Source organism: Mytilus galloprovincialis, chromosome 14 (assembly GCF_965363235.1).
Source record: "Mytilus galloprovincialis chromosome 14, xbMytGall1.hap1.1, whole genome shotgun sequence".
Classification (NCBI taxonomy): domain Eukaryota; kingdom Metazoa; phylum Mollusca; class Bivalvia; order Mytilida; family Mytilidae; genus Mytilus; species Mytilus galloprovincialis.
Window position 1 is genome coordinate 47406170 of NC_134851.1, and position 72089 is coordinate 47478258.

Sequence of the window (72089 nt, forward strand, 5' to 3'; positions counted from 1 at the left end):
CATTTGAGATCCTATGATACTTGATTGGTATGTTCCGAATTGATATTGGAATGTTATGTCAAATCTGATCGTTGGAGTCTTCAATGTGAATTTATTTGCTCGTGAAAAAAAAATCAAGTCCAGAGAACCGAAATAAGTGTAACTGACCGCGGTTCGTTTTTAAATTTCACATTTTCAGTTTTTACTATCCATGTGCAGCTTCTGTATCGTTTTAAGAGATATTTGTGTGTTGCGAATCCTCGGCGACCCCACGTGTTTAAATGTCCATTGTAAAGCAACTTAATGAGCAAGGCGTAACTGATGAACGTTTGCCAGTTCAGACCCAGCCAATGAATGGCTTAAATGGGTTAATAATTGGATATATGTAAACACTTATTGGTTTGATAATATGTAGATGCACTATATACATATTTGCACTTTCGGAAGGAAAAAGGTGCTTGTAAACTAAACTATAAATGCTGCTGTTTTTGTGACTATAAGTTAACGTGTTTGAGGTTATTGCTTATCATCCATCTTTTTGTCTGGTAAGTTTTTCTTCATTAGTAAACTTTAAGTATGACATTATCAGGAAAATTGTCAAATCATATTGTCATTTGAACTAGAAGGCTAAGACGTAAAAAGTTTCACGCAAATTCGAGTGTAAATAGTTATTTTAATAATAACGTTTCAAAGATTGATTATACATGCTCAAGTCAATGCATCAGTGAAGAATATTCGTATGAAATCAAGTAAAATAAAAATTTCTAACAATCGCACCAATTCGCCGTTTCAGAATATAATATATTCCGGAGTAATATTTTTAAAAACCTTATACCAAAACGTTGTGATTGGTTTAGAATGTTCTAAACAATGGAAACCACCCAATGGCGGAACGTCATTTTCATTTGAATTAAGCACAAACCTTGTTTGACTGGTTCCCGATCGCAATATTCAGTATGTTACACATATACCAAGAGAGAGTATGGCTATAAGCTAATACCTGGAACTCAGTACCGGGAAACAGGATAATACCGTGTTTTCTTCTTCACAGAGAGAATGTCGTCAAAGCTGTTTGCTATGCTTGCTCTAATATGTGTTTTATGGTTAGAGAACACTAATGCCAGGGGTAAGTCCTCATTGTGATATTTGCTCAAATAATTTATTGGGACATTGGCTTCTCGAGTTTTGTATTTTATATTTTGAAAGCACACAAAAGCATTTAAAAATACATTTCAATGTTAATTATATCCACATACACAAACAGACTACTTGATCATTATATAATCACTATTTATTAATTCCTTTTTCTCAAATTTGGGCTTAAATATTAATAAAAAAATGTTTAACCTTTAACAGAAAAAGTACAGAGACATTTACATTCAAAGTAAATCTGTCAAATAAAATATACATTATCAAACAATACATTTTGTACAAAAATTACACAGTTCTCTTTTCATAGTTCTAATAAGTAACACGTTTATATTCAATATATATTAGCTTTTTTATGTAAGGGTCAATTGTTTAAAAAGTTTCAATCCAAGTCAATACTCAAATACCCCTGCAACGAGTGAGGTTCAAACTCATATCATTAACATTGACAGACTAGTTATTGAAGAATATCAACGTCTTATACCAGTTGGCAAGGGAGTCCTCGGAAGTTGACATTATGCATCAGTATTGGATGTTTTGATGAATAAAATCATTACAAAAAATTATATTATATGGTTTTTTTTGTATATAATATTGAGAAAATGCTAATGTTTACAGGGACTGTACATGTCAGGGAAGACGGAGCCATAGCCCAGGTCTTGAAGAATTACGACAAATATGCCTACCCTGGAACAACCGAACAACCAATAGTGAAAGTGTGGCATGGCTTAAGTCTCGAAAAGATGGACTATGTAGGAAGGGTAAGTGCGTCTTGTAATGTAATGTTGTCATTTTAGTGTTATATTTAATATTGTCATAAAAGCGCGAGGTTTGGCTAGCCACAAATCAGGTTCAACCCACCATTTTTTCTTAAAATGTCATGTAACAAGTCAGGAAAATGGCTGTTATTATGGTATAGTTCGTTTCTGTGTGTGTTGCATTTTGTTTGTTTTTGTTGCACCTTAGTGTTTCTGTTGTTTCGTTGTTTCCCTCTTATAGTTGATGTGTTTCCCTCTGTTTCAGTTTGTAACCCGGATTTGTTTTCTCTCAATCGATTTGTGACTTTCTAACAGCTGTATCTACTGTTGCATTTATTGGAAACTATTCAATTAGTATTTAATTAATTGCAATTCGTGACGACCATGTAATTTTGTTTCAAAACGTTTTCTAGCAAAATGGTATATAATAATTATATGTTAAATATTTTGTCGATACCGGTTGATATTGTTGTTTGAAAGTCATCAATGGAGCACATACAGTTTGAACGGTTGTTTGAAAGTCGGTTCAGTCATTACTTGCACAACATTAGAATAGTCAATCAGAGATAAGTGTCAGAATTATCTAATCACTAGCCAACAACATTTGATAGGATTTGATGGAACAGCTTTTTACACAGAGTAACCGTTATTTTCGCCTATTTCACGATTAGTGCGCGAATAGTTTATAGAAAGTAAGATCGTTCGTGTAGTTGATAATTTACAGTTGATGCACGAATTTGATCACTGCTTGAAAAGAAGTTTAAGCATTGGAATAGCTATATATAACAAGCCGCAAACATATCAACGTTTACAGTATTTGCATGTCATTTGCAGAAGTCCAAAATGACTATTGAGGTTTGGTTTGAGCTGAAATGGAATGACCCTAGATTGACCTGGAGTGGCACACCAGCAAGAATTAGACTCCCTATGTCAGTCATATGGACACCTGATGTAGTTCTATTCACACAGTAAGTATTGTAAGCACATGTACAGTCGGTTATGAGGATCGTGATGGATGTTACTCATTTTTTTTATTCTTAAGGTGGCTCGGCCCTTTACCAATGCACATATTTTAACGCATGTTTCTTACGACGAGTGCCTTGGAAACGGTCGCTTTAAGGGGTCTTCTCAAAAATAGCTTTGACGACCTTGGAACGCGGGCGTGTATGAAAGCACCCTTGACGATGTAAACAAGTGAGGCTAAACGTTCTTCAAAACAGGAAATACGAACGGTCAGAAATTCACAGTGCTTTCTTCATTTTTCGCATAAAAGTTTAAAAGGAGAAAAATATACATGATTTAAGCATAACATTAAAAAAAAGAATATATAAATACTGACAAAGTCACATGTATGACGTCGACGGTATTTGGTGCCGCTTCGCTCCCAAAACGCATTCTCATCTTAAACGGTCGCCTCTTGGGTCCGTTCGTACCATATTTTGAATTCAATTAAATACCAGTTGAATTAAATGATGTCGTGGATATTTATTTTTGAAAATGTTTTGCCAATGACGCAATGATTAACTGTAAACAAATGATAGCGATGTAAACAACTTCATGTCATCGTACAGCTTTCAAAAACAGGTAAACTTGTGACCCGTATCAGAGACATATATGTGTATATTATATATGTCTCTGCCCGTATAGTATGGTTTAAAACATCGGGGCGGGTTTGTTATCATGATATAATCCGTTTGGCGTTTTATAACAGTTTGTTTCTGTCATAAATATATTTAAAACTTGAAATATCTTTATTTCCAAGTATTTTTAGGAGTTTATTCCCGAGTATGCGATATATTTTTCCACTGCAAAATTTTGATAATTATAGTTATACCAAAACAAATTTGAACATGCCAATTTTCTAACAGACTTAATACTTAACATTTTCATTTAAAGATATGTTTACCTGCACGAAAATCATCTGATAATTTTTCTCGTATCACAATTCCATGATTTCCGGAACACTAGACTTAGTCCTATAATCTAAGACATCGGGACCAATGTTTTCTATTTTTATGATACTTTTCTATTACTTGTTTTGTGAATTGTTGATTTGCAATTTTCTGTTGTATCTATCAATATGTCAACCGAGTTCATATTAAAAAAAAGAAATATCAGCATTAAAACTAAAATAATTGAATCAGAGCACTGAATGTTATTAAAATAGACTAATGGATCCAACAACGATCAATCGGGCGGATCCAGCCATTTTAAAAGGGGGTTCCCAACCCAGGACAATAAGGGGGTGTTCCAACTATATTTCCCCATTCAAAGGCATTGATCGTCCAAAAAAGGGGGGAACCCGGAACCCTCCCCCTGGATCCATCACTGTCAAAAGTAACCGGGACTGGCCTAGTATTCCGACCTTATATATCGGTCTATGATATAATTCCTAAATACTGCATGCTTTGCGGAGAACCGCAAAACTTTTGGTTTCACCATGTCGAGATTTTGCTAGGACATACACCCGCAGCGTGCCGGGCAGTCTCAAACACTACTAAAGACTTTATATATAAAAAAAATCTATACTACTACTAGGTTCAGGAAAAGTTTGGATTTGTAATTTAAAAGCTACGCCCTGAAGAACGCTATATTAGCCGGTGATGTTGGCAAACTTTAACTTTAATCTTAATTTTTTAAATGCTTTTTTAAAAGGTAAGCTAATAAGGAAAGTTTTCTTGATTAAAACAAAGGATCACAAATATAGTTGAGTGATGTCAATGCGGCAAAAAATGTGAATGAAAATTTTGTTTGTGAACACTGATTTGATCTTACCGTGGCAAAGAAATGCATAGCATAACTAATCATCGATCTATACGTGATGATAAAAGGAGATAATGTTTTTTTTATTTATAATATTGAATTTTAAATATGAACTTTGGTGGATAGTTGTTTCATTGGCAATCATACCACATCTGCTTATTTTCATATCGTATGGTTAACATAGAAATATGACTAATCTGACAGATGACCCCTTGATTATACAGGGTGTTCAAACAGCTGGATGTATACATACGAAGCCTCGTAGGGTAAAAAGGGGGAATTTTGCCTACACATGCACCAAGCGTAATTGTCCATTCATTTTTTTTTTATGGCAGTCCATATATCTAGCTCCCGTCTTACTTTGCATAACTTTCATAATTGATACTTATCTGCATGTTCTCATCCGTATTATGCTTGAAATACTTGCCAGTGATCATTCAGTATGCACAACTTTAATTTTCACTATGTGCAGTCATATAAAAAAAAACGTCATTTCTGGGACTTTTAATTGTTTGACTATGTGGTATATCAGTTTATAGTAATTGTTGAAGTCCGTACGGGGACATAATTGTTATCTTCTATGTAAATTGGTCTCTGGTGAAGTCGCCTCATAAACAATGACACCCCATCTTCCTATTTTTATACCCTACGCAAGGAAGTGGCGCAGGGTATAACATTTTAGACCCGTCCGTCCGTCCATCAGCCAGTCTATCAGTCCTGTTTCTTGTCATCACAACTCCTCTCAAACCGCCCAACAAAATTTCAGGAAACCATTTTAGATAATAAGGACATACTATTCAGATGTGCATATCGACAGGAAATTACGATTCAAACTTTTTCTAGGAGTTATGCCCCTTTGAACTTATTTGCTTCAATATACTACTGCAAGTTTGTCATCGCATCTCTTCTCAAACCGCACAATAGAATTTTATGAAACCTTTTTAGATAAGGACATACTATTTAGATATACATATTTTTTTTCTAGGAGTAAGGCCCCTTTAAACCTATTTGCTTCAATATACTACTGCAACAGTTTGTTATTGCATCTCCTCTCAAACCGCACAACAGAATTTCATAAAACCTTTTTAGATAATAAGGACATGAAGATGTGCATATCGACAGGAAATTACGAATTATTTTTCTAGGAGTTATGCCCCTTTGAACTTATTTGCTGCAGTATACTACTGCAAACAGCTGGTCATCGAAACTCCTCTGAAACCACATATTCAACAGAATTTCATGAAACTTTGTAGATAATAAGGACATACTATGTAGATGTGCATATCGACAGGAAATTATCGTGATTTAATTTTTTTTTCTTATTAATATACTATTTTTTTTTTTTTAGTTATTTTATTTCTCTAGTGGCAATGTGGGGACTGACTGCCAAAGCGGGGTTGGCTTCAGTTATTTGCAATATAATCCACCAATGAGCCCCCACCCTATGTCGGACTCTGTAACAATCATCCCATCAACCAAATATTTTGAAACATATTTAGAATTCAAGAAACAGACAAGTCCATGAAAATGAGGTTAAGTTCAGATAAACCCTGCAAGACAGACATATTTGTTATTCATTTATTATTTTGTACATAAATCACCTATTAGTTTTCTCATTTTAAATGTTTTAAATTGTTCATTTATCATTTCGAGACCTTTAAAACCAACTATGCAGAATATGTTTTACTCATTGTTGAAGTCCATATGGTGACCAACAGGTATAGTTATTTCTGTGTTATTTGGTCTCTTGTGTCTCATTTACAATCATATCACATCCTCTCATTTGATATTTTAATTTGTGATAAGACATTTAATAATCATTTTATACACCAAATATACATGAAGATGACCTATTGATTATACAATATTGACTACTACATGTACCTATTAGTATTTATTATTTTTGAGTATATGTCCAACATGCTGACGACGGACAGTCAATGGTATACCATAATATGTCCTGAAAACTGGTGTAAAAAAGAAGGCTCAACTAAATCAAATTTTTGAAAGTGATTGATTTTATTCCTCTAATATCTATGAGATCAAATTTATAAAACATCTATTAATATAATTAATTTCAATGTACTAGTATACATGTAAGAATTGTTGCCATTTATACATCATGAACATGTACAATCATTAGCTGATCAGCTCTATATTTTCTTTATTTTTATTCTCCTTCACTGTTTTATTTATAAGAGTAGACTCATATATATGATCTGTATTCATCATTGGGACAGGTAGCTATACATATAGGTGAAGTAGGTCCTTTTGATTTGATTTTTTTAAAGGATTTTGACAGCACTAAAGCATATACATGTAGTTCCAATTTATAGTTGATCTTAGCTCCTTAAGTGGATTGTGGCAACATATATTGCATATATACATGTAGAATGTTGTTCTTAAGTTTCAGCACTTTACGCATAGTTTCCGGTTGCAAGACTAGAATATGATACTGGCTTCTCATGAAATTCTGTCAGTTCTTTGCCAATAGTTTCCAAGTAAAGTTGAACATTCCAAGCTCACTCCTTCCATTTGCAATGTACATGTACAAATGTACTTGCAGCCTGAAATTAAATATCAGAGTAATTCTGTCAGAAAATCAACAATTATTGACATTCAAAAGCATATAGATGTAGACTATTTCATAATGGTAATGTGTCCATGGGACACAGATGAGCAGCCGCTTGCATATAAGGGATGAAAAGGGTGACACCACCCAAATTTGTACTTGATCTGAGTGTTGTTGTAGTAAGCATTGCATATAAGTTTCAGAACATTTGGATGAAGCAAACTTGTGTTAAAGAAAGGAACAAAATTTCAGCATTTTTTTTAATTTGTAAAGGGGCATAACTCTAGAAAAGTAAAAGCGACCCCACCAAAAATTCAAACTTCATGTGTGTTTGTTGGTACAATGTAGTAAGCATATATATATGCATTAATTGTGTATTAGTTTCATAACATTGGTAGAGGCAAACTGAAGTTGGAGAACAGAAACCAAATTTGGGAGGTACATGCAAGTTTGATAAGACTGACAATGCAAAAAAATGGTCTAAATTAATATGTGTTTATTTGATAATAGGTTCGTTTTCATTTATTTTTGTTTTCCCTTGAGAACACATAAAATATTTTTTTATAATTTAATTTGGTTGAATATACATGTATATCGAATTTCTAAACAGAAAATAATGAAAATGAGACACACAAAAAATATAACCAAAAAATAAACCTGTGATAATACTGCTTCTATTGGTACCAGGATGCTTAAAATCAATCCAAAATAAATTTTTTTGAAAAAATGTATACACCTATAGTTGTTAATGTCTGTGTCATTTTGGTCTTTTGTGGATAGTTGTCTCATTGGCAATCGTACCACATCTTCTTTTTTATATTATATACAATATATATGAACAGCTAAAAATCTCAAGTGACAAATACTTATAGCCGCATTCTGTACATGTTTAACCCTGATACTTCTATTACTCTATTACTAGACCTTAAAACATTTTTGTATACCTAACCTAACAGAATTAGGGGGGGGGGGGGTTAATGGTAAACAAATTGTGATTGATAAAGATGAATCCTTCGTTTGCCTCCTACTGTAGGGTTTATCATTTACAAATTAGGCCAATTATATCATAATCTCAAGAAAATAAAGAAGTCAATCAAACCCCAGACCTTAATAGAGGGGTGGACAGGGGTAAGGAGACAGGGGAATGAGGGATCAGGGAAAAGGGGGTATCTTTGAAATATATTTTGTCTTGGGGCAAGGAGATGGAAGAATTGAAGTAAAAAGGGGGGGATTTAGAGTAAAATGGGAAGGGAAATATAGTTGGGGTCAAGGAGTAGAAACTGTCCCGATGAACCGAAGTTATGGGGTACCCCACATACTTATGACCCTAGTCCGAGATTTCTCTGACGTCCAACGGCTGTTTTGCCAGACAAGCTGGGCTAATCTCGGACTAATTTGAACCTAACTTGGCTACGAAATAAGTTATTAAAAATGATGATTAAAAAAGACTAATTCATTGACACTAACCATTGCTAACGGTAGCGTAAAAATGACAGTAGATGTCATCCTAATGATAAATATTTGAAATACAGTTATACGATTTCTTTGATTCCATTTTTAACCCTTATTTATGTGCTTTCCGTAGAGGACATGGATGTCAGACTACGTTGCTCAGATTACTGGAAGACTGGCGTAAAGCTTTAGACAAAAACTTATATATAGCTGCAGTTCTTATGGATTTATCAAAAGCTTTTGACTGCTTACCTCATGAAATTTTACTAGATAAATTACTAGCATATGGTGTTTCTCCACATTCAGTATCTTTATTAAAATCATATCTTTCTGATAGAAAACAGCAAATTAAAGTAAACGGTGTTCTGAGTAGCTGGGCTGACATCCAAAAAGAGGTACCCCAAGGTTCTATATTGGGGCCCCTTTTATTTAATATCTTCATAAATGATATTTTTTATTTTGTTAAACATGGTACATTATATAATTATGCGGACGACAATACTCTGTCTTTTAGTAGTCCGGATTATGACCATCTCATATCAACATTAGAATCTGAGTCTCAAGTGCTTATTGATTGGTTTAAAGAAAATAAGATGCAGGCAAATCATGATAAATTTCAAGTTATTGCTGTAGGGAAAAGAACCTTTGCAAAAAATCCATCTATACAAATTCAGCAAAATATTTTATCATGTGAAGAAACAGTAAAGTTACTTGGAATTGATATTGATTACCAACTAAAATTTGATGCACATATAAGTAACTTGTGTAGAAAGGCATCACAACAGCTGAATGTTCTCAAGAGAATTGGATCATTTTTAAACAGATTAAATAAACTTACAATTTTTCATACTTTTATTTTGAGTAATTTTAATTTTTGCCCTTTGGCTTGGCATTTTTGTACAGAGAAAAATTCTAAAAAACTTGAAAAAATACAAGAGAGAGCATTACGATTTGTATACGACGACTATTTATCATCCTCTGAAACTCTTCTTGGGAACGCAAAGGTTCCAACCCTACAAGTAAGACGCATCAGGACAATGGCACTTGAGACTTATAAAATTTTAAATAATTTGGCTCCTGTATGTTTACAAAATTTAATAAAATTAAACACACTAAATATTCTTTTAGATACAGCAATATTTTGGATGTACCACAGGTAAGAACTACCTCATATGGAAAAAAATCTTTTAGTTTCGCTGCTGCTACTTTATGGAATAGCTTACCTGACCACTTCAGGACTGTTAACAGCTTCTCACATTTTAAGAGTCTTGTACAGTCCTGGAGTGGAACAGAATGTTTTTGCTCTGCCTGTAGATAACTTTGTTTTACAATATTTATGCTTTTTATGTTGCATTAACAGCCTGCGTTGCAACTGAAATTTTGTTTTTTACCTTTTAAAATTAGAAAGATTTGAAATTTTTTACTTTATAATTCATAAATTATTCAAAAATTAAACAGAAAATTTTTAAAAATTTTAGTGCTTCATATATATGTTTTGGTATTTTGCAAGATACATGTATTATCTATTTGCTTAGAGTTAATTTTTGGTGCTGCTTCTTATTATTTATTGCATGCTGCATGCCTTGTTTTATTTGTTATTGCATATGTTTTTATATTCGGTGAAAAGCTCATTAGAGCTTATGTTTGTATTGTTTGTCAATATGCCGAATCCAAATAAAGTTTTACTTACTTACTTACTTACTTATCCCTTCCTCTTCGGCCGTTTGCACACGGATATTTTGCAAAACTGGCCAGACATGTTTACAACTTGTCTGTAAAAGGTAAAATAAACACATAAATAAGATACCAGCTATAACGATCTATAATATTAAACATGGAACAGAAATTGAGCCCGTGCAAGGTTTCAGCCGCAGTGATTTTCAACAGTAGCGAGTATTTTGAGACAACCCCCAAGTTTGTATTTTTCGTTATACTGATAACATTTGGCTGCCTAATATATCGAAATCTATGTTTTCTTATGTAATAACTCTACCTTCATCGTTGTATATTCGCCACAATGTCTGTTATGCATGTACATGGTCGTATTCATCAATATAGTAAGCTGCTCGGCAATGGCGACCTTGAAATTCCTCTGGTCCGATAATGGCGCCAAATTAGAGGGAAGCAACTCGCGCCAGACAAAATTACCGTATTTCACCAAAATAATCAAAATTTCAATTTTGATAACAAACAGTAATACGATAACCACATTTATATTCAGCAATCGATAATTGATATAATTACAAACATTATTTTATTAAAGCCATCAATAAAGAATTCACAATTAAGTAATTAATGGAGTGCAATGAAATCAGACCTTATTGGGTAGAGGGGTTAAACAAAAGCTCGTAACTTTTTTAAAAGCCTGGTGACCCCCATTTTATTTTACCTTAAAATGTTCGAAAAGTTCATAGCTTTGACATATCTGTTTTTAAAAAAAATCTACCGGGGAAATTTTACGAAAAATCGATTAAACCAATATTTTTTGCCTTAAACTAAAATTAGAAAATGCAAAATTTAGACATTAATCTGAAAATAAAAGGATTTTTAAGTCAAAAACAACCAAGGGAAAGGTTTACATTTCAAATTCTAATGTTTTTTCACATAAAAATCATACTGACTTGGTTTTTGAAAGTCTTTGAATTTGATGTAACGGTTATTGTTGGAAGGGTGGGCATGTTTGGAAATAGGGTCAAAATCGCACATTTCGCTTCAATTTGAGGAGAAAACGAGCCTGGTGACCCCCTTTTTTCTTTGCATTTTTGGATTCAGCATAAAAAAATCTACAGAATATGTGAAAATAAAAAAATTCTACCGGGGGTCACTATTGGGGTGAGCCACCTTAAAACAAATTTTGCAATTTTTCTCTATTCTTTTGCTATTATTCTATACATTAATTCTGCACTGTTTGACCATTGTTCTTCATTTTTTTATTTGTGTGCCCTTTATTCTGAAAATTTTGCCTATTTTTTATTTTTCTATTCTTTTTGTGTTTTTCCCTTATTCTACACGTTTTGCCTATTATTATACATTCATTTTTGTTAATTCTTAATTATACACTTTTTGCCTGATATTCTGCCCAAGACTGATCCGTGTTAAAAGAGAGAAATAGATCATGCATGTCATACACATTGTAGATTTCGAAAAAGTGTAAATGTATGCCGTTACAAGGCAGCACCATTAAAGTGGAAAGGGATGTATATAAGCTGTAGGAACTTGTTACACAAGCACTATGCATAAATATATTTAAACTGTTCTATTTTTATTTGCCCTTTCTTCTGCCCCTTTTGTTCATTATTCTGTAAATGTTTGCCCTTTCTTCTGCATGTTTTGCTTATTATTTTCTATTCTTTATTTATTTGCCCTTTATTTCTGCACTTTTTTCATTATTTTCTATTCTTTATTTATTTGCCCTTTATTTCTGCACTTTTTTCATTATTTTCTATTCTTTATTTATTTGCCCGTTATTATGCACTTTTTGCCCTCTATTCTCTAGTCTGTAAACCAGACCCTCGATGAAACCTCATTCCAAATTTCACGTTGAAACAGTCATTTAATACGTAATTTTTTTTTATATTTCCCAATCCTCATTCGTCCCTCAGCTTCCAAAAACATTTCCAGTAGATGCTGTATTTTTCGACCAATTACAATGTCCAGATATATTGATATAAGTCAGCGAGTACACAAAAGAGCAACCTAGCAAATTTATAAAGTTTTCATTGTTAATTTTGTCGTGTTTAATTAGCAAAACTTCTTGATTAACACTAGTATGTTAAATAAAGTAGTATACCGCTGTTCGAAACTCATAAATCGATAGAAAAAAAAACTCCGGGTTACAAACTAAAACTGAGTGAACGCATTAAATCTAAGAGGAGAACGACACAACATTACAATGTAACACACACAGACACGAACCAAGCAGTAGACAAAATCCGATGAGAATAACAAATATAACATCAAAACTAAATACATGAATTTGGGATGGAAAAGTACCGTGACACGTCTTATAGCAATGTGAATTCACACTCAAATATAAAAGGAAACAAACGACACAACAGAAACACAACGTTAAAATGTAACACACACAGAAAAGAAAAAAAATGATGGGTTGAACCTGGTTTTTGTGGCATGCCAAAAATCCTGCTTTAATGGCAATTTCAAATATAACATTAAAAAGACAACATAAAATTGCAGGACTACAATACAAATAAATAGGAGAAAATATTGGACAAAAAAAAAACACGAATAATAGCTAACAAAAGGCACCAGGTTTAAAATTTAATACGCCAGAAGTGTGTTTCGTCCACACAAGACTAAATAGTGACACTGTTGATTTGTTTTTACAGTCCAAATACAAAGCCATTATTCAACCCAAATGTTGTTGTAAGTCGGAATGGAGACTTTGTTTTGGTTCCTGATGCGAAGTATGAAACTGAAAACTGCAAGTAGAAGAATGACGGTGTTATCGAATGTAAATTTAAATTTGGGTCCTGGACGTACGGTGGAGATGAAATTGATTAATAAGCCATCAGTCCTCGCGTGAAACTGGAAACCTACACGGAAAACACCGAGTACGAAATAGTCGGAACGAGTGCTGTTCGGGAGGCAAGGAAGTACGACTGTTGTCCAGAAACATACGACGATATAGTTTATACCATACAGATTAAACGTCGTTAGACAATTAGATGTGGGATATGTACTCAACGATTTCGGACTATGAACTTTGAAGCTGCGCACGTTTATTTTATGCCGCTTTATTGATATAACGCTAATTTTTTTTTTATTTGAAAAAAATCTTAATTGCTTTGTAATTTATGATTAAAAATATCCAATATTTTCATATGCTTCAAGCACATTTTTATAAACGGGCGCAACACTAAAAATGAGCACACATGTTGTTTTTGTTTTCTTCTTTTTTTAATTCAACGACATTATATAATTGTAAACATTCACGATATTTAAAAGTTGCAGGCGATAAGATTATTTTAATGGAATATAGATCGACGTGTAATGTAGGTTTTTACCGCTGTAAAATTCGAAAGCGGCAACCAAAATTGAATAGCATGTCCTTTGCCTTGGCAGCCGATCTTGGTTTCAACTTTTCGCCTCTGACTCGTGTTATTAATCTTTCCAAATGTAGACTGTATGCCACTCATTTTGACTTTGTATAAGACATTTGATATGCTTATAATAAATATGATTAACTTGATTTGAAGATAACTCTTTTCTTTTTTACCAAATTTGTAGACAGGAGAGTCTGGATTTGGTTGATAGAATTGAGAATAGTGCGCCAATACTACAGATTAAAGGCCAAATTAATGAATAAAAGAGAAAAATAGTCCTAAAATAGCATATAGACTAATAAGGTGCTAAGATATAGATTCAAAGTTTTGTAATAGGAAACTTATAAAAATGACCATATATTTGATATGCATGTCAACATTGAAGTGTTGACTACTGAGCAGTGGCATCGACCAAGTGGTGTAACAAGTTATTAAAGGTACCAGGATTATAATTTGATATGCCAGATGACCGTTTGGTCTACAGAAGACTCAACTGTGAAGCTCAGATCAAAATAGTTATAAAGCCAAACAAGTACAAAGTCGAAAAGCATTGAGAACCCAAAATTCCCACAATTGGTGCCAAATACATCTTTTGAAGATAATCTTTGCCTGCGATTAGAAAATCCTTATTTTTTTTTTTAAATACGTAGTTTTGTAAACAGGAAATTTATTTAAAAAAAAAATCATAGTTGATATTAATGTCAACACCGAAGTTATGACTACTAGGTTGGTGATACCCTGGGGGACGAAACGTGCACCAGCAGTGGCATCGACCAGTGGTGTAAATAGGTATCAGGATTATGCAAGACACACGTTTCGTCTTTAAAAGGCACATCAGTGACGCTAAGATCATAATTAATAATAGATAATACGGGGTCCAAATTTATAAAGAACAAAAAACATTACCAAAACAAATACAGTTTACATATATATAATTGAAGAAACCTCATTCAGACCTATGGCCACACCAATTTGATTTATAGTTCTTTTGACAATAGCTCCAAAAACTATGGGGCGAGGTGAATATTTCAACAATATGTTGAGTAAAATAGTTATATTGCTATGCATGTTGATCTCAGTGTAATGGAACATTCCCTTAAAATACATTATGTCCTTAAACCACATTCACATGCATTATTCTGATTTGGCAAAATTCATTTTCCTTTTGCCCCTGAAACCTAAATGTATCTCAAACTGGAAGTGGTTGCACCAATAATACATGCATTATTATTATTTACAGGCCATTACAAAAGACTTCTGAGTGCATGTCAATAGACTAACAAGGGGATATGGGTTTTCATCAATTTGAAAAAAAGATTAATATGTCATTTTTTTTAAATCATGTAAATTTAATATCAATTTCATCCAAGACAGATAGCTCTATCTATGTCTGTTGTAGTCCGAGATAACTCTGACGTCCAACGGCTGTTTTGCCTGACAAGCTGGAGTCGTTGAACAACTCTATATATCTAGTCTGGCTAAACAGCCGTTGTACGTCAGATTAATCTCGGACTGTTTGTTGAAACAATGATCGGGTATGACAAAATGAAGTTGAACACCAACAATCCATGTATAGAGGAATTCTTGAAAGGAATAACAATTCCTTGAATGCAATATTAGCTGGTAGATTTATATTCCGTATGCAGCTGCTGTTGGAATGGTGATGAATAGAAAATTCCCCTTATTCATTCCACCATTAGTGTCGATTTCTGGGTAATACATATGTGATATAATGTTTTTATGTTAAATGATACAACGTTTACAAGTGGATTTACACGAGGGTTCGTATTGGGATTACAGAATAGCGAATGATAAAAAAAACACAGAATAAAGGGAAAGAAAGCACAAAAAACGAAAAACAAGTAGAGAATAATGGGGTTCTGATATATTTGAAGAATTGAGAAAATGCCTTAAAGGGAAGCTAATGGACCCCATTCATACATACGTTAAGATATGATGATTACTTACAAGTGATTTATTACAAAGAATTTTAATATCGGGCCAAGTATTCTTCCTTTACTAATAATCTAATTTTGGATGTAACGCGTCTTCTGATTGGCTGACGTTAGTTTGTATTCAGACCATAGACATAATTTAGTCATGTGACCGTGACGTCATCAACGTTTTTTCAAGGTTTTCTACGGTTTAAAATGGAATTTATAATTAAATTATAAGAAAGGACTGTAATATTTTTTTCTGTCTATTCGAAATAACATTAAAAATGTGGTGCACACTGTTAAATAACTCGCTACGCGCATTATTCAGTATGCACCACATTTTTTATGTTATTTCTTCATAGACAGAAAAAATATTACAGTTATTCCTTAAATGATTTAACGTCGAACCCTCTGCTTGATATGCGAGTCTCAGGAAAATATCGGGGTCGATAAGCTCGAGGTGCGGTATATGTTGGGACATGATACAAGGCTGATTTCGAAAAAAATACTTTTATGCTATATACATATATAATAATTGTAATTTTTTAAAAGAAACAATTTCGTTGATATATGTTAAATAAATAATGATTCAAACAGGTCATTTTTGAAAACACAACACAAAGATGTTTCTATACAATCAAAAACGTATATATTCTTAATCCAACTACTTGTCGACAAGCATTATATCTAGGCTCCGTTCTTAAGTAGTCTATGGAACTGAGGATATGGGGGTCATTTGTTGTGTAACAGTTGTATGTTTGATATTTTGTTTCATTTTATCATGTTTATGTACATATCAGCTTTATATTGTTGTTTATGCATGTAATGATCGTGGTGCCTAATTTGTGCTTATAAAAGTTTTTTTTAAAGATATAAAAAAGTAAAATCACAAAATTTAGAAAATATATTACGTCTTGGTCGCTGCCATGGATACTTTATTTTAGCCAGGCGTAATAAGTATGGTGAGTAATTACAACTCGCTTATTCAGAACGTAAGCGTTATGGGTAATATTTCTTAAATCGTACCCCAAAACGATGTGATTGGTTTGAAACGTTGTAAACAATGGACATCCAACCAATGACGTAACGTTATTTTCATTTTAATGTACAAACAATGAGATTACCAATAGTCCTTTAGATTCTGAAAAGGCGAATTGTTGAATAACCTTTAACTAGGTGATTATTGAACAATATTGCTAAGGGTTTCTGGAAACAAGCGGTGTATAACATCCAAGAGATAAAGTCATGCTTACCGGAAAACGTTGTATATGAAGCATAATACTAAATATAACAAAAATAAGAATATCTATTACAAGGACTCGTTGTTTTCGTTGGGTTATTAAGAGCGGAAACTCTCATATAAGCAACAGATGCATCCGTTGATATATATGTTAATGACCACAACTATTATTTGACAAGGATGCACTCGTTTGATTTGATTTATCGGATGCAAAAATAATCATAAACAACATATACAACCTTTTTATTTTAGCTGAAATTTAACTTCATGCATTAAATCGGTATTCATGGGAGAATAATGTTGTCCTTTTTGGTGTCAATTTATTTGTCTGTCATCTGTTCTTAACAACATTATTACATTTTTGTCCTTTTGCTTGAAATTCCATGATGTCCGTATCCGGCTGTCTTAATTTTTCTTGACCTAAACATTTTGTATTATACATGTTTATACTAAAAAATTGCGTAAACTAATTTACAGATCTAACATTGTTGGTATGATGTTCAGACGAATTATATATGGTGTGATTGCCAACGAAACCGAATGATGTCACAAAACAATGAGCAAAACCAAACCATGAGAGTTATCTGTAAAAGGACTCTCATCTGAAAAAATATTAAACACTGTATAAATATTTTATTGATTTATTGATGGCTTGATAGGTGTTTCAAACCGCTTTTAAGCACTATTCTGCTATTTCGCGGCGGTCATGTTTTAATGGTGGATGTAGTCCGAATGTTCGTAGAAAATGATCATTTATTGCAAAAGAATTTAACGCCGAGCAAAAAGAAAAGGGGCTGGCTTCATACTGTGTATTGTGTAATCTGATCCATCGTCTGACATTTTATCAACTTATGGAAAAAACACAAGAACAAGACTAGGAGTAATTTCCCGTTGTTAGAAGTTTCATTTGTTTTATATAATTATTCTCCTTTGGAAGTCATTTGTGCGTTTGTAGACAATATTGGACGCGAATACGAAGTCTTGTTGAACACGTTGACTTAAACTGAAAAGTGCTGGCGTTTAGAAATGATGAATTTCTAAATCCTAGAAACTATAGACAGCTAAATTACAATATCTTATGACAAGTTCTACTCGGTTCATGGTGTTTATACTGTTTAAGTATCAGACGTTATAATATCTGAAGGTCATGGTATTCTGGACGTAATTCACTCGAAAAGCACAGCTTATTTACTTAATCTTTTTAGTATAAGAGGCGAGTAGATGTCTTATATAACCTTGATCCCTAAGCTGTCTATAGATAACAATGCTAAAAAAAAACTATCTAAACAATACTACTTTTGAGTTTTTCTATTTTCCATGTTATATGATAACTCGCGAATGTTATTTTTGATTTTTTATAACGATATATGGTTTATATTTTTAACATACTTGCAAAAGATTTTTGTAGCAAAATAAACTATTGATGTGGGGGAAAAAATGAGAATGAAAATGGGCAATATGTCAAAAAGACAACAACCCGACCAAAGGGAATTCAACAGCCGAAAGCCACCAATAAGTATATATGCAATGCAGAAAGAAAATATCGCACTAAGATGTGGGCCTCAACTAACCACTTAATAAAAAATTCTACTAGTTTAGTGAAAATGGAAGTCATGCTAAACTCTAAAAGATATAAATGAACTGAAGTTATAAAACATACAAGACTAACAAAGGCCAGAGACTCCGGACGTAGAACAGGCGCAAAAAAGGTGTTCTTCTTTTCATTAGATGCGAAAATTTGAGTTTCATTTTCTTATTATTTTGATAATACAGCATTAACCTACCTCTTTCTGTTTGATGTATTTGGGATTTTGCTTTTGCAACATCATAAGAAACTTTACGTTTATTTTTTTCTAGGAGTTCACGGTATTTTTGTTATTTTACTTTTTACCCTTTATTGCTAACGAAATAGAAAATAAAAAAAATATGATGAATATATTTTGATAGCATCGGTGTTACTATGAATATGCAATGTGCAAAGATATTGTTAATAGTCAAATAATTTTAAAGGCAGCCATATTGTTACTTAATAGACCACTTTCAAGTTTGTCCTTTACCGAACAAAAATCGACAATTATGATCGCCTTTGTGACATCATCTACCAGATATAAGGGATCGCCTATATCCCTTCACTATCAAGTTTATCAAGAGTCTTAGTGATTGTCATTGTACAGGATAAACTAGAAATAATGTTTGTTCTGTAGCTATAGGTACTTAATCACAATTGTCTAATGACAGTAGAGCTGATTGTCAATTATGAGAATTCAATTACCATATATCGTTATAAAAAATCAAAATGAAAATTGGCAATATGTCAAAGAGACAACAACCCGACCAAAGAGAATTTAATAGCCGAAGGCCACCAATAAGTTTTGAATGCAGCGAGAAAATATTGCACTAGGATGTGGACCTCAACTGGCCACTAAATAAAAAGTGAAAATGGACGTCATACTTAACTCCAAAACATATAAATGAACTGAAATTATAAAACATACATGACTAACGAAGGCCAGAGGCTCCTGACTTAGGACAGGCGCAGAAAATGGTTTTCTTCTTTTCATTAGATGCGAAAATTTGAGTTTCATTTTCTTATTATTTTGATAATACAGCATTAACCTACCTCCTTCTGTTTGATGGGTTTGGGTTTTTGCGTTTGCAACATTATAAGAAACTTTATGTTTAATTTTTTTCTAGGAGTTCGGTATTTTTGTTATTTTACTTTTTACCCTAGCGAAATAGAAAATAAAAATATCATGAATATGTTTTGATAGCATCGGTGATACTATGAATATGCAATGTGCAAAGATATTGTTAATAAGTAAATAATTTTATAGGTAGCTTAATAGACCTCTTTCGAGTTTGTCCTCGGAAAAAAAAATTGACAATTATGGTCGCCTTTGTGGTCATTTACCAGATAGAAGGGATCGCCTGTATCCCTTCACTATCAAGTTTATCAAGAGTCTAAGTGATTGTCATTGTGCAGGATAAACTAGAAATAATGGTTGTTCTGTAGCTATATATGTACTTAATCTCAATTATCTTATGACAGCAGAGCTGATTGTCAATTAAGAGAATTCCATTTGCCGAATAACTCGTGCAATATAGCATCATAGTTTTCCAACCACTCACTGAACATGGAAACGGAAGTGACGATGCCCCTAAACGCACGAATGAAGTTCACGAAAACCTAAATTTTCCACGGAAATGCATCGAACTCGAAAGTTGTCTGTCGACTTCCTTTTTGATTATGTAAGTATATGCTGTACTCAATAAAATTTCTTACGCACCGCATCATACCGTATTTTTGTAGATTCACAATAACTTGTTTTCGACAAAAACTTATAGAAATCTAGTATATGTCTAGCATACATTCTACGTACAATTTACGAGATGTTTCTCACCGACAATGGCGATTTCAACAACAAAAGTTATTAGATATAAGTTTTACAAAAGACAATTTAATTTTGGTCAAAACTAAAATTGCATGCATGTTGATTCTATGAGTAAACTTGAAAATTTTTAAAGCTCACCATCAGGCTTTTAACAATGAGTAAAGTCTCTACACCATACAGACGGCCTTAAAAGATCCCGATATGACAAACGTAAATATATACAAACAAGAAAACTAACGTCCTTATGTGGTTGTTTTGTACAATTCCAGCTGTCACGTAATGTTGTCATATATTTTAACATTGCCATATGATCGGGCGGTTCAGCTAGACATTAAACCAGGTTTAACATAATATTTTGTCTTTAAATGTCTTATTCTAAGTCAGGGATATTGCAGTTGTTCTCAATTAGTCCGTGTCTGTGTATGTTAATTGGAAGAATAGTTGTCTCATTGGCGAACATACCACATCTTGTATATTCGAAGTACATTTATATCATATTTTTCTTAATTTTGTTAGATAAACCTCGATCATTTCTCACGATAATATATCTTGGGATATGAAAACATATAATTTTGGGTCCTCAATGCCCTTTAACTTTTTACGTCTTTGGTTTTTTTTTTAACTATTTTGATCTGAGCGTCACTAAGAAGTCTTTGTAGACGAAATACGCGTCTAACATATTAAATTTAAGCCTGGTACCTTTGATAACTATTTACACCACTGGTCCTGATGGTATTACCAGCCCAGTAGTCAGCACTTCGGAATTTACATGAAATTAATCTATGTGGTCATTTTTTATAAATTTCCTGTTTACAAAAGTATGAATTTTTTTAATACTAAAGATTTTCTTATCCCAGGCATCGCCTTAGCCGTATTTGGCACAACATTTTGGAATTCTGGGTTCTAAATGCTATTCAACTCTTTACTTGTTTGGTTTTATAACTATTTTGATCTGAGCGTCACTGATGTGTCATGTGTAGACAAAACGCGCGTCTGGCATATTTAACTTACGACTGGTACTTTTGATAACTATATATTCCTCAACAAATCCCAACCATGGTATACAAATATTAAAGCGATTAAGATTTCTCTTCTTTTTTACTTTTAAATGACTACAAACAAACAGTGTACCGTGTGCAGGATTATAAACTATGATTTTTTCGACCAACGTTCCTATTTGAACCTAATTAAAAAAATATCTCACTGAGCTTCACTTAAATTAGTTGCAAAAAAAAAGAGGGACGAAAGATACCAGAGGGACATTCAAACTTATTGCAAATAGCCTAATAAATCTAAACATTTCCAGCTTTCATTTCATATTTCAACAAATTACTTGTTGTCAAAAACCGTGTACATACATTCATTCCATCAATTCGATTTAGACTTCGTTGTATCTCAGACATTTATCTTTTCCCTGTAGATACTAATCATATAACTGTTAAATCTATCACCATGATAAATCTATTCATAAAGTTAACTTGGAGGTGTATATTTTCATATTCGTATATTCACATACTGATACTATTGACATTTTATCTGTAAATATTAGGGATGTCAACGAGTACTCGAGTACTCGAGTATCGCTCGGTAGTACCGAGTATCGATTACCAAAATAGTACTCGACTAATCGGCTGCATGTAAGAGTGTTGTTGCTTTCTTCAGGTTAAGTTAAACATATTTGTATTCATACATGTAGCACCTCCCTGGAAATTATATATTTTTTCAAAATAAATAAATATTTATAAAACGATTTATGAACATGAGCATTTTTTCCACGACTAACACTTCTAGCATCTAAATCACTCCCCGACCTCTGTACAGTCAGATCAGACATTTTCATCAGCAAAACTGTTACCTACCTAACAGATTTGAGAAATTGCTACGTCCTGAAAAGGTTGACCGATATTATCTAGACTATGAACAAACTGCTAGTAGTCTGTTGTTATTTATGTATTATTGTCATTTTGTTTATTTTCTTTGGTTACATCTTCTGACATCAGACTCGGACTTCTCTTGAACTGAATTTTAATGTGCGTATTGTTATGCGTTTACTTTTCTACACTGGCTAGAGGTATAGGGGGAGGGTTGAGATCTCACAAACATGTTTAATCCCGCCGCATTTTTTCGCCTGTCCCAAGTCAGGAGCCTTTGGCCTTTGTTAGTCTTGTATAAATTTTAATTTTAGTTTCTTGTGTACAATTTGGAAATTAGTATGGCGTTCATTATCACTGAACTAGCATATATTTGTTTAGGGGCCAGCTGAAGGACGCCTCCGGGTGCGGGAATTTCTCGCTACATTGAAGACCTGTTGGTGACCTTCTGCTGTTGTTTTTTTTTCTATGGTCGGGATGTTGTCTCTTTGGCATATTCCCCATTTCCAATCTTAATTTTGTTGTTTCACCCTGTATCGACCTCCAGAAAAATGATTAATGGCATGAGAAATTTCTAATTATCACCCCTTTGTGTGTTGATCATTAAATGTATGTGTTTTCCAGTTCTTAAATACTGTTGTTTGAGTAATATTTTTTCTATATATATTAAATTAATTACTTGAATAGATTATTACCAGCTTACGTAATAAGTGTAGTGAATGAGCTACATGCTATGATATAAAATTCCTTTGACTATTATTTATTCCTAGGTAATAATTTACGTTTATTAGACAACGAAAAACAATATACATGTAAGTTTTTATTTTGTAAATGTTTTACCGAGCGAGTACTCGAGTATCGCTCGGTAAATCCAACGAGTTATCGCGTAATAGATCCTCACCGAGTTGACATCCCTAGTTAGTACTGTCATTTTTTCTTGTCTTTTATTTTTGTTTATGTACTTTGTCAACAGAAATGTTATATTGCTTTTGTTTGTTTGCATATTTTTTTTATAATGATTGAGATTATAACACAAAGCTGACTGCTGTACCCCATTTTTTTTTATCTATTATGTCTCTTTGTTTTGCTTACACATTCTTGTCCATATAACGGACTTCTATGCGAATGTCACGCAGGTGAGAACGCAGATTATTTGCTAGAAAAGAACTGTTTTCCAGTATAAAATAAAGGCAACAGTATTATGCCGCTGTTAAAAATTCATAAATTTATATCTCCCAGTTGATACAATATTCCAGGGTTTGTTTTTCCTGTCATGCTATTCGTTTAAGAGGGTGGATGCTCACACGGAAGCTATAAAAGCTAGAGTTCAAAGTGGAGAAGCTTAAATAATCCCTTCGTAAGTTTTAAGGACGCTTTCACAAGTTGGTGGACAGTTACAGAATATCCGTTTCACAGATGAAAGCGGATATTGTTTTAATGTCTTTTTTACAATACCGTTTCCTTTTCACGAATTTGAGCTACCAATTAAATCTTACAACCGAGTTTTTTAACATGAGTAACATGACGAATTCCACATGTGGAGCACCATCTGCTTACTTTTCCTGAGCTCTTAAAACCATCACCACTTTTTGGTGGAGTTTGTTGAGTTTTTGTTGCTAAGCCTTCACTTTTCTATGTTGTGTTTTGTGTACTATTGTTTTTTTTCTGTAGGTGTTTTTTTTTTTAGCCATGGCGTTGTAAGTTTATTTTCTTTTTCAGCCATGGCGTTGTAAGTTTATTTTCGACTGATGAGTTTTGTAACTTTCGCCTCTCTTTTATCTCTTAACAGTTTTAACTTCTTAACAACATTTCAAAGTTTTAAACAACCCTGTTTCGTTTGTTTAGTTTAACTCATTCAGAGTGTCATCATGGATGTCTGTGAACCAAATTTGATGTTCAAAGCATGACAAAGCATTCCTCACAAGATGAGAAATAAATTATTTATAACAAATTGAGTGAATTAGTGAAAATTGATTTAAAAGAAATTTTATTGCAATATTATTTACTTACATCCTGTTTACCTATGCATATATTTTCGATTGCACGGATATAATTTGTACCGGATCGCAATTAAATATATGTCACTCGATTTATAACCATACAATGTTAATGTTATTAAAAATCATATGATCTGTTACATGTATTTAAATAAATGAAAAATATTCGCCGACTCATTTTCATAAACGACAATACAAGTAGAAGATTCAGTTGAGCTATTTATAATACCATGTCGAATCAATAATTCTCTTTAGAACATTTTTGTATCAAGTAAGGAATATAGCAGATTTTTCAATTGTTCAGTTGATTGATAAAGTTCAATTTTGATAATTGTTATGGAATTCCCCTTTTTTGAATTTGCCGCAGAGTTCATTTTTGCTTTTTAAATATACATTTTTCTTAAGTGGTGCATTGAATGAAAGACAAATACTGTTATGGAAAAAAACATGAATTAATCAGCAACCCACATATTGATATTATATGTTATTCAGGTCTCAGACAGGGTATATACTGTGACATTCCCGGCTTAGAGTTTATATCCCCTGAGCCGAAGGCGAAGGGGATATAAGCCCTAAGCCGGGAATGTCACAGTATATACCCTTTCTGAGACCTGAATTACACATATATTACGGATTACCCCTGACTTAATGTTATTTTCCAGTGCAGGTATTTGTTGACAACACATATATATTGAAAAACCCAACCTGATATGTTCGGCATACGTGAAGGATTTTCTAATTTGCTGTGAACATAATTGTATCGTGTATGTAATAACACTTTTAACATCAAATTAAAGTATTAAAAGTGTTAATTGCGTGATTTTGTATCAAAAATGTATTATTGACTAAAGCACGTCATTATTTTCCCTCTGTGAACCTCTGACAGTCTGATAGCTTATGACTACGTCACATAGTAACCGGTGTTTTGATGACGTTTTTGAGGTTCCAATTGGGGATAAAAACGCCGTATATACCCCAGCAGTTTCCTGAATATATACTGACATCTCTGTGTTGTTATCCAATCAGAAACCTCGACACATTTGTAATCCGTAATATTAATCACTGTACTGTTTTTCATTCTTTTTTCATTTAGAATTATTATTTTTCTTACAATTGTTATTTTTGCGAAGATTGAATGCAATATTTGGTCGGGGTGTTGGTGGTTGTTTTGTTCCGCTTGTTTCATTTTGATCTATTTTCATTTCATGTTGTTCAAATTTGCTCAACATCAAATCCATTTTAGTGCTTATTTCTTGGCTTATCTTTAGGCCCATATCCCTCTGTTCTCTTTCCCTTTTCATTTGTTCGATATCCATTAGCCTTTGTTTTCTATCCTCTTCCCTTTCCTTTCTGTCCATTTCTCTTTCTTTTCTATCTTCTTTTATTAGTTTTCTGTCTTCTTTACTCCGTTCTAGAATGTTTTTATTTAACTCTACAACTTCTTTATACTGTTTCTCTAACGTGTCTACATATTCTGTTTTCTTTTTTAGTTCTTCATTTGAATTGTCCAAATCGTGTTGTAATTGTTGCACATCTTTCTCGAGTTGCTTTTTTTCATTGTTATCCTTTTTTAACATTTTGATGCGGGATATGTTTTTCTCTAGCGTTTCTCTTACTCCTCGTTGTACATCTTTCAAATGGTCTATGTCTTGTTGAAGCTTCTTTTTTTCTGCTTCTAGTTCGACCATTTTATGTGCTTGTTGTTCTAACTCTGTTTTCAAATCAATAACAGTTTTTGTCGAAGAACTAACAGCCTTAAAAATAGTTCGATACATAATTGATAGAATTTATATCAGAATTCGTGTTGCCAATGATGTTAAATATTTCTTTTATTTGCTTTAAGAAAACACATAATAATCAAAATTTTTCAATATGTTTTGGAAACTAAGACACTAAGAATAGTTTCATTTGCAACATACACCACAGTTAGATCGTTAGTTTAAAAAACATGTTTTAATTATTCAAATATAGAAGGTAATAAATAAAAAATAGAAAAATTATAAAATCATAAAAAAAAATATGGAATGACACAGACTCATATCGAAATAAAGCATCCGCTGCATCATTTAAAAAAAATATACAAAGTAAAATTAATGCTGTCATGAAAACTGATATTTTATATTTGTGTGTTGAAAATCCAGACAGCATTGTTTTTTACATGGCATCAAGAAAAAAGTAGTATTACCATCATGCAGGCAGACAAACATAAAAATTGATTTCAAAAGTTTTTATCTGTGTTTTTTTTCGAATTACAGAGGCAAAAAGGTCCTACAGCTTAACGACCATATCAAGATATTGGTTATGTTCCTTTATAGAAATCAATGACTTACCCCTTTTGCTGGTAATCCAATGAATTCACCAAACTCTGTTGATTAGAACAAAATATAAAAACATGAATGTTACAATAAAATTAATATTGAAAACACATTCTCTTTTGAACATATGTCGCCCAGTCGCTTTTTACATGATATAGAAACATGCGTCTAGAACATATTCCAAATAAATAAACGTTCGGAACCAAAAGCTAGGAATAAAGTTGTTTTTAAGATTTGTGTAAATATGTATCCCCTCTGCACTGTAAATGTTTAAAACCCCTCGAACATCCTTTTTTTTTTTTTTTTTTGGGGGGGGGGGGGTATTCACGCCTGTTTTTAATGATATCGATTTCAATGCGTACATCATTTTTAAAAGACTTCTTGAGGGGACGACCATTCGATTTTGCTATTGCTATTCAGGTATAAGATCAAGACGAATATTCTGGTCTGTTAAATACTGTACTAAAACCTTGCCAACAAATTGATAAACCAACATTCATGAACGTTATCAACAGTACATTCAAATTAAGGACAAAAAACGTTTTGCCGGCAATGGAATTTCCAATGGTATTATTTTATAAGAATCACAATGTATACTAAATCAATTAAAATGGTTTAGGTAGATAGATAGATGACAGCAATTTATTCAGAAATAAATATTGTATTTTTTTTTTTTTTTCATATACTTTTCAATTATGTGAAATATGTTAGTTCGTTTCTGACCTTTGATGATTTATTCTCCGATTAATGTTATACAGATTGATCTATCTAATTACAATTATTCAAGCTACCTTTGTTATTCGGTGTCAAAGTCTCTATCAAAGCAACCTGGTCAGTTTTCCTTAGAGCGAAAATGAATTCCTCAAACTTTTTTTTCGTCATAACTTCCTGGAGAACATCGTCAATTTTCTCTTTATGTAATTTGTTGTCATTCAAATATTTAGGTCTATCTTGAATATTTATAACTCCTTTTTCAATTAGAATGTTTACAATGTCTTCAACACATGAAACTTTCTTTTGTAGATAAGTAAAGTTTTCCGTAAATTTTCTTTCAAGAATATTATTTTCAGACGCCATTTGGGCCATCGCTTCAAACAACACGTCCTTCTAAATAGTACAACGTTAAATTTAATATAGATTACAATCTAATGTAAAAGAATGTTTATACGTTATGCAACATAAATTTTCTTACATATATCCTTTTAACAGAATACATTGCTTATACTTTTTATGCACTATGACTTCTCTGCTGTGGAACATATTTTTTTTTAATTTAATCTGTATAATCTTTACCTTTATACTTTGATATTTTGATAAGTTTAGAGGTTAAAATACAATATGTTTTAAAATTGAATACATATATATTTACGCACAGGTCCTATTGGGAACGATAATTTTATAGTTTTCTTTACCAATTCAACGTTTCAAGAGTTAACCTACTTGTTTCATTTTTAATGAACTTGACATGACTATTATCCGGTTACATCACACAATGTACTTTGATTGACTTCTATTGGAACATGGAAGATATGTCACAGATGTGTCAGGTTGAGTTGAATGTCCCCCATACAAACAAATATCTAAATAAATATATCTGAAAATGAAGATTAACGATGGCTTATACGAATGATATACACTTTAGTCATGCATTTTTACATGTGACGACACTGTTAAAAATATTGGACATTTTACGAATGTCAATGATGTCTACTGTAATTCAAAAATGAATCCCACAAATATTTAGCTCAATCAGAAGGTAGCGTCATCATTCACTCGTGTAGCAAAAAGCAAATCAACATCTCTATTAACAGCAAACACATGAACTTTAGATGGATGAAAGAATACTTTGACGGAATGATAAACAAATGTTAATAATATTTGATGTTCATATACTTTATCATGTTTAGTATATACCTATGCGAAATATATGGTCAAGCCAGATAAAAGTTGACCATCCGATATCATTTTGACACTTGGATTGTACTTATTAGGTCTTTCCACTTTTCTGTGGAAAGACCTATTGTTTTTCTTCTGATTTTTTTTTTCTTTTTTTTTTTTTTCTTCCGCCTAATTTTGTTCTTGCGATAAACATTTGTTTCGCAATATGTCGCTTTGATATTTGGTATATGATATCGAACAGTTTATGCGCTTTTGAAATTTACCCTGCGTAACCGAATACTGTTCTTTGTAGGAGTTATCCCAAACACTGTTTTCCTTGTGCTCACAACTCCTTCGCAACCTTAAAAGATAACGACAAATTTATTTTACAAAATTGCTCGTTATATCCTTTGCATGATTTGTCCTATTTTGACCGAAGCAATATGACCGCTCCATATGAGAGTTATTTCCCCTTATGCATCTGATATAAGTGATATGCATTTCTATCTTATAAACCATAAGTGATAGAGACCTAGGATCTTTTGATTTGAGGTCCTTGGTCCAAAAAAATGAAAATTAGGTCAAGGTCAAAGGTCAAGGTCATATTCTAATATTTGAATTTGGCTTATTTTTACTTATATCCAAAGACCGTTTAAGATATCAACAAATTATTTTTACTAAATTGTTAGTTGCGACATGTCGTAACACAGGAATTTTTATTGCAAGGGCACGTTGAACGTTAAAGGGAGTTTTCTCCCCTCTTGTATTTAAAAATACGTGTTTGGTGATATAAGTCATCAACCAAATATAATTGAGACCTATGGTCTTTTGATTTGAGGTCCTTAGTTCATGACCTTGAAATTGATCTGAAGGTCATAGCTTCATTTGACGTTCTAGATTTTGACCTTTGCTTTTATTTTATATGTATACATGATAAAGCTATGAAACTTTTGGAAAAAGGTATCAAACCATTTAACCTTGAAAGAAACAACCGGAAGTGACCTTTTGTAAACCGGAAGTAGCTATTTTTTGTACTTTATTAATATAAAAGTATATAGAACCAGATATTTTTGGAATCAGTGTCAAGTAAATATTCAAATATAATCGTAAGTAACATTTTTCAAACCGGAAGTAACAAGTTATCTCCCTTATTTAAAAAAATGTATGGAAACCAACTATTTTTGGAATCAGCGTACTAGAAGCTATCATTTGACGATTGAAATGACATTTTAAACTTAGTTTCGCAACTTTCATATCAAAATACATTGTTTTGATGGAAAGACCTTCAATTGTTCTCTGAACAATTGGTTTTTAATTCTATATGGTTTTCGTTTATTGCTTTTCATGAATTAAAAGTTTATTTTCTCGTTTGTATTAACATTTTGCCATCTAGGGGCCTTATATTTAAAATGAAAATCTATTTTTTCGATCACGTAGAGTATCTAGAACTTCTTTTTATTTCAATCTTTACCTTGGAAACAAATGCGATTTATAAAATAGCTTTTACGAAACATTACAAAAACAAAAACCATTTAAATGAATTTAAATTCAAAATACTTTTTGTTTTGTTTTAGCAACTGACAACATAAAACAGTATGAGCTCAAATTCTATAAAATCTTGTATATTCATACCCACTTTTTAAAATGATTTTTTTTAAATCATTTCAACATCGATGCCACTTACAGTTGTTATTAAACATCATAAGACCCTCACCATACATTCATTTCTTTCAATCAAGAAGTTGTCTTCGGTCGAAAAGTAAATAAGCAGCATGTCAATGGTCAACTATAATTTGTAGTTTTATGATTTAGGCTCATTCAAGCGTTAATGATTCAGTCAACAAAATATTATGACAACAATATTAGAGATGAAATAAATCTCTATTCAGCATTATAAATGTAAGCTTTGAACCAACTATACGAGTATCAATTTGTCGACTTGGTATATAACAATGTCAAAAATTGTAAACAAAAATGGTATTCTTATTGTTTTTGTACGTACAAATAACTACAAAAATGTATACATCCTTTAATTTCCAAAGCACGTAAGAAATATATTATTGACATAATTTTAGGTACATGTTTTTGAATGAATGTGAAATTCTACGCTCTATTCGTCAGACAACAAACGTAATCCTTCCGCGAAATTCTTTCAGCAAAATTTGTTTCTATTGGATTGAATCACTATTATCTGTTGTACAATTAACCGTTGCACTAAGAATTAAATTTAGTGAATAAAGGCAGACAAGAAAACATAGAAGACATTTTAGACAAATCAGTTCTAGAGAAGGTGTGAAACATGAAAAACAATAAATTAAGCTAATAACGGCAAAAATAAGATCACTTACACCAGGGAATAGCACATATATAAGCAAAATACATTAGGAGCTTATACAAAACTAAGAAAAAAAAATATTTTGTCCACGATTTCAATTCAAGCCAGAAAGGAACATTTTACGAAAATCTCCCTCTTTTGAAAATAACAAATTTCTTTCAGTAATTTTTATTTTAATGATCATGGGTTTGGTGTCATCCTTGGTCGGTACCACTGCTGATGATTTTATTTTCTTCGATGGTATCATCAACCAAGTAGTCAGCACTTCTGCGTTGACATGAATTATAATTGATATGGTCATAATTATTAATTAACTATTTACAAAACTTTGTATTTTCGAAAATCTAAGGCTTCTCTACCTTAGGAATATATTACCTTAGCTGTACATGCTGTATTTTGCAAGACTATTATGAATGTTTGGTTCCCAATGCTCTTCAACTTCGTACTTTATCTGGTCTTTTAACCTTTTGTTATTCAAACCTCACTCATGAGTCTTTTGTAGACGAAACGCTCGTCTGATGCAAATACAAAATTTCAATCCTGGTATCCATGATGAGTTTATCTAGCTGCTCAGGAATTTCTGTCAATTCACCATACATTAAATTTAACGGTCGAAATATGGAATCCAAACGAGAGAAAAACAGTATTTCGCTCAATTCTAGTGCTTATGGAGGTGTTTCTTGGGCACAAAATGCAATAAAGTATACGGATAAGATAGATAAATGTGTAAACATGAACAAAATTTCTTTAAAATATTAATTAATCATTTAAATGCACAGAATGTTCGTCTTCATTTGGAAATCCCTTATGGTAAAGGACAATTTGTAATGCAATAATTCATAGACATGCAAAGAATTGAATATTTCAGTGTTATATGTGTTAATATTGTCTTATTGATAATGCTTTTTGATTGCAAACTAATCCCAGACGTTTGCCTTATGTTATCAAGGACGTGGTTATATTTTAACTAGAAAAGAGCGTCCTAAGAAAATATACTATAGGAAATAACGCCACACTTTTTTAACTAGTTAAGGGCTTATTTCCGTTGGAAATTTTATCCTAGCACTAACATTCCTAGTAACATTATGGTTATAACCTTTTTGTTTTGTATTTTGAATCTTTTATACTTTTACACATATTGTTAAAAGGACACTATTGTGTGTAAAGAGAGACAACTGTAACGGGAAATTTCTACTACAATATCGGTACAAAAATACAATTGACTCGAGACTGCAAATGAAATAAATTAATACACATATTATTCAAGTGTAAAACTTATTTTGCGAGTCGACTATTATCTAATTATCTGAAAAAAGGTTAAGCTCAACCACGCACTCCGTTGTTTGCCTGCAGTTGGGATTTTTTTAATTCGTTGACCCTTTTCTTTTAATACCCAATCTTTTTTTTTTTTTATTTGGGAATTTTAGTAGAGTTGATGGCTGATCTTTTATTCATCTTAGACTCTATGGTTTGTAGCGTTGACATATCACTCTCTATTGTAGGAAACTATATTATGAGCTCTTGACCAGATACTATTTTGTTTATGGGTGTTCTTTAATGACTGTTTAATTGTTGGAAATCAACTTGTATACGTTGTTGTAATAAATGGAACATACTGTTTTTGATATTGTTTTACATATTGTATTTGTTATAAATCAAATTAATTTGTTCGGTTTTTGGTTGTTGTTTTGTAGGGGGGATTTCTTTTAAATCGAGTTAAGCTATTTCAATTTATATGTTATAGTGTGTCTTTCTTTGTTGAGGGCATCATAAATAAAAGATGTTTGCATAAAATGAGCAAGACATCGTAAATTTCACTTCTGTATACATGTACATATACATGCATTGTCAATTGAAGATATTTTACATTTCATTTTATTGTTTTGGAAATACGCATAATTACTCAAATACATGTACTTCAAATGTTCAAAACTTTGCGCTTTGTATATCTTTAAATCGTGAGTTTAAGTATAGATTTGATAGATTTAGATATGTCAATTATTGAGATGTACAAGGTATGTTAAATTTCGAACTCACCATGTATATTTGAAAACTTCACAGTTGTTTTATTGGTTTAAGGCTAGGAATATGTACAAATGGATTACGTTGACAATATTATTGACGTACATTTTTGTAAGCATTATATCGAAACCTTTTGATAAAATTATTAGGTCTATATCCATTTAAAATTTTCAATTGCCATTAACATGATCAATATGTTTATACCTATCACAGCTTTTTAAAAGAACGGTTATTATTTTAAAAAAAATTCGAATTCCATTGAAAATAATTTCTAATATTCCAATCTCATTCTTTACTAAATTTACTTAGAAGTTTACATATTGCTGTTTCAAGAAATCATAAAGTGATAGTATTCATGGGTTAAAGGTTTCCAATTCTGTTTGTAAAAACACATCAAAAGCATTAATATATTTCATTTTTTAATTGTAAATCGACGATTTTATATGGCACAAATGTATGGATTTTGATGTAACCAAAAATGTGATCCGAAATGTCAAATTGCAATACAATTTTATCCAAGAGATAGACAATTTTGCCTTGCTTTAAAATCAACTTAATGTTAATAACACGTTCTTCTGCAAATTGATCAAAGTGTGTATCAAACGTACACTTGACTATACTATTCTTGTCAAATAGCCGATTTAAGAACAAATGTAATATATGCATTTGGATAGGTTTTCATCTTGTTCGTCGTTCATATATTAAAAATATCACTTAGAATATTCCCCTCTTGCACGCATTAAAAGGTTAACAGTGAACATAACCAAGATTTGTACTGCAAATATTTTACACCATTGTACATATATTCTATTTGCCTTATTGTTATTCAGTTGCCTACGGTTGCCGTGGCATTGTATACAATATTCTAGTTTAATTAGTTATCAAACGTACCAGGGTTATAATTTAGTACGCCATATGTTCTTATAATTTTGTTACCAAAATCTCCTTTTACGTTTTATATAGAAATAATAAGTGGATGTAAGTAAACTAACATCTGAACAGAAATATACATCTTACCACCACCAAACTTTCTTTTTGTTCAAAAATTTCCTTCTCAATCCTTTTCCTTGATTAAATACGCAAAATGTGAAAAAAAATCTTTTGACATTCTTTAACTGTAAATTTGTTTTAGACATAAACAATATTTTGATAACGTTTGAACGTGTCATTTATTAATTTTCTTGAATTAGAAGTTCTGCGTGGCAAATTGTTTTTCTGATAATAATGCTCAAATGAAAAATAAAACAAAAGGCCGTAACAATGAGCGAACATACTCATCCATTCATAAAGAAGTTCATCAAAAATGTGGTATAGCAATAAAAACGATAAAGAAAGACGGCAATAGTACTGTTTGCTATCAAGGACCATAATTATGTTGTAATCTGGAAGTTAGTCAAGCTAATATAGATAAAGGATTAACTTAATTGACCTTTACAAAATAAGGGGATGTGGTAAGTGTGTCTATGACACAATTGTTTTAAAAAGTTCAAATAAAGTGAACTTTATGATCACTTTAACATGTTTAAAGGACCTTCTATATTGTCATGGCCGATGAGAAGAATATTACTTATATGAATAAGAATTTTTATTGAATTTAATGAAAATAAAATACAAAACCTCTAATAACTGAAAAATAAACAGCATTACTTCTACATGTACACAAAGGTATATCCACTATTTCTTAATTACTATATTTTGAAAGAGAAACACACTCTGCAGAAAACAGGTTCAGAACAAGCCAACTTTACGGAAAAGATAACATTCACAGAGGTCTTAACTTTGTATTTTTGAACACGATAAATAAATATTAAATGTTGAAACGGATTTAAAAAATAAATAAACAAAAAGTATTTTTAAGTTACTTTGGTTAATATGAGGATTTTATTCCTAGAGTACCAAATTTCGGGGTTTACGTGGATGGCTTGATGCATGAATCTAAGTGTCAAACAAAATATAACAACTGTTGCCAAAATCAAGATAATGAAAAATTCCCTGTAGTTTTGAATTCAATGTATATTTATAGCATTTTTATGCAATCTTCGTCTTTTAATAGTTTGACAATTGCTATATGTATGTAGAGAGATGTCCTGAGATTAGAAATAAAATCAAATACTAATGCAAACCAAGTGTTGTTATCTTGTTGTACTGTTTAGTTTTATAATCTATACAGAAGTAGTCAACCTTTTTCAACTGATTTTTATAGTTCATTCTTATGCCGTCTAAGGTTAAAGGGTGGGTTCGGATACCGATAACATGTTTAACCCCGCCACATTCTGTGAATATGGGACTGTCCAAAGTCAGGAGTGTTTTGGACGTATAAATATTTGTTTGTCGTTCATTTTTTGTACATAAATTAGGTCGTTAGTTTAACGTTTGAATTGTTAAACATTTGTCATTTCGAGGCCATTTATAGCTGACTATGTGGTATTGGCTTTGCTCATTGTTAAAGGCCATACGGTGACCTATAATTGTTTATTTAATTGCCATTTGTTCTCTTATGGAGAGTTGTCTCATTGGCAATCATACTACATCTTTCTTTTTTTTCTATTGTATAACCTGATCGGAATAGTACTGTTCAAAAAGACAACTTATGTTTGTCAAATTGAGTTAAATTGCTTAAAAGGAGGCATATACAGTAATGATTTTAACTCTAAGCATAAATATGTACATATGTTAGATTTTTGGTGTATCTATTTCATCAATTTTAATGATCATTTTCCCTTGTTATGTTGATATAAAGATAGTGTGTGATGTAAGAGTGGCCCGACCTTGTTGCTAACAAAACATATCTTATTCAATCTGATAATAAATTTGATTATCGTATATATTGAGTCCGCTTTGTTTTACTTTTATACAAGAGTTTAAATGTATTATCGATCTATATTGAACCGTTTGATGTGTCTCTAATTTTGATTTTTTTATATTAAGATTACCTTTAGAAATTCAATGACCAGATATGAAAAAGTATGAATCGGCTAAGAATAAGTGAAAAGTAGCACAACAAAAATACGAAACTCCAGGGCAAATTCAAAAATGAACATAAAACTGTCAAAATTAAACGCAACAAATCAACGGAACAAGTAAAAAAAGCTGTGTTTTTTCTGACATGGTACAGCCATTTTTAAGAGAAAATGATGGAATCAACGTGGGTTTTTTTTATCTTACTAAACGTCCCATGTTTGTGAAACTTACCAATATTTCCGTTATTTTGACAAAATTGGATGAGTCACCCAAACAGACAAAATGTAACAATATTATAGGATCTATCAGCCAACACATGCAAATTAAAAACGTCAACAAAAAGGTGTACTTTGAACTAGGTGTCAGTAACTCAGACTATTCTCGTATCTGTTCTAAGTGAATATTTGTTCTAAGGGATGAGGCTGAATTTATATGTATACTATGCCACGTTCTGGCTGTGCTTTTGTTTTAGTTTGATGTTTTTCTTGTCTGATGAGTGTATTAATCAGCACCATATCAATCCTGGTTCTTCATTACTTTAAGATCGAACAGATTCAAAGACACATTGTTAGAGTTATAGACGTTTCAAATTTACCAATATCAGTTGGCCATTAAAACTCAGAAGCTGTAAGTCGTAACCATCTAGGGTCCTATTTTTTTCTTCGTTTGACCTAAAAAAATGTCTCACGGACATTTTTTTAGTTGACCTTGACCTTTGACCTTTGACCTTACTTCTTGTTATGGGATATACCAGTCACCCTATACATAGAGGAACCGTAAATAGTGATATATTTATTGGTAATCAAGGTGCAATTTTGTTACATTTTGACCGCAGAGATTTGACCTTTATTGTTGCTATTTTAATATCCACATTTGCATTATGGGTCTTTTTGGTATCAAGTGAAAGGTTTTATATAATTATTAAATAGCCTTTCACTACCATCATGCTGATACAACTGCATACCAAATACCATTGACTTATCATAAGTGCGTCCCTTAAAACAAACCTAAACACATGAAACATGTAAACTAAACAAAATTTCAAAGTCAATAAACTGAGGGGGCGGGTCATATAATCTCCATGGAAATGAGATGTGCCAATGCTTATTCGACTGCATACCAAATTTTATTGACCTATCACTAGTGGTCCCCTATAAGCCAACCTAGTTACAAACTAATTCATGAAAACTAAGCTTTAAAGTTATAAAGTCAATAGACCATGACTGAGGAGGCAGGGCCAAATAATCTTCATGGAAATGAGATATGACAATTCATATACAATTGAATACCAATTATCATTAACTTACCACTAGTGGTACTTCATAAACTGACCTAATCACAAACTAATACATAAAGATAAACCAAAATTTCAAAATCAATAGACAATAACTGAGGGGCAGAGCCAAATAGTCTCCATGGTAATGAAATGTGTCAATGCTCATACAACTGCATACCAAATATCGTTGACTTACCACTAGTGGTTCACCATAAACTAGGCCTAATCACAAACTAATATATTGTTGACGCCGCCAACGCCGACACCGACGCCGGAAACAGCATACATATGTCTCGCTTTTTGACTCCGTCAAGCGAGACAAAAAAACATTTCTTGTTTTTTTTTTAGACAAATGATTATCTGTTAAAAGTTTTTACTTATTTTTAACATTTCAAGGTTTAAACCAGACCTCTTTCCTATGTATATTTTAAGCACATCTATCTATCAGGCTATCTTTTGAAAAAAATGATGTATATGAGTGTCACAATTTTAAGTTTAAAGCATTCAAGACAAACCGTTGCTCACACAATGAAAACTAAATAATAATGTCATTACAAGTAAAGTCGAAGTTTTAAATAAAATTTTACTAGTCTGGAACATTATTTACTCGCATCCTAACATTAACTTGTATATATATATATTATTAGTTATATAGTGTGTTAGTGACAGTATACGATATATATGGGGTCAGTGTATTCCATATGTGGTAAGAACGAAGCTCGTAACCCCATATGGAATTTACTGACCCATATATATCGTATCAGGTCACTAGCACACCTCTAGCGAATTTATCCTACCAACTATCTACACATTTGGTATTTAAACTGGCGGCCTATTAAAAGGATTAAATCTTCCACACTTTAAAGTGCAGCGCGAGGGACAAGAAAATCATATTCAAAAATAAAAGTTTTATTGAGTGTATCTAAAGCCTCGGTCACACCTTACCGGATAGCTCGAACGGATGCCTAACGGATAACTTTTTTTCAATCCGTTCATGTCCGTTAGACGTCCGTTCTTATCCGTTAGACGTCCGTCCATATCCGTTGCATGTCGTTAAGCGTACGTTTTATCCGTCGACCGCCGTTCTGTACGGTTGAAAATTTTGAGCATGTTCAAAACATTGAACAGACGTCCAACGGATAAAATGTCCGTTGAACGTCCATTGGGCGTCCGTTTTGTACGGTACTCGTCCGTTTCGTTTCCGGTTTGTATCCGTTACGTGTCCGTTATACATCCGTTGGAGGTCTGGAAGATAAATTCACCAACGAACTTCTACCGGACGTATAACGGATAAAACGGATGTTGAATTGATGAGAAACGGACTTCTACCGGACGTATAACGGATAAAACGGATGATGAATGGATCTGAAACGGATAAATGCCAATTGAAAATTTCACGTCAGAAATGCCAATTATTGGTATGTTAGATTTTTTGCGGTTCATGAATTCTTATTATTCATAGTCGATCTTAGAGTATGAGCACGTCTTCACTATCAAGCATCTCTTTTTCAGGTCAGACACTGCCCTTTGGCAGCTTTTGAAGAACAAGCGAGAACCAGTTACACAAAACTATTTTCAATATTTATGCGATTTACATGTATTATTATTGTCGCCTTTGATTTTTCCGTATATCTTGTTCATCCGTTTTATCCGGTACGCTTCCGTTAGGTGTCCGTTTTATGCGTTACTCGTCCGTTGGATGAACGTTCGACATCCGTTCTGTCCGGTACGTGTCCGTTTCTCGTACGTTGCATATCCGGTGTGTGTCCGTTATGCATCCGTTACACGTCCGTTTTATTTGGTCAGTACATCAACGGACAACTGATAACATATAACAATTTTGTCAACTGACAACTTTTATTTTCGTCCGTTAGGCGTCCGTTCGTGCTATCCGGTAAGGTGTGACCGAGTATTTAATGAAATGGTCTATTAGGTATTTAAAATTGCAGTATTCTAAAAGTAGAGTTGAAAACTTTAAAATGATATATATCAATTTTAATATTCATAAATTAATAAGATGAATGTGTTTTAATTTTTTATCCGTGATTTTACCAAAATAGCACCAGTTGCGTGGGACGTTTTATAGTATTAAGAACCTACTTATATTTATATATACCTATACAAAAAACAAATGCCAACAATATGTTGGCTTTATATTTGATTCATGAAATTTGTTTCAATCGTTCATTATCAATTTCTTCGTCTGTTGAAATCTTTCACATTGGTAACTCACCCTATATGGTTACTAACCCCATATATTTTTAACACCCTATATCAAATATTTAAAGGCACCACGTGTAGTCCTTTAACAAATCATATCCCCATAAATCTGTAGGAGGTAAGATAATTTCAATTACACGGATAATAATTTTAGCCGAATCGCAAAAAAAAAAAAATACATCTGTTACGTCTCATTACAACAAAACATAATCTTTGTTATTAAAATAAACAAAAAATAATCGCCAACAAATTTTTGAACAAATTTATAATACAAATATGTGTTATTCCGCATAGGACAAATTGAAGAAGAAAATCAAGCATTGTGTTATCATCCGTTTCACTTTGTCAAACCTGATAAAATTAACGAAATTCAAACGTAATCGAAAGGGTTGATTTATATGGAAATGGTCACGTTCTTCTTCTTCTTCCTCTTCTTTTATTTTTTCTTCTATAATTTATCACCGTTCTAAAATTATTCTTTAACTTACAATTATTACTTTTTTTATAAAAAAAAAAATTCGAAGATTGGATGCCTTATTTTTTCGCGGATCTAGAGTTGTTTTTTTAGTTCCAGTTGTTTCATTTTCATATTTATCTATATTTAGGTGTGTAATACTGTTCAACATCAACTCCATTTTAGTATTTAGTTCTTCGCTTATCTGCATGCCCTGCTCTCTCTGTTCTCTATCCAGTTACATTTGTTCCTAATCCAGTAGTCTTTGTTTTTTATCCGTTTCCCTTTCCTCTCTATCTTTTTGTCTTTCTTTTCTATCCTCTTCAATTTGTTTGTTGACAAATTTTCTCTGCTCCATAGCATCTGTATACAGTTTCTCTTACTTTTCTATATATTCTGTTTTATTTTTATTTCTTTATTTGAACTGTTCAAATCATGTTGTAATTGTTGTACATCTTTTACGAGTTGATTTTTTTCATTGTTCTCCTTTTCTAACAATTCGACGCGGGATGTCTTTTCCTCGATCGTGCGTTGAACATCTTTCAAATGGTTTATGTCTTGCTGAAGCTTCTTTTTTTCTGCTTCTAGTTTGACAATTTTATGTGCTTGTTGTTTTAACTCTGTTTCCAATTCATTGACAGTTTTTGTCGAAGTACTAACAGCCTTAAAAAAAGTTCAATAAATTATTAATAGAACTTTTATTCGGCTTTGTCTTGCCAATGATGTAAAAATAAAATTTTACTTGATTTAGGGACAGATACATATAATTATTCAAATTTTCAAATACAGTTCGGAAATAAATACAACAGGCAAAGGGTTAAATTACAATATAAAACACATTAAGATCGAAAGTTAAGAATGACACCCGTTTTAAAGTTTTTAAATACAATTTAGGTAATAAAAATAAGACAAAAAATAAGAAAAATGTAAAAACAAAACCGAAATTAATTATATTGGAATAAAGTTTTCTCGTTTGAATTGTTTTACATTGTCTTATCGGGGCCTTTTATAGCTGACTATGCGGTATGGGCTTTGCTCATTGTTGAAGGCCGTACGGTGACCTATAGTTGTTAATGTCTGTGTCATTTTGGTCTTTTGTGGATAGTTGTCTCATTGGCAATCATACCACATCTTCTTTTTTATTTTATCGTTTTATTATTTTAAGAGGGTTTTTTTCAAAGTCAAACTACTTTTGTCAGTATTACTAACTTATGATATATTTTGTGTTCATAAAACAAGACAGCAATTTTATTTACATGGCATTAAGTGAAAGTGTTTTTATCACCACATTTTTTTCTATCTTTATAATTACTTTTCAAAATTACAAAAAACTAAACACTCTAAAGGTCTCCAGGGCTTCCGTAAAATACTATGTCAAAGACAAAATTACTTTTTTTATTTCAAAAGAAATTAGAAGAAGAATTCATAAAATCCTGGAAAGTAGCTCTTGTTTGTTACTCTAATAAAGATAGTCAAGGTAATAAACTAAGAACATATCGCAAAGTTAAAACTAAGTTTGAATTAGAAAAGTATCTCCTACTGGACCTTCACAAAAGTGTTATTTCTAAAATGGTAAAAATCAAAATTAGTAATAGCAAATAACTAATAGAAGTTGGTAGATTTACTAGAACATCTTTAGAACAGACAATTTGTCCACTTTGTAAGGATGGAATTGAAGATGAATTCCATTTCCTCATTAAGTGTAAAGCGTTAGAATTTAATAGAAATGTACTCTTTTGTAATTTAAGTGATATAGTTCCATCTTTTGTTAAAATTAATATGTCTGAACAAGATAAGTTAAGTTTTATTTTGAAAAGTAATGATACGGACATTAGTACTGTGCTCTGTGAAATATCCGATTCAAATAAAATGTCACTGATGTTATTAAACTCCAGCACGTAGTAGTAAGTTTTAATTATAAAAAATATCAAATAAGATTAACACATAATGTCATCATTTAATAAGAAATGCATTTAATTAAATTTTTCGAATTGCTAAATCCCTGATATTTGAGAATTCTAGTTCAGAAATCATACTGCCAATTTAACGAATACATGATATCTAACAATATGTTTTGTTGCAAATCATCATTAATTTTTCAGTTACTCATGACTTTTTTGCAACATAACTATAGCAAGATCAATGCTTGGAAATTAGATGAATATGACACAAATGCGCAAGCGATGAATAAAGCCATCTACATACCTCCTTGTGGTAATCTTGTCAATTTACAAACGTCTATCTACAAAATGCCTTAAGGAACTAATATCATTATGTTTATAACAATTATAATATTAAATTAGCGAATTCCAATACATCTTCTTGTACTATGACAACAACCAAATTGGAATCCGAGACGTATACATTAAGTTCTGACTTCACCCATTATTCCGATTTTAAGAAAAGTAACACAGAAAAATTTTTTCATAATGAACATACTATCATAAGTGGAGACTGGTGACTGAAGCAAGGATAAAAAAGAGGGGAATTACACATATTTTTTACATCCATATATTGTCGGCTTTTAGTGTAGAAATAGCAAGAGATTTGGAGGAAACTCTTTGTGATGACCATTATTCTATGTTCAAGATTAAGCAAGAGCTATTCTTCATTAATTATACTTCGAAAATGTTTGATATATAGAGTACCATTGAGAAGTACCACTTTTTAATCAAGACAGCTGCGCAAACATATTTGTTTTGCTGATTAATTGACACTCAAAGGTTTTTAAATTTAGAATTTGACCGTTTTTCTACAGATTTTTTTAAAAACTGAAAACGAAGAACATTGAACGACAACCGTTCAGTCTATCTGAATAATGATTCCAGTTTGACCAAAACGTCTGGAAAATATTAAATATTTCACTAGCATAAGGGAAGATTTCAACTTAAACAAAATGAACATTTGATATGAGACATTCATTTTAAATTGAGACCGAAATGATGAATCGAGAAAGTCAAATACAGATATTGAAACGGCTAATAAAACATTATTACGTCCGTACTTAATAATCGAAGTTAAGCTAAATAGTAAACCCAATTATCGGTTATTAGTATGATAATCTTTGTATTATTGGCCTTAAAGTATATATTCTAGGCACTGTTTTGTTCTGTTCTTTTGTTGTGTAGTTGTCTTTTTAACAAATTCCCTGTCCACATTTTCAATTATTATTTACAATATTTATATAGCGCATTATCTAATTAAAAATTACTCTAAGCGCTTAACATAAAACAATCAATGCAGTTAAAAAAAAACCAAAAAGGTGTTAAACATTAAAACAATCAATGCAATAAGAATGAAATAAAATTTTGAAACACAAAAAAAAAAAAAAAATCTACAGAAAAGTTAAAAAAATTAATTATCATAGTTAAAAGACATATTATACTACAACGAAAAGAACAAAGTTAAAAAGTCAAGTCAGTATAAAAAAGTTACATGTAATCACTAAAAGCGAGTCTAAAATAATGGGTTTTCAAATTTTTCTTAAAAAGTTCGATTGAGTGTTCATGTCTTAGATGGTTAGGAAGATTGTTCCAGAGGCTCGCAGTAGCTTTGTCTGTGTCAATTATATTATCAGTAATCAGATTTATGTTACGCAATATTAATACACAAACCAGCTCATTTCTACATTTCTACAATCTTAACCGCATCTATTTTTTCTGACATACAAATGATAAATTATCACACCTTTTGTATTTTAGGTGAAAACTGATACAAGAGAAATGGTAACCCTTGTAAATATAGTTTGAGCTGTTAAATAAAGGCAACAGTAGTATACCGCTGTTCAAAACTCATAAATCCATGGAGAAAAAACAAAATCGGGGTAACAAACTAAAACTGAGGGAAACGCATTAAATATAAGAGGAGAACAACGACACAACATTAAAATGTAACACACACAGAAACACATTAAACAAAATCCTATGAGAATAACAAATATAGCATCAAAACCAAATATATGAATTTGGGATAGATAAGTACCGTGACACGTCTTATAGTAATGTGAATTCAACTCAAAAATAAGAGAAAACAAACGACACAACGGAAACACAACGTGAAAATGTAACACACACAGAAACGAACTATAATATGAAAATGGTTAATTCGGACAAATAAAAGCTATCTTTATAACTTCATGTCCAACAAAATTTGCTGTTAATCCAAGTAGGTAATTTAAATATTGTTTCTATTTTTTGTTTTCTGTTTAATTACCATTATATACGCTTAATTGCGTCGACCTGGTTATCAACAGCACAACTCCTTAATTGAATTTTTTTCGCTACGGATTTTACAATCCACTTCTTGGCTCTTGCCAGGATAACTGAAATTTGTTTTAAAAAAGTAAAATCACAAAAGTTCTGAACTCCGACGAAAATTCAAAACGGAAATTCCCTAAGCTAATGGCAAAATCAAATGATAAAACACATCAAACGAATGAACAACTGTCATATTCCTGACTTGGTACAGGCATTTTCAAATGTAGGAAATGGTGGATTAAACCTGGTTTTATAGCGCTAAACATCTCATTTGTACGACAGTCGCATCAAATTTCATTGTATTGACAAATAATACAAAAAGGGGTACAGCAACAACACGAACCCCACCAAAAACTGCTCCACGCGTGGCACTCATCTTGTTGATCATGGTATTACAAAGCCGTTAAGTAGTCTGTTTCTGTAGATCATATTTGTGAAAAGGGACGGGATTTTAGTTACGACATAAAAAGTAAAATCACAAAAATACTGATCTCAGAGGAAAATCAAATTGGAAAGTCCCTTATCACATGGAACATATCCGAAATCATCCGTACAACGGATATTCCATAAAATCTCTTTTGTCGTCAAGTTTTGTTTTCAACCGACCCTAATAGTAAATTTTAGATATAAGTCCGTCAAATGGAAAAATCAACAGCTCAAGTACAGCAACAGAATGGATATCAAGTTTTATTAACAACTGTCATATTCCTGACTTGGTACAGACATTTTTTCATTTAGAAAATGGTGGATTGCACCTTGTTTTATAGCGCTAAATTTCTCACTTGTATGACAGTCGCATCAAATTCCATACAAATTTACAAACATAAAAGAACAAAACAGACATTATAGGTGAAATAGTCAAAATATGGGTACAGCAGTCATCACTGTGTCACAATCTCAAAACAAACAAATATATAACAATCCTTTCTAAAATTTTGCAAGCACCATTACCAGTTTGGTGACAATTTCGTAGATAACGTAGGATATGTTCAAATTATCGATACCACAGTCCAGTTCTTTTTCCTTGAATGTGACCTACCGAATAAGACTATCTCCTTCTTTGTTCTTACAAGAGCAATATGTCGGTTTTCAAATGTGGAGAAAGACCTGCTAACCTTTCCGTGTTACTTGCGATAACCCGTGGATTATTCTTTGTACGAGTTGCGTGTTGATTAGGCAATAGCGTTAAATATTGGTTTTATGTACTGTTTTTCTATTAGTATTTTTTTTTTGTTTTTCGCCATGGTGTTGTCTCATAAAAAAAAAAGAAGTATGATTGCCCATAAGAACCTCTCCACAACAAATGATATACAAATTTACATTTTTGGGTTACCGTACGGCCTTCAACAATGAGTAAAACACATATTGCATAGTCAGCTATGGAAAGCCTCGAAATGAAAGATGCAAACAAATAATAAACAAAAACAAATATGATATAAAGCAACAAACAACAACCACTGAATAACAGGCTTCTGACTATAAACAGGCACATGCAAAATGTGGCAGGATAAACTAGTTTTTAAAAACGCGCCAACTATCTCCATAACATACGACAGTGGGGTACAACATAAGAAATAAACATATTAAAATTAGTTGAAAAGGGACGACGTCATTAGATCGACACAAAGCAAAAATACTTTATCAAGTCAATTTAAAAGGGGGAAGTCCCTAAAAACTGACAAAATCAAACGTTATTAACTTACGGAACGAGTGGGGAAAATCTGTAAATTTTCTGATTTGGTACAGTATTTTTTCGATCAAATTTGGGTTTAAAACCAGATGACATAGCTGATTAAGCCTCCCATATGTATGGCAATTGTTTACAATGCCGAATTATTTGTTTTGATTGTTACTAATGCATGCATTACATTAAGCAGGATAGCCATGAACATGACGAACATCTCGCCATTTTATGTCAGTTATTCTAGTTCTTTGTTATCTAGAACTCTAGATTTGATTCAGATCTTAAGAATTAATTACAAAAATAATTAAGTATAATTAAGTATTTAAATTGCAAATGAAGAATATGTTTAATATAACTTTTATCAGCTGCAGTCAATTGAAGCATCGATAACCAAGAAGATTTATTCTCCACATCAGGCTAAAACATCTGATTGTGATAGACACATGTTTTACAACATACTAAATGTTTATTTGCAGACACATATTTTTACTCACAAAAAAAAACCTACAAATGGAATACCAAAATATTCAGAACCTAGTAGCAAAAGTGAAATACTTGTGGACTATGTTTACCCTTGTTATACCAGTAATGAAAATATAAGACCCAAACCATGTGCAACTATATACGTTGAGTTTGTACCAACGATCAAGGTGAATTCCTATAGATAATCTATCAGGCTGCTCAGATTATCTCCCTAAATCTTGAGTATAGTGTAAGAACAGAGTTTGTATCCGGAACCAGTTGACAAAATTCTGTTGATGTGAACGAGACAAAATGACTGATAGAGCGTTTAGTAGCCCTGGGAAATGTTCAATATAAAAAAAAGAAAATTCCCTTGAGCTGTAAAATTACAAGTCTTGTCCTCTATATACAGTCCACCAAAAGTTAAACACCACCAAAATAAAACTGGCAATATTTTTGAAGCGATTAAAAAAATGTTTGGTGTTATAAGTTGCCTTAAACTAATAATAAGAAAATTCATTACGCCCAAAAAGATCGAACTCTGATAAACCATTCACGAAGGCAACTCTTAATAAAGGACATCTGCGCGTTTACAAGTACGCTGTTTCTTTACCTTTAAATCAATTTCCTACTGTCCCCCGTACAGATAAAATTTGACCTTCATCAAATCATTATGTAATATGACAAGGCGTACGTTATCTGTAGCTGTACGTTGTCAATTTGTGTCACAAATGACGGTAGGATAACTAGGAGCATATGTAACCATTTCGATGTTATTCACAACGTCATTATCAGACTTTTACACGTCATGTTGAAACAGGAACTGTTACCGATAGACCAAAGTCCGGATCCTCGTTAAACTATCTGTCGTAATGACAGACTGCTTATTTATCATGCTAAAACAAACCCTTTTACACCTGCCGCGCAGCTTAGATACAACTGACCTCCAGGTGGTCGTGTTAGTGTTCGAGCATTGGTTCGTCGACGTCATAGAGTCAACAGAAGAGCACTTCGCGTTGTCGATAGACCTGTCCTACAGCCAGGCACTGTGCAGTCATGTTTCAACTGGATAATGACTATCGATTCCTTAACATGAGAAGCTGGCAAAAAACTCATTGGTCAAATGAGAGTCGTTTTTTTTACGACCAGTAGATGCCATAAATCGGATTTGGTTGGAAAATAAAACGGCTTTTGACCAAAACAATATTTGTCCAACGACTGCATTCGGTGCTGATGGTGTTACATTGTGGTATTGCTTCATATTTGTTGTTATCTGGGTATGCATATTCTGCAAGGTAACGCTAGATCACACAGTGCAAGGATTGTAACCTAGTCCAAAGACCAAGAAACCATTGACACTAAATTTTGGCCCTCCATGTCTCCAGACATAAACCCAATCGAACATGTCTGGGATGCCATTGGCACGAATCTCAATTGCAAATATCAATTTGTATATCTTTGCGATTTAAGAGTGGCAATTGTTTATGAATGGCATAGATTTCCTCAACTAAAGTCCAGTAGGCTTGTACAGAGTATGAGACGACGTGTTATGAAACTGTACCGAAAGAGAGGTTGTTACACATGCTATTGACATTTAATTTGTCGAACATACCAAAGATTATTTATAGAAAAAAAATTTCCAAGATATTTGGTGTTTAATTATTGTAAAAGAAAAAATTAACATTGAGATTTAAATTCCATTTCTGATTTGTAATATACACTATTTCTATGAATGACAACTTAAATGCATAGAACCTTCATTTTTTTAAATTAAATTATTTTGTGGTTAGTTTATGGTATATGTTAACAAACTTGCTGCATACTTCTCTTTTTCGAGGAATATTTTTTATTATAATTGAAAACATGTCGATGCAATAATAAAAGGTAGTGCTTAACATTTGGCGGACTGTATATCAATTATAATAGAAGCCTCCTTCCAAAAAAACTTGACAAAAGCAAGATTTTTCAATGGAAACAAATTATAAATAAATACAATATTTATAAAGCGCATTATATAATTACAACAATAACTCTAAGCGCTTCGCATTAAAAAATGAATAGAATTAAAAAAAATACATAAAAAATAAATTACAAAGCACCAACTAATATGAAACAAACATGCATATAAAAAATAAAAAGGAAACCAAGAAATAAAGAAAAATACATGTGCCCTTAGAAATTTTTTTTTCAAAAATTATTTTAGTCAATCAAAAGTATAAAAAATCTATAGGACATCCTTAAAAGCATTTCGAAATAGGGAAGTCTTGAGTTGCTTTCAAAAACATTTTAAGAATCTACATTCGGCAATTAAGCACGATGGGTACGATGTAGGCGCGGGCCTTTTCAAAACGCTTTTCGTCGTAACTTGTCGTTCGGTCGTCATTCGGAGGATATAAGAGCATACTGTTTTCCGAACTGAGGAATCTATTCGGTTTGTATAGCGTTATTAAATCTTGAACGTAGCTACGTAAAATCCTTGGCATGCTGGGCTTTGTAGATATATAAAAAAAATTATACTGGCAACGGAAATGAATGGGTAGCAACTGTAACGATATTAGAACAGATGTAACTAAGTTAACATTCCTTTTCCGGGTTATCAAACGTGCTGATGTGTTGTAGACACACTGTAACTTACTGATAAGTTGTCTCGACTGTATTAAAAGGTTGCAACTGTATCAGACCAGCTTCCACTAAAAACATTTGGATCTATGTGTAAATATGCAAGTAGATGCTTACATATATTCACTTTCATTGTGGTTCTAATTGTAGTAAGCATTAGACTCGGATTGTTTTTGTGTTTAGTAGATTAATTGATAAACAGAAAGAGAGGAAAACAATATGTTCTGCTAGATGAATAACAATGTCTCTGCCTTTTAATTGCTAACATAATGCATTATGATGAATTACACGAATTTAAACTATTCATATTATATTGATTTGCAATAACGTGTCATACATAGCAATTTATTGTTCATATACTTATATCGTACTTCTAAATTATATTGGTTTTTTTGGAAAGTCAACATACGAACAAATACTGTATTATTTTTTGTATAAAGTGTAGATGATTTCCAAACTTAACACAGTAATTGCCTCCTGAGTCAATGGTAGTAGATTGTCTGCTGTTTAATATGGTTTTACAGTCGACATGTAAAAAGCTTGTTCTTGTCTAGTTTAAAAAATAAATTTAATCTTATGATAAGTTTATTTGCTCTTTACAATATTCAATGATAATAAAGAAATCTTAAACAGTCGTCTGTTAGGTAGACGTTTTTTTTTCTAATTGTTTTTATATTACGCATTCTTTTTGCTTGTCTTTGGTATATTTCTTGTACAAGTTGATCTTAAATCGTAAATTCATTTAAGGGAACTGATCACTAGATTAGTAATGCTTTAACGCTTTAACCGTCAGATGAAGTAATGTTACATTTACACATAAATTCAGTTGAACAAGAGAGGGAAAAGATAATGAAGGTCCATTCAAAGTTATCATTCGAAAACAAACTGACAACAACGTTACATAAAAAGAAAAAAAAACAGACAAACAACAGTACATAAAACTAAAAACTGAACAAAACTAATGCAACCAAAAACACTTTTGCTCTTTTGAATACTAACCCGGTGATCAGTTATGAATTACTAAAATACAGATATACTTTATAGGGGCCAGTCAACAATTTTGTGTTGTCATTGATATAATTGCATTCATAAATTACCTGATAACAAACGTTTGAATTGGTCAGAGTAGAAAGGATTTTGTATCACTCTTCCACTTGGTTTTTTATTTAGAATGTTTGCCTTATTTAATTATAGCATCACTGACTTGTCTTAAGTACCACATTATAGTGTCTTTGCCATTGATATAGTTTATATTAAAACCACTTGGTCGATGCCACTGCTGGTAGAAATTTTCATCCCGAAAGAATCATCTACACACTTATTAATTACAGAAAATATCATAGATATGTAATTTTATAAATTATCTGATTACAGAAATTTGAATACTATTTATGTTCTATTCTAGAAATAGATTACCTTAGCTGTATTTGACAAAACCGTTTTGAACTTCGTTACCCTTCATGTGTTTGTATCCACTACCCAAATAAAACATGGTGGTCTTGAAGCATAGATCTATGTACGTATGTTGTTTATCAACTTAATTCGTGTGATAGTGTTCTTTTTAGTTTGTCTTTATATATTTCTAAACTTCACTATTTAGTTTATTTTTGGTGATATAAATATGACGGGACTCGGAATCTATACATCCCGCCAATTTTATTGTGCTATGGTAATTCATGTTGAGTATATATTTAGGTATGCATATTAAAAGATTCTTGATCTGTATAAATACCGGTCTCACTACTTTTGCATGTTTTGGTCTGCATGCAATTATTTGTGTCTTTCCCTGATTTGCATCTTTTAGTGTATCTTTTCTATTTAAACACTAGTTAATTACAGTTATCAATCATTCATAACTCTAACAGCTAAATGTACGAATGGCAAATTTTTAATAATACAAAACACTCTTGTACATTTTCCATTACCCACAGAAGTCAATAGTGCACTATGACTATATTTCTCCGAATACACTATGTACAAAATTATATCAAATATCCTTATTGAAAAGCAATCAAGCATCTGTAAATAATCATTTTGATAACAAGAATTTCCATTAAAAATAATTCTGAAGTTTATTTTGCTTTCAAATTATAACTGGTGCTTTAATCATTGCACTAATAGAAACATCTAATGTAACTTGTTAATATTTGGTATCATGTTATTACTTATTTCTATTGTTTCGGAGGTCACTTGTTCTGTTTGATCTAATTTGAGGCCCTGGCAGTCTTCCTGTTTGTTGCTGATTAATGGTTTGCTGTTTTAATTGGTTCAATATTAACCCCATTTGACAATTAATTTCTGCTCGAAATAACTCCCTGTCCTCAGCCCTTTCTTTTTTATCTTCCTCTCTTTCTTTTGCACGTTGTTTCTGGTCTTCTTCACGTTTCTTTTCAATTAAATCCATAAAATGTTTACGTTCTTCCTCTAATTTTCTGACATATTCGGTTTTCTGTCTTAATTCTTCATTCAATGTTTTCGATTCATCTTGTAATTTTTTAACTTCTCCAGCAAGTTTTTCTTCTTTATCGACGATTTTACCATGATTATTCTTTTGTAACCTTTTAATTAGAGATGTTTTTGTCCCTATTTCGCCTCTTAACTTTTGTATGATATCATTCAAACTTTCAATTTCTTGTATATTTTTTATGTTTTTCTCTTCCAGTTCCTTGATTTGTTCTTGTTGGTTTAAATTTGCTTTTGTCTTCTCAACTTCATTTCCAGTACAAGTACTTACAACCTAAAAAAGTAAAAACTATCTATGAAGTGTCTTTAAAAAATACGAAATTAGTATACCGGTGTTCAAAAGACATAAATTGCTTGAGAGAAAAGAAATACAGGTTACAAACTAAAAGCGAGGGAAACACATTAACTAAAAAAGGAAGAAAAAGGAACCACAGGAACGCTACAATTCAACAAAAACGAACCCCAACATACAAAGAAATGAAGCAAATTATTTGATTACTGCCATATTCCTGACTTTATTTCAGTCAATTTTAATAAAAACAAAATGAGGGTTGAACCCGGTTTAATGGTTACTTGTAATCTAACCTCCCATTTTGTGACAATGTTAAAAAGTATCGCTTAAATGACAACAACATTTTTAAAGAATAGTTAAAACATTTCAAATAGTCAAATGTATATATTATGGGGATAGATAGTCTGTGTAAAATGTTTAATAATGATTTTCTGTGCGTATTTTCCCCCCTGCAATTATTTAAGGCCGCTGCTTAGTAAAAAGAAACCTTTTCAAATAAAAGTAAGGATGATGAAATAGAGCATGAAGGAAGGTGTCAAAAGACAAAAGACAATGAGTATAAAAAAGCAGCCAAAGTCCATCAATGGGTCTTCAACACAGCACGAAAACACCGCGCCCACTGGCGGAAGTCACATAACTTCAAACAGAATAAAAGTATGTACTAGGTCGGTGTAACGGACCTCATATTAAAATAATTACATTAGATGTATGAATCATTATAATACATTATTCTCATTGGATAACTGCAATTTTGTGTTATTCCTTGATCAACTTCATTTCAAAATGATTTGTAACATTAATGTTGACACATGCTTCTACAGTAAAGTTCACAGGTATAGAAAAAATAAAATCTTGATCGTTATTGTGTTATCATGATCATAGTGAAAAAATGTTATTACAAATATTGAACGCTTCTTTTTGAAATTTCTATGGGTTGTAAAAGTGTTGATCGTGCGCACATTTTAAGAATGAAGCGCGGAAGCTCTTCATACATATGTACTTCGGTCAACGCTTTTATTTTTTATGTCTGTTTAGTTCACGTATCATTGTAAATATAACGGAATTTGACGAGACTGTTGTACAAAGTGAGAGGTTTAGCGCTACAAAATCAGGTTTAATCCACCATTTTCTACATTTGAAAATGTAGGTACCAAGTCAGGAATATGACAGTTCTTATCCATTCGTTTTTTATGTGTTTTGTCATTTGAATTTGCCATGTGATAAGGGACTTTCCGATTTTTATAAATCAACTAAAAATGCTAGACTTATAAAGGCCAGAGGCTCCTGACTTAAGATAGGCACAAACATACGGCAGGGTTAAAAGTGTTTAGTAAGATGTCAATCCTCCCTGTATAACTCTAGCAAATGCAGGGGAAAACCAGACACATCAATACGTACAGTAAAGCTCAGTTCAAAGGAATAACGATTTCAATGTCTGATGTTAGAATAGGTTCCAAAATTAACTAGGCAAAATGTCAATGATACATAAATTAATAAAGGACTTAGTAGTAGCAGTTACGGACATGCCAGCTCCAGACCTGAAGGATTATGTTTTCGTTCTTCATATGAAATTAAGGCACAACCCCTCCCGTTAAAGGTTAAGTATCATACCATCAAAAAACATACGAGAAAAACAGTACTCGTATCATACCAACAACTTTTAAAAAGAATAAATATTTTTATTTCTGATGCAAAGACACTATTGTTGGATCAATATTTGTACCTCTATATGCCATCTTTAATCATCTGACAACAGTATGGTAACTATGTCCGTTCTGAATAATTCTGTTTCAATGTTTGGTAAGGTTTTGGGGTAAATGGCAACAGTTTTGTCCTTTGTAAAGAATATTACCATAAAAATCTATTGTGAAATACCTGAACGTATGTTGAATTATATTTTTTTCGTTAAAATCAAATACGTTGTTCCATACATGAACAAATTGAACAAGTTGAGATATACAAATGAAAATGTCACGGTGTAAAAATGTAGAATTGACAATAGAAAATGAAAAATCATCTCTTGTATTAAAATTTCTGGTATAAAGCTTCCCGTTAAAGACATATATATCATGATCCATGTAAAGGCAGTGTTAATTGCTAGTATTAGCCTTATTTAAAGTTGGTTCAGTCTAATAATTTTCCTTACTAAACATACTGAAGTCGTCAATATATTGTCCAAATATCTAAAAGTGTTGATTTTTTGTAACAGATGTTGTTTCGATTTGTCTTTGCTGATTTTAGTCATAACTTACAACTCGCAATAATATAGAAACGGTTCCGCAATAAGTGATGCACAATTAGTCCCCATTGAATTCCGAAATACAGATTCTCCATAATGAACAAACATGTTATCTAGTAAGATTTCAAGGGCAGTTATTTCAAGGGGACTTACTAGTAAGTCCATTCGCATTTTACTTTTTAAACTAGGTTTTATTTTTTTCTTAATTAGATTATGAGGCGAAGTGGTACAATTTGGTATATATGGTAGAAAAATCAAAACTTGGAACAAATTCGAATTCACCAATAGGAGCATGCAATTTATTAAGTACATACATCAAACTTTTGACGCTGCAAAAGTAAGTTAATTCCACTACTTTCAGGGGCCTTGGTTGAAAAATTCATTACTAGGTTTTTTATTGTACCATGTGTACAAGTAATATGTAAAAACTTTAATTGTATTTGGTTCTGCTTGTAAAAAAGTAGATATTAGTTTATGTTTGTTACAGATATCAATTTCTAGTTAGTCAGTTGGAATGTTGGTGAGAACTTCAATCTTAAATTTAATTCCATCAATAATGATATTATTAACAGCTTTGTCAGCCGGCACAAGGATACATTTCTTGGCGAGGTTTTTTTTAGGTCATGAGAAATCTATGAGAAATATGGTTGTGTTTAGGGGTAAACAAGTTATCAAAGGTACCAGGATTATAATTTAAAACGTCAGACGCGCGTATCGTCTGTATCAGACTCATCAGTGACGCTCATATCAAAACAATTTAAAAAGCCAAAAAAGTACAAAGTTGAAGAGCATTGAGGACCACAAATTCTTAAAGTTGTGCCAATTATTGCTAAGGTAATCTTCTCCTGGGATAAGAAATCCTATCATATAATGTATATGCATGTCAAAACCGACTACTGGGCTGGTGATACCCTCGGGGACGAAACGCCCACCAGCAGTGGCGTCGACCCAGTGGTGTAAAATAGTTATCAAAGGAACCAGGATTCTGATTTGATACACAGTACAAAGTTGAAGAGCATTGAGGACCGAAAATTACTAAAAGTTGTGCCAAATACGGTTAAGGTAATCTACTCCTGGGATAAGAAAATCCTTAGTTTTTCGAAAAATTCCAAGTTTTAGTAAACACTATCAACGGTATCAAGCTTATTATTTGATATACCAGACGTGCGTTTCGTCTAAATAATACTAGTCAGTGACGCTCATGTCAACATAGTTCTTTAAAATGTTTTATAATGGTTTACTTGGATTGAGAGTTGTCTCATTGGCACTCGTACCACATCTTGCTATATATATGTATACGTATATCAACTATGTTAATCACTGAATTTGACAAATGAATTTACTGATTTTATCAACCTTTTTTTTAATTTATAATTTTTATTATATAAATTTCGTATGTATTATTTAATATAAAAAAGGTATGCTACAGCATATTAATTCTCTTTTTTTTTTGCAGGACAAATTTGAATTGTAATTTATTTTTTGTTTTTTAATAAATAAAAAAAATGTACTTAGACGATTATCTAAATACTTAATGGAATTCCTCGAACACAAAGGTAATCAAACTTTCCAGTAAAGATCGAAGTGTAACTAATTTTTTACATGGTTCTTCAAAATATGGTAAGTAAGAAGATTTTGATATAAACTCCGATATTTTACAGAAAATCAATAGGCTTCTTGCATAGTCTAAACATAAATCATTAAGCCAATGAAATTTGTAATTTCTCAATTTGTATTGCAGAACATTTAAATACCATAAGCACAAGAATGTTAAAACTACGTTGGTCTTAATAATGCGCCAACCTTATATCATATAAAAGGTTTCAAAATATAAAAGATTAAAGAAAATGGCTTACAACAACATGAATAATAAGAATAAACAAAGAAAAACAAGCAGGATTGAGCTCTCACAAACATGCTTAACCACGCCACATGCAGTAGCGAATACATTAAAGCAATGCTCGATGAAAAACGAACTACAAATCAAGGTTACAAACAAGACCAAGGGGAATTGCATGAACCCCAAAGAAGCATTTTTAAATTGTGATACGTCAAGTCGTTGTTTTTTGTTTTTAAATTGTTTCACATTGTCTTGTCTGTATGTTATATATCTTACTGTCCGGTATTGGGTTAACTCCTTGCTTTATGTCTTATGGTGACCTTAAATTGATTATGAATACGCTATGTCGACTTTTATGGAGATTTGTCTAATTTGTCAATAATGCCACACCTTATTATGTCATAGGGCAGTTAGTAACAACCTGAGTATTTTTGATGACTCAATTTTTGCCCATGGTTGCTTAATGTCATAACGTGACTAAGCAATAATTAAACGTCAGTTAAAAAGAACTTGAATAATCAAACCGGTACCGGTCACAAATGTTAACCTAAAACTTTAAAAAATTCGACTTGACCATATTGGGTAAAATATCATTTGGGGATAACAAGTTGCTACTGCATGAGGACACATCGATGGCATTTTATTCAAATCAGTTTTAAAGCAAATCTATATTAAGATGAAGAGCATTGCAAAACCAAATATTACAAAGAATTAAACCAAACAAAAGTCAATAGATACTGCTTCAAACTTGATCACTGGTCGTCGTTTACTTTTTTGAAATAATGGATATAAGCATGTTTTCAAAATCATAATTTTTCGTAATAGAGACATAGACAAATGTTTGCTATGCATTAGTTGATATGACAAATAAGATAAATCCGCTTACCTGGCATTATAAAGGAAGTTATACAATACAATGAGACAATTTTGATAGTCTACTAAAGGTAAAAAGTAAAAAAATCATATCAAAAGTTGAAAAAATGATTTTGTTCATGCTGGCTGATTTTCAAAAACGATTTGCAAAACTTGTCCTATTTATAATAACTAATGAGGATCTCGCACTGTTGTCTAAATTCATCGCTCTCCATCCTTATTGATCTACTTGCAAACGATACCGTATACATTCAGTATAATCGTCTTTCAAGGACAATAACTTATATAAGGACGATTTCACTACATTGTATACTAATTTTTTTTTTGATATTGTCGTTTGCGTGTTTCAAATATATAAAAGATATATTTGTTTGATAAACATTTCAAGATATTAGTTAACTCCACAACTGGTTAAAAAATCATTTTTTTTTTTTGGGGGGGGGGGGGGGAATTATTTATCTAGGGAATCGTCTGGTATTGGTCAAATGCTTATAAACGGCAGATACATCTAGTTTTCGTGAACATGTCTGTTTCTGTCAGATGTTTTCCAACTGTAATGGTTAACAATAAGATAATACCTTATTTAGCAGAACTTTCACCGACAAGATGATCAAAAGTATTATATCAATGACATGTACATTTACAGGTACATTAAAATGAAATAAAATATTGAACAAACAACACAATAAATAGCTTAATATACATGTATATATATGTATATTACCCCTGATTTATGTTATTATGTTGGCTGGAATCGGTATCATCGGACACAATGTTTTATAAGAAAACATTAACATAATTAAGAAAGATATTTTTCAAGTTCGTTGCCAATTGTCTCACTATTTTCAGATACGATTTTTGTTTGAGTAAACACACGACGGACCCCGAACGTCGAGAGATATTTTAATTTTACAAAAAAAACATTTATTTGAGTACTAGTAAATAAATATAGTTATCACTATTCGTCGTGATAGTTAACCCTTGCTGAGTGGCGACATCCATATTTTTTATTAGTCGTCATAATTTTTCACCTTATATTCCGATCTCCCTATTTGTAAACACTACTTGAAGGGGCACTAGCTACGAGATATATAAAAAAATCTATTTTATTGTTTGTTTTGCTTAATCATTAATGAAATGCTAATAGTGAAATAATAATTCGCTTTTAGCAGCCAGTATGGTTTAATTTTGTCAAAATAAGCTTAAAAAAAACCCCATTGTTTATGAATTATTCACTTGCAAGGAAATAATTCGACATCCGTAAATCCGTATCCATATGAACTTCAATGTAACCCCTTAGCTTTAGATAGATAACACGTGAATTGTATGTGTACAGATTTTTAAAGGAAAAGAATATCAACATTGGAAGTGAAACAAAGGTAAATCATTTGATTGACTCATTCGATTCACTAAAACATCTTTCTTATACAGGTAAAAACGATGACAAACATTTATTATAAAGTTAAATTGACATAGAAAAATCCAAATGCACGAGTTTGCTTAACCTATTTATATCTATATTTATGTTTACATCGCTTATATGGTCATCGGATGACTTTAGAGGTCAACTCGATAGTTAATTAGATGGCCTCTCGACTTAATTACACACGAAAGGAAGCTACGTATTTTTATACCTGTGCCCTGTTAAAGGTTTATCTAAGACTTGTAATAGTTTGGGTAAATGTTTTACATTGTTATAAATCAAATATGAAAATTTGATCAAAATCGGCGAAGAAGAATAATTACATTCACGGATTTGGCTTTACTTTTTGGACCTTTTGGATTATAGCTCTTCATCTGTTATATAAGCTTTGGATTTATATTTTGGCCACGAGCGTCACTGAAGAGACATGTATTGTCGAAATGCGCATCTGGTGCAGGAAAATTGGTACCGTTAATGTTATTACAGCTAATGCCTTATTTGTTCCCTTCTTGCAAATTTACGAAATCAAATTATGAATATCATTGTATTCAATCGCAGCATAATGTTACGACTTGGAACTTATATAATCCCAAGGATGAAAAATCGACCTGACTACAATAAAACTTTCCCCTTAAACAAATAATTTATTGTAAGTGCATCAGTATTAACTTGAAACATTTTAGAAATTTTTTTATTTGATAAATGGTAACCAATTTGTACAGTTGAGTAGGGTATTAAAGGATAAAAATGGAAAATATCAAATAAAATCTTCTAATTATTTGTGAAAGATAAAGAGATACTTTAAGTTATGTAAAGGAAGCCAAGTTAAGTTCCAAAAAGACAGCACTTCAAAAATAATTCTTAAGATGGCATGATGTTTTGAATGTAGCAGGAATTAGATTAATAAACTCATTTGCAAAGGAGACGAAATTATTTATTATTGTAAAGTTGATGAACTTTACCCTCTGATTAGAACAGCACACTCTGGAGGTATACAAATAATAATTATATGGAGTTAAAAAAACACAAATTGCCAATATAAGCAGAGAAATTATCCGGATTTTCACTCATATGTGTGAATACTTTGAAAAAGGTCGCTCCTCCTATCATTCCTATAGACTGTAATGCTTGTAGTCAAGTTAAAGTCAAAGATGTTACTGTCAGGTAGACCATGTTGATTATCAATCATGTACTATTATGATCACTGTACCAAATTCAGCAGACTGCGCCCGTAAAAGGCAAAAGTGGCTTTCCAACTCACTGACTTTGTTTTTACTTTTTGGAGCTCCACATATCCTGCATGGTGTTAATTGAAGGGAGTTTCTTCTTTGGCTAGAACTTTCATTTATGTATAATAGACCACTTGCACCTCACCGTGTCCGTAAAAAATATAGTACGCTGACTTAGAGTATGTTGATTACATGAACACAGTATAACAACCGACACTGGTCTGAATGATTTTAGAATTGTGTAATTCCATAAAAAAAAATAAAAAAAAAAAAAAAAAAAAAAATTATAATTAAAACTCAACTGTCAGGGAACAATTGAATATTTCCCTCCATTGAGAAAAAAAAAATAAATCAAAATAATTGGAAGAAGAGTTTCATTTTATTTTTTCCTTTCAATGACTTTGTCACTTTGCTCCAGTAGTCCGTATTATAGTGGCACCTAGTTGTTCAACCTAATATGCTCATATGATTGCTGAAGTTATTTATAATTTACTTAAAGAAACAAATAAAACTAAAAGATAGGGAGTTGTACAAGTTATTATCTTTTTCTCAACAAATTCTGTACAGGACATTACTCGTACAATTATATTTGTACAAGTAATAACTTGTATGATGGCATCATACAAGTAATTACTCTTACAAAGGTTTTGTATAGGTAATAACCTGTACAAAATAATAAAATGTACACGACATATATATCCCACAGTCAGCATTTTAAACATAGTTTTATTGTTGACAGTTAATCAGCCACAAATCTTAGATACTGTTGATCCGGAGTTTCACGGAATGTTTGGGTTTTTTTTTTTTTTTTGTTCAAATATTCGATGCATGTTATCAAGGAAATCGAGTTACATAAAAATAAATTGCATGTAAATTTTTCTAATTTGTTTGATTTTATTCTTTAGCAATCGGTATAATGGAAAATAAAGACAGGAGCAGTTTAAAATGATGGTAAGGAAATCACATATTTGTACTTTTAAAAGGTTATTGTCTTACCCCTTGGTCTTCTTCTGGTAAATCGATGTAGTTGTTGTACTCTGTTGTTAAAAAGAAGACAAAAACGTTGACAAGTTAGAAATAAATAATATATAGGTTAAATAGAATTGGAGAATTTTAGTTGAAACACTTTCTGTCGGTATTTTAATTTTTCAAAAAATCATCTTTCTAATCTACTAGTGTCTGCAAGAAGAATCTTAAAAATTATTAATTTCCTCTATTCTTTGTTTTTTCCGCATAATATTTCTTTCTTTTTATTTTAACACTACAAGTAGTCTCTTTAATATTTTGACTATGAATTTCCTCGTGTTTTTCGTCAAATAAAAATTAAAATACCAACCGGTTACCATTGGAATTAAAAAAAGAATATGTTACCTTCTTTGTTTAGTTCCAATTCATCAACACAACTTTGTTGGCCAGTTTTCATCAAAGCGTTTATAAATTCTCCAAACTTCCTTTTCTTTATAACTTCTTGGAGAATTTCTTGTATTTTATCTTTTTGTTGTTTTTTGACACTTAGAAATAGAGATCTGTCATCAAAATCAATAACATGTTGTTCTATTAAACTATCCACTATATCTTCAAGTTTGGAAATATTATCTCTTAAAAAAGTTAAATTCTCTGTAAATTTTCTTTTAAGAGTATCGGAATCCATGTTAGTGTTTATTTGTCTGAACGACGGTTGAGGATAACATGTGCCTGTACTATATAATAAAAAGAACTTATCGATTTTGTTTTTATCAATTCTGTTTTAATTTATTTCACCTTTTACTTGAAATTTTTATTTGTTCTATGATCAATCCATTAAATCGACAGAGTTTGTCCCCAACAACGCCGTCCTGTTAAGGGACATTCTTAAATGTAGTTTGGTAAATAATTGCCTTCAAAAATTGTCAAATTCGACTATAATCTTTAAAAAGAAAAGAAAAGGGCCATTGCAAGCATTTAATTGTTTGCTTGAAAACGCTTCGACGAAAAAAATTAGAAGTAATTATTTTTCTTTACTTGTATCATAGTATTTACGACGTATACCTTTTTCCGTTATCTAATTAAAGTGACACGGACAAACTTGATTGTTTATTTCAAAGTTCTTTGATAGAAAAACAAATGATATGGGTAATTCATCCATGACACAAAAACGATGGTAAAATTATTGTATTACTATATTTTGATGTGTAAGAATAGTCGCAACTACTGCTGACGCTCGTATTGGGTGAAAGATGAGTACAATATGATGTGGGGAATATCTCAAAAAGTCAAAATACTGTATCATTTTTGTTACCTGTATGGGCGTGTTAGAAACAACTGATATTACTCTTAAACGGTTATATTTATTAAAGAAGCAGGACATGACCAGATATATTTTTTAGAACAAGAAAAGGTTTTGTATAAATACATTTGTAAAGACATTTTTGATCACTCAATATCAATAATGTGAATAATTTATCTGTTTCAACGTTTTGTAAACGTCTGGTAAAAGGTTGTCTTTGCATAACTACGGAACTCGTCAAGACAATTAGGAAACATATTAAAAAAATGTAATCCGTGATCTCGGATTGAAAATCCGTGATTTAGTATTGGTGATCTGTGATCTGTAATAGCCAATACCTGGTCTTAGATTGCTTATCTGTGATCCTGGATTTATAATCTATGATATCTGAGTGCTAAACTGATATTTTGGATTGGTAATACCTTTTATCGGTCGTCCCACTGTCTATATCACTTTGCTTAGCTCTTAATTACATTTTATATCACTCCTTTGTAACGTTGAATACGTGAACCAGTCATAATAAATTTGAACCGTTGTTATTTACTGACAACTAGTTTTCAGTATTTAAAAGTACTCTTATGTCGGTCCTTTATGTTTGTTGTTTTTGCACATCCTGCCAACATAATGAGTCAAGCCTTTTCCAATTTATTTTTAAGGTTTGGACTACTGTTGTGCTGTTACAAATAACACCACGGTTCAAGGTTACTAAGTTAAGTATATTTCAAAGTTGCCTTAGTTCTTGCAAAAACGTTATTTTAAGTTGTTTTGCTTTTTTTTTAAATGGGATAATACAAAAAAGGAAACAAATATGGATGAAGTGAATAATTAAATTTTCAGAATCAGAGTCAGAGTCAGATACACTTCTATTCAACTCAATACCAATGGCTAGTATTTTTGGTATCTATTTATTATTCTAACATTATGTCCTTGAAACGCTTTAAGTACACACCCGTGGTAAAATATGATTATATTGTTTTGGTTCCGATCGAACTCCCACTTCATATGCTTTTTTATGAATGAGCTGATCGACGTCATAGATGTATAACATCAGAATATAAGCATTTTACGGGAAAATACACGAATGTTCATGTACAATGAACCGAAAATAGTCACAAATAAGATAACATGAACAAATGATATAAGCCATTTTGTGTATACTTCAATACAATTATCGTTTAGATTCATCCAAATCTATCTAAATAATTATTGTAAATTGTTTAAGCATGTAGTTTATTCAGTTTGTTCCGTTCTTTAACGTTAATTAAATAGTGCGTTTATTTATAGTAACAGCAAATAATGCCTTCACCATGAGCTCTTCGATCCAAAACAATTGCCGTATTTGTTCGATTAAAATCGAAATAATTCATGGGAGCTTGAATTATTTCTTAAATAAATCTTTCATAGGATAATTTGTTTTTCCTTGCCAATTCCATAGTAGACATTTTTCTTTTATGAGAATATATAGTTGTGGACACAATGTGAAAATAAATTCATTTATTTACATGTCTTTTCTGTATTCATGTATTTGGTAAAAGAAATAAAGATATTATTATTATTATTAAAGGTTTACACTTAAAATAAACACAATTATTAATGTCTTCTCACAATAATAAGCTACTAATACATACAAAATGGTTTTGTCGCAAAGTTTACTTTTGGACCACGCTGATCGAAGTTTTTGCCATTTAATGACGCTTTCACATATTTTGGTTTCGTTAATATAATACACTTAAACAAAAAGGGATATTTGTTAAAAAAAAAAAATAACCCTGAAATGAGTGTATTGTCATCACTGTGACATACTACTTCTATGTCCAGAATACCCTCGGATAAAAAATATTGATGCATTTCAATTTACTTGATTCATATATATGTTCAAAGGAAAAAAGTTTAAGTTGATACATGTAAATATTCATATCTCATTGCATTGTTATAGTTATGAATATGTAGTAAACTTGCAACCAGACGTTATTTCATCAATTCATCTTACGTTGACATGTTTCAAAGACAGTCGTGTGACACAAAAAAAAATTTCTGGCAATAAATGCATGTAAAATGTTTAAGCCTAAAAGTTGACTTTTAAGTTTCCGCTTTCTTGTTTCGTTACCTAATTACCATCACTTGCGTTTGATTTTAATTGAACCTGATTAGGCTTAAAAGCGGATAGCAAAGAAGACCCACAGTAGAGATATAGTAGAGATGTATTTGTCCTATCTTCGAATCATCGTAGCGCATTTTATCGTTCTTGTGGGGAAATACCAGAAACTAGATAATACATATGCTTTTAATAGTTGATCAAGAATATAGAAGAGTCATACGGTAAGACATCACAGACATTCACCTACCAATTTTGTTTACTGATAGTTCTATCGCATAGTCAGCTATAAAAGGTCGCGAAATGACAAGGTAATACAATTCAAACGAGAAAACTAAGGGTTTTATTTATGTACAACAATGAACGAAAAACAAATATGTAACACATAAAAACACGACAACCACTGAATTACAGGCTCATGACATAGGACATTGATGACACGTCCAATACCATATACAGACCTCATTGTGAACCTTGACATCGCCATGTACATTGCATTCACACAAACAATGTAGATTACACCGAAATTTTATACGCCTTCAAGTTGATAAAAATGGTTTTCTTGGACATCAAAACAATGCTCAAAAATTCAATCTTTTGCCTAGTATTGAGACTAATTTTGAAAAAATATTTCCCTAAAATTTCTCCAAAATTTGAAATAGATAGAAAGTAAGCTATGCGAGGGACATCAACACCTATATCGTATAATGATGCGTTTCCATCTTCGAGGAAATAATTCAATGCATCGTGGTCTCATTTCGTTGATCTATATTTTGGGTATTGGAGTCAAAATGGAGAACAGTCTGATGATAAAATTAGTATGCGAATAGCTGAACAAATGTACAGCTCCTCAGACAGACATTCAGATTCCATGACATACTAATGTGTAGACTAGTTGAGACAGGTCGAGCCTTGATCATCAAGTACTGAATCGGACTAATTACGTAAAAGTCGAGACCTAGTCAGGTACAAATAAGTACAGTTATGTACTGTCGAGACGATGTCGAGACTATTCGAGGAAAATGTGTGTTCAACTTTACTGGTCAAGCTTAAAGACTGGTCTTTTCAGACTCTGAAAAGATTGTAGTGTAATGTTTATAAAAAAAAATGCGAAAAATTTCCCACCCACATACCTCCCTTAATTTTATACTTAAAAGTAGATATGTATATGTGTTTATTTTTGGGTCCGATATTTCCCCCAGCTTTACTATTCCTTGTCGTTTATTCAATTGGTATGATTTTAGTTGATGTCAAATATGTTTTAATTAGGTATTATGATTTAATATTAGTTATGGATTGTTACGTCAAACGTTTTATTTGTTAAATGTATTTTTTGCAATTTATAAGTTTGAATAAACGACCTTTCTTCGTCAACTTAGTTTTTATATCAAATGACAAAACAAGCTCAGACTCTAGTCTGTTTATACATTGGTATGTCATGCAATCTGAATAGATAGACTGTTAGTTTGTAAGATCTGTATATAACTTAGTTAGATGGGCTGATTTACACCAGTCAAGGCTAAATTTGAAGGTCCAGACTAGTCGAGCCTTGGTCGAGACTGGCCGAGCCTTGGTCGAGATCATTTCAGACTACAAGATCATCAAGTATTGAATCAGACTAATTAAGTAAAGTCGAGACCTAGTCAAGTACAATTTAGTACAATTTAGTAGTATCGAGATAATGTGGAAACTTTATTAATGCATAGCACACACTATGACTAGATAAATAGAATTCAAATGCACTATGTTTGATCTAGGAAATGCATAACTTTACTGGATTTTGCAGTGCACTTATTTTCCTCCCTGCGGAAGATGATCAAACAGATGGGTTTTCCTTGATATGGTCCACTCAGGTACACAGTTTAAATCACAAATTATTGTCAGATATCTATTGTTCATCTATTGTCGAAGTCAATTTATACGGCTCACTTCAATTATTATTTGTGGGGAAGTTCTCAAACCTCTTGTGCAAGTTCGTTTATTGTGGCAGCTTATGGAGGAAATGAAAAAAAAGTGCACTGCAAAATCCTGTTAAGTTATTTTTGTTTTTCTAAAACATGAAACATATTTGAAATTTATTTATCTAGGGCATGATATGCCTTAAACAGTTTAGTTTTCTGTAAATTTTCTTCTGAGGGAATATATTTTCTTTTTTATAGAAACGGTGGGAAACAACACAAACCTGTATACTTTCATTGTGACATTTAATTATATTATTGATTTGAATCGGTTTTATGATATCAATCTTTAGTGGTATCTCCCCTTTCAAATTCTTATTTATTTTACATCAAATCTACAGTGGTATGCTATTTGGTTAAGACTTATCTTCAAAGTCTGTCAAATTATATTGACCTTTTTTAGATAAAGCATAGTGTCATACCAAGCATTTTAACATATCGTACTTAGGAACAATTCCTTTGATGATTATTTGTACTTGTATGAAATTAGATACGATATATACATTGTTTCGATGTTTCAACTTCCCTTACTCAATTGACATGGACAACGTCAGAATTAATAATAGAAAACATATGTGGTTTACTTGAAGACGAATATAAAGATAAAATAAAAATGTAAGTCAAGAAACTGTAACTTTAGCCTTTATCAGTCTTGTCTGTTTCCTTTTTCTTTTTTTTTTCATTTTGATTCATTTGATATGTTTTTGAGTTCAGTGTAACGTCCTGGTGCATGAAATTTTTGCTGCATTGAACATGTCGAAGACTCAATGATGGCCTCCTGCTATTTCTACTCTTTGGTCGGGCCATGGTCCCTTTGACACATTCCAGTTCCATTCTCAACTCTGTTTTGCAGTACTTACATGTACGACTAATAGAAGTATCAATTACGATGCTTCGGATCCTCATAGCTTCCACTGGCTGTAGTAAAACATGTACACCTTAATAAATTCATATGGAATGGGAGGTTGACAGTGACAATATGTGCGTCTATTAATGTAGTGTTTGATTATAGATTGTACTTAATTATAGTCCTGGTACTTTTGATAACTATTTACACCATTGGGTCGATGCCACTGCTGGTGGACGTTTCGTCCCCGAGGGTATCACCAGCCCAGTAGTCAACACTTCGGTGTTGACATGAATATCAATAATGTGGTCATTTTTATAAATTTCCTGTTAACAAAACTTGGAATTTTTCGTAAAACTAAGGATTTTCTTATCCCAGGCATAGATTACCTTAGCCATATTTGGCACAACTTTTTGAAATTTTGGATCCTCAATGCTCTTCAACTTTGTACTTGTTTGGCTTTATAAATATTTTGATATGAGCGTCACTGATGAGTCTTATATAGATGAAACGCGCGTCTGGCGTACTAAATTACAGTCCTGGTACTTTTGATAACTATTTACACCACTGGGTCGATGCCACTGCTGGTGGACGTTTCGTCCCCGAGGGTATCACCAGCCCAGTAGTCAACACTTCGGTGTTGACATGAATATCAATAATGTGGTCATTTTTATAAATTTCCTGTTAACAAAACTTGGAATTTTTCGTAAAACTAAGGATTTTCTTATCCCAGGCATAGATTACCTTAGCCATATTTGGCACAACTTTTTGAAATTTTGGATCCTCAATGCTCTTCAACTTTGTACTTGTTTGGCTTTATAAATATTTTGATATGAGCGTCACTGATGAGTCTTATATAGATGAAACGCGCGTCTGGCGTACTAAATTACAGTCCTGGTACTTTTGATAACTATTTACACCACTGGGTCGATGCCACTGCTGGTTGACGTTTCGTCCCCGAGGGTATCACCAGCCCAGTAGTCAACACTTTGGTGTTGACATGAATATCAATAATGTGGTCATTTTTATAAATTTCCTGTTTACAAAACTTGGAATTTTTCGTAAAACTAAGGATTTTCTTATCCCAGGCATAGATAACCTTAGCCGTATTTGGCACAACTTTTTGAAATTTTGGATCCTCAATACTCTTCAACTTTGTACTTGTATGGCTTTATAAATATTTTGATATGAGCGTCACTGATGAGTCCTATGAAGACGAAACGCGCGTCTGGCGTACTAAATTATAATCCTGGTACTTTTGATAACTTATTATGCTGAATTGACTTTAAAAAATCTTGCATCTTTTGGGGATATCAATCCAGGAAAGTGGAGGGGTATCATGTTTACTGGAAGTGGTGCGGCCTAGTCTAAACAGCAAACATAAAGTAGGAAAATAATGTTTTGACTTCAGGGTTACATAACTTTTTATTCTTCGTGGCAAGACCCACTTTCTTTCGATCAAATCACAATTTCACATTAGTACATATACATGATATATGATATGAACAAGAATTTTTTTTTCTATGTAGCATTTTTATTTTTTTTTTATTTCAAAGATCAGCTGTTTAACATGTAAGCCTATGAAGCAGTCAATTACAAGACTGCAATCTATAAATAGAGAGAGTCTATATGATAAACCAATAACCACCATAGATTGTTTTGTAAACTGAGAATTGATAGTAAAATGCAAATACACTTTATTTATAGAAAGAATGTTCATATTGAAATGAATAGAAAACAACAAAATGGGAATTTGGGGAAAAAAGGAGTAGGGGTAGGAAAACAAGTGTCCTGTCCAGAAGTAACTATGAAACTCCTTTCTGGAGATTCTCCGGTCATTAATTTTGGCAAAAATACATACTACGATTTCGCGGGTGTTTTCTAGTAGTGTGTTAAAATTATAAGCCCGGTACCTCTGTTAGATATAAGCATGTCAAAATGTCCTATTGTATTATTTCTTTGTACTGTAGTCCTGTCATGTAATGTCATTTTAGAGTTATATTGAACATTGCCATAAAAGAGCGAGGTTTGGCTAGCCACAACACCAGGTTCAAACTACCATTTTTTCTTAAAATGTTCCGAACCAAGTTGGGAAATGGCAGTGTTTATCTTATAGTTCGTTTCTGTGTGTGTTGTATTGTGGTTTATTTGATGCACTTCAGTGTTTCTGTTGATTCACTGTTTGCCTCTTATATTTGATGTATTTACCTCCGTTTTAGTTTGTAACCCGGATTTGTTTTTTCTCAATCGATTTATGACTTTCGAACAGCGGTTTACTACTGTCGCCTTTATTCATATGAGAGCATTTGCAAATAGCTGTATTTGTCATTTGAACGTATTTGATTAAACATAATATCATTAGAAGAACTTCTTTGCAATTTTGAGACTAAGCTTCTTGAATTTCAGAAAGTGTACTACTATAATTTTTTCGTAAATTTTTGTAAATTCTTCAATCAACTAATCTACATGAGTGTGATGGTAGATCGTCTCGTAATGAATAACTTGTTACAAGTAAACAACAGCAGCAGACATTAAATTATACGATTGTATTTGTTGCTATATGCAAAAATGAAAAAAAGTCTATTGTTTAATTTTACCTCTTTCATCCGATATTGATTAAATAAAACCACTCAAGTATATAAAGAAATTATATCTTTAAATGGTTTAGATGAATTTGAATTTGATTTGGCCAACAGCTTCTTGAAGATATATATGGCATTTGAAACAACTATATGTATAGATGCACTATCTGGAAATATGAAGATATGGATGAAGCTTTAGTTTTTCTCCTGGACAACAACATGAACAAATATCTACGTTTCAGCGATAAAATGTATCGATAAGAAGTAGGTATTCCTATGAGCACTAAATGTGCCCCTTTACAATGTAATAGCAGATTGTATTGCCATTAATCTCAGTTTCTGACCAAACTCAGTATAGAAAAAATCATTGTAACATTGGTTGATACATACAATAATTCCTTCCATTATCTAGAGACGATTTTTTTCCTATTTAAAAATTCGATGTTCCTTTGGCTCCATCATAGGGATAATAAATATCCAAACTCGTTCGTTATGCCTGTGTGTGTAGTAATGGCATATATTTTAACGAGTATAGTGAATGCATTTCTGGTTTATTATTAAGTCAGGGATATTAGGATCATGCATAACGTAAAACTTTTACAAAATTCTTTTATAGATACAAAGATATGATTAGTGACGGTGCCTGTGGAAAACTGATTAGAAACGGTATTTAACATCCTCGATTTTACGGAAATATTGTACTGAAATCGCAAAAAAACATTTTGTGATCCATGTAAACTCATCGGACCTTCAATCAAACATATTATTAGTGGTCAGCTTACCAATACTGTAATTATATCATTCGTTGCACCTATATCGATTTTGTCTTCAGCAAATTAAAACATAACTTATTTTGTATTCTTTTCAAACGAAATGTATAACAATCCACGTTCATTTTGATCTATAATTAGGTTAACTCCTTACTATCCTACTACCTGCCGACACATTTATTTTTGGCATTGCACAGTTCACGTCTTCTTTGGCTGTTAATGACGTTAAAATACTTAATCCATGGGGTGTTTTTTAGTTGACTTTAGTCTATGGTGCTCAGTAGTTGTCGTTTGTTGATGTGGTTCATAAGTGTTTGTCGTTTCTCGTTTTTATATAGATTATACCGTTGGTTTTCCCGTTTGAATTGTTTTACTAGTAATTTATGGGGCCCTTTATATCTTGCTATTGGTGCGAGCCAATGTCCCATTAAAGACCCAGTCTATGGAAGAAGCGAATCGATAGAAACTTTTCTTATATCAACGAGCGATATTGTCTTATATCAACGAGTTGCATTGTGGGAAATTTCAGACGAATGTTAGCATTTGTACGAAGAAAGGCAGATTTGTCGGTATAAAGTAATGATTCATTTCTTAAAACAGGGTGACATTTAACACGACATATGTCTGCTGTATAATTTTCATGAATAATTGTATGTAATAACAAGCAAGGTGTATTTAAACGAGAAAATTGAGTTGTTGAATAAATGAAACATAAATGCACGATTTATCATTTGTACATGTACACATTCAATAAATGTCATGTAGCAAATTCAGTGGAATGCAATTGAGATGAATTCAATTGTTTGCTAAGCCAAAATCACCTATAAGTCAAAGATACTGCTATATTGTATTATATCAATGCGATGTTTGTCTAATATCATAGCGACGTCTTTTTTAATATCAAAAAATTATGAATGCGATACTTTTCTAACATAACTGCTATAGTTTTCTCATATAAAATGAATACGATGACACGTCACAATGCATGTCATGAAAACTGCAAACATAATTCACAAACTTAGTTTATGACCGGCTTAATGTTTGAGGATCAATATCACTAAAATTTCGTATCTGTAACAAAATTAACGCTTACATGAACTTATCATTTCGAAAATTTGCTAGACCCTATAGATAGTTGAAAGTATTAACAACCTGTTCAGTCTATTGTTTTCAATCACATGGTTTAACCGACTAAATCTATTTGAAGTGATGATGCTATGGCGGAATTTAAATGTGGTTGTAAATAGTCTACCGACCTATTAGATTCTAATATAGGTCCAGGTGTGGGAGAGGTTTCGGGGGTTTGGACACCCCCTTCTTTTTGGCCGATCAATGTATTTGAATGGGGACATATGGTTGGAACACCCCCCTTTATCCTAGGTTTGGAACCCCCTTTTGAAAACGGCTGGACCCGCCCTTGAGGTCACACTGCTATAACCTATCTACATGGGTAATATTGAAATAGACAAAAAATATCATTACTTAAAAGAAAAAAAAAATAGTCATTCAAACAATCCAATCCAATACAGCTCCAAATAACAATGAATATTCAAATGGTAAAATAAATATTCCAAACAAATTAAAATGTACAAATGCTGATGTCCCGAACTTAGAAGATACCAACTGAGTAGCCTCAGACTATAAATTTAACAACTTCAGATACAACGAAAATCGAAAATCTTGTCAAACAGACAATGTATTTATTATTAGCATAGAAAACAATATTGAGAAAGAAAACAGTTCTTTTTGGATATCAAAGACTTTTCCCGTTCATGCCGTTGGTAAATCGATATCTCTATGAACATAATCAGCTCTCCGCGTGGACGCTCTTTTACATCGCGATGACCTTGAGGGCATCCGATGCATTGTTGCCACAGAGATTTGACTTTCGTTTTTGACTGGTAACCGATCGTATAAATACGCGAACATTTCTTAGTGCAAAATAACAATCCGTATCGCTTGTTATCAATTCATTTCTTCAATGAATACTAAAAAAAAATATGTTTAGAAAACAAATAAATAAGATGTAAATGTCTGTTGACGTTAGAAATGTGTATGTATATTTTCTATATTTATAAATTTGGATCGTTGAGTGCTGTTTATTTGGTATTTTTATTGACGGTATCGTTCTTGTACCATCATAACTGTCATTACCGTTAAAGCTTTAGAATTGTGCTAGTTCATATTGCACTTTACAAAAGATTCAGCACCCAAATGACGTTTTTGGAGGACTGGAAAGCAGTTATTTATAAGGGGAAATTTTAAAGATTTATAGATATAAGAAGATGGTGCATGAGTTCGAATATAACACGATGTTTTGATTTATATCAATTATATAAATCAAAACATAAAGGTTATTCCTGATTATTTTTTCGTATTATTTTATAATTAAAGGCGTTAAGAAACCTTTGGTAACCCCACAGTTTAAATGTCTATCGTAGGTACGTCGTGAACAGTGGTCGTTACAGACAAACATTCACGTAAATTGTCCCAGTCAATGGATGAATTTAATGTGTCAATCAATGGCCACAGCCACACTGTTTTGAATTTCATTCTA

The 72089-nt window shown here is 32.0% G+C and overlaps 2 protein-coding genes across 2 annotated transcripts; one reads left to right on the forward strand and one right to left on the reverse strand.

Annotated features, from left to right (window-relative positions):
* Positions 1 to 390: 390 nt before the first annotated feature.
* LOC143058373 (neuronal acetylcholine receptor subunit beta-3-like) lies at positions 391 to 13882 on the forward strand. Its single transcript, XM_076231873.1, has 5 exons — positions 391 to 524; positions 1031 to 1105; positions 1747 to 1889; positions 2721 to 2854; positions 13020 to 13882. Exons 2-5 carry the CDS (start codon positions 1036 to 1038, stop codon positions 13120 to 13122), a joined length of 450 nt encoding a protein of 149 aa, XP_076087988.1. The 5' UTR covers positions 391 to 524; positions 1031 to 1035; the 3' UTR covers positions 13123 to 13882.
* An 11306-nt stretch (positions 13883 to 25188) lies between these two features.
* LOC143059197 (uncharacterized) lies at positions 25189 to 27574 on the reverse strand. Its single transcript, XM_076232687.1, has 3 exons — positions 27280 to 27574; positions 26504 to 26538; positions 25189 to 25927 (listed from the first exon to the last, which is right to left on the reverse strand). Exons 1-3 carry the CDS (start codon positions 27572 to 27574, stop codon positions 25259 to 25261), a joined length of 999 nt encoding a protein of 332 aa, XP_076088802.1. The 3' UTR covers positions 25189 to 25258.
* Positions 27575 to 72089: the final 44515 nt, after the last annotated feature.

Bases quoted from the DNA above. Each gene is read 5' to 3' on its own strand.
- LOC143059197 (XM_076232687.1), bottom strand. From the start codon at position 27,574: ATGGCCCAAATGGCGTCTGAAAATAATATTCTTGAAAGAAAATTTACG. The intron at 26,539-27,279 runs GTAGCTTGAATA...TCTAATCAACAG, and splicing joins TTTGACACCGAATAACAAAG to AGTTTGGTGAATTCATTGGA. The intron at 25,928-26,503 runs GTAAGTCATTGA...ACTATTTTTAAG, and splicing joins TTGGATTACCAGCAAAAGGG to GCTGTTAGTTCTTCGACAAA.
- LOC143058373 (XM_076231873.1), top strand. From the start codon at position 1,036: ATGTCGTCAAAGCTGTTTGCTATGCTTGCTCTAATATGTGTTTTATGG. The intron at 1,890-2,720 runs GTAAGTGCGTCT...TGTCATTTGCAG, and splicing joins AGATGGACTATGTAGGAAGG to AAGTCCAAAATGACTATTGA. The intron at 2,855-13,019 runs GTAAGTATTGTA...TTGTTTTTACAG, and splicing joins GATGTAGTTCTATTCACACA to TCCAAATACAAAGCCATTAT.